Source organism: Sycon ciliatum, chromosome 7 (assembly GCF_964019385.1).
Source record: "Sycon ciliatum chromosome 7, ocSycCili1.1, whole genome shotgun sequence".
Taxonomy (NCBI): Eukaryota; Metazoa; Porifera; class Calcarea; order Leucosolenida; family Sycettidae; genus Sycon; species Sycon ciliatum.
In genome coordinates, this window is record NC_088649.1 from 11,840,390 (window position 1) to 11,912,478 (window position 72,089).

Here is a 72,089-nt window from a genome sequence, read left to right on the forward strand (position 1 = left end):
TGAGCTCATTTACGCAGAAGACACAGGTTTTATCAGCGTAAGCCGCCAATGGCTCACAGAGCTTAACTAAAATTCACGTCGGTCGCTGTTCGGGCACGCACTTGTCCCACGCACTTGTCCCACGCACTTGTCCTACGCACTTGTCCTAGGTAAGGCCACACTGGCAGTGACATCATCGAGTTTGGCACGTTACACGCTCGTTGGTACATTCGTTGGTACATTCGTTGGTACATTCGTTGGTACATTCGTTGGTACATTCGTTGGTACATTCGTTGGTACATTCGTTGGTACATTCGTTGGTACATTCGTTGGTACATTCGTTGGTACATTCGTTGGTACATTCGTTGGTACATTCGTTGGTACATTCGTTGGTACATTCGTTGGTACATTCGTTGGTACATTCGTTGGTACATTCGTTGGTACATTCGTTGGTACATTCGTTGGTACATTCGTTGGTACATTCGTTGGTACATTCGTTGGTACATTCGTTGGTACATTCGTTGGTACATTCGTTGGTACATTCGTTGGTACATTCGTTGGTACATTCGTTGGTACATTCGTTGGTACATTCGTTGGTACATTCGTTGGTACATTCGTTGGTACATTCGTTGGTACATTCGTTGGTACATTCGTTGGTACATTCGTTGGTACATTCGTTGGTACATTCGTTGGTACATTCGTTGGTACATTCGTTGGTACATTCGTTGGTACATTCGTTGGTACATTCGTTGGTACATTCGTTGGTACATTCGTTGGTACATTCGTTGGTACATTCGTTGGTACATTCGTTGGTACATTCGTTGGTACATTCGTTGGTACATTCGTTGGTACATTCGTTGGTACATTCGTTGGTACATTCGTTGGTACATTCGTTGGTACATTCGTTGGTACATTCGTTGGTACATTCGTTGGTACATTCGTTGGTACATTCGTTGGTACATTCGTTGGTACATTCGTTGGTACATTCGTTGGTACATTCGTTGGTACATTCGTTGGTACATTCGTTGGTACATTCGTTGGTACATTCGTTGGTACATTCGTTGGTACATTCGTTGGTACATTCGTTGGTACATTCGTTGGTACATTCGTTGGTACATTCGTTGGTACATTCGTTGGTACATTCGTTGGTACATTCGTTGGTACATTCGTTGGTACATTCGTTGGTACATTCGTTGGTACATTCGTTGGTACATTCGTTGGTACATTCGTTGGTACATTCGTTGGTACATTCGTTGGTACATTCGTTGGTACATTCGTTGGTACATTCGTTGGTACATTCGTTGGTACATTCGTTGGTACATTCGTTGGTACATTCGTTGGTACATTCGTTGGTACATTCGTTGGTACATTCGTTGGTACATTCGTTGGTACATTCGTTGGTACATTCGTTGGTACATTCGTTGGTACATTCGTTGGTACATTCGTTGGTACATTCGTTGGTACATTCGTTGGTACATTCGTTGGTACATTCGTTGGTACATTCGTTGGTACATTCGTTGGTACATTCGTTGGTACATTCGTTGGTACATTCGTTGGTACATTCGTTGGTACATTCGTTGGTACATTCGTTGGTACATTCGTTGGTACATTCGTTGGTACATTCGTTGGTACATTCGTTGGTACATTCGTTGGTACATTCGTTGGTACATTCGTTGGTACATTCGTTGGTACATTCGTTGGTACATTCGTTGGTACATTCGTTGGTACATTCGTTGGTACATTCGTTGGTACATTCGTTGGTACATTCGTTGGTACATTCGTTGGTACATTCGTTGGTACATTCGTTGGTACATTCGTTGGTACATTCGTTGGTACATTCGTTGGTACATTCGTTGGTACATTCGTTGGTACATTCGTTGGTACATTCGTTGGTACATTCGTTGGTACATTCGTTGGTACATTCGTTGGTACATTCGTTGGTACATTCGTTGGTACATTCGTTGGTACATTCGTTGGTACATTCGTTGGTACATTCGTTGGTACATTCGTTGGTACATTCGTTGGTACATTCGTTGGTACATTCGTTGGTACATTCGTTGGTACATTCGTTGGTACATTCGTTGGTACATTCGTTGGTACATTCGTTGGTACATTCGTTGGTACATTCGTTGGTACATTCGTTGGTACATTCGTTGGTACATTCGTTGGTACATTCGTTGGTACATTCGTTGGTACATTCGTTGGTACATTCGTTGGTACATTCGTTGGTACATTCGTTGGTACATTCGTTGGTACATTCGTTGGTACATTCGTTGGTACATTCGTTGGTACATTCGTTGGTACATTCGTTGGTACATTCGTTGGTACATTCGTTGGTACATTCGTTGGTACATTCGTTGGTACATTCGTTGGTACATTCGTTGGTACATTCGTTGGTACATTCGTTGGTACATTCGTTGGTACATTCGTTGGTACATTCGTTGGTACATTCGTTGGTACATTCGTTGGTACATTCGTTGGTACATTCGTTGGTACATTCGTTGGTACATTCGTTGGTACATTCGTTGGTACATTCGTTGGTACATTCGTTGGTACATTCGTTGGTACATTCGTTGGTACATTCGTTGGTACATTCGTTGGTACATTCGTTGGTACATTCGTTGGTACATTCGTTGGTACATTCGTTGGTACATTCGTTGGTACATTCGTTGGTACATTCGTTGGTACATTCGTTGGTACATTCGTTGGTACATTCGTTGGTACATTCGTTGGTACATTCGTTGGTACATTCGTTGGTACATTCGTTGGTACATTCGTTGGTACATTCGTTGGTACATTCGTTGGTACATTCGTTGGTACATTCGTTGGTACATTCGTTGGTACATTCGTTGGTACATTCGTTGGTACATTCGTTGGTACATTCGTTGGTACATTCGTTGGTACATTCGTTGGTACATTCGTTGGTACATTCGTTGGTACATTCGTTGGTACATTCGTTGGTACATTCGTTGGTACATTCGTTGGTACATTCGTTGGTACATTCGTTGGTACATTCGTTGGTACATTCGTTGGTACATTCGTTGGTACATTCGTTGGTACATTCGTTGGTACATTCGTTGGTACATTCGTTGGTACATTCGTTGGTACATTCGTTGGTACATTCGTTGGTACATTCGTTGGTACATTCGTTGGTACATTCGTTGGTACATTCGTTGGTACATTCGTTGGTACATTCGTTGGTACATTCGTTGGTACATTCGTTGGTACATTCGTTGGTACATTCGTTGGTACATTCGTTGGTACATTCGTTGGTACATTCGTTGGTACATTCGTTGGTACATTCGTTGGTACATTCGTTGGTACATTCGTTGGTACATTCGTTGGTACATTCGTTGGTACATTCGTTGGTACATTCGTTGGTACATTCGTTGGTACATTCGTTGGTACATTCGTTGGTACATTCGTTGGTACATTCGTTGGTACATTCGTTGGTACATTCGTTGGTACATTCGTTGGTACATTCGTTGGTACATTCGTTGGTACATTCGTTGGTACATTCGTTGGTACATTCGTTGGTACATTCGTTGGTACATCCGTTGGTACATCCGTTGGTACATCCGTTGGTACATCCGTTGGTACATCCGTTGGTACATCCGTTGGTACATCCGTTGGTACATCCGTTGGTACATCCGTTGGTACATCCGTTGGTACATCCGTTGGTACATCCGTTGGTACATCCGTTGGTACATCCGTTGGTACATCCGTTGGTACATCCGTTGGTACATCCGTTGGTACATCCGTTGGTACATCCGTTGGTACATCCGTTGGTACATCCGTTGGTACATCCGTTGGTACATCCGTTGGTACATCCGTTGGTACATCCGTTGGTACATCCGTTGGTACATCCGTTGGTACATCCGTTGGTACATCCGTTGGTACATCCGTTGGTACATCCGTTGGTACATCCGTTGGTACATCCGTTGGTACATCCGTTGGTACATCCGTTGGTACATCCGTTGGTACATCCGTTGGTACATTCGTTGGTACATTCGTTGGTACATTCGTTGGTACATTCGTTGGTACATTCGTTGGTACATTCGTTGGTACATTCGTTGGTACATTCGTTGGTACATTCGTTGGTACATTCGTTGGTACATTCGTTGGTACATTCGTTGGTACATTCGTTGGTACATTCGTTGGTACATTCGTTGGTACATTCGTTGGTACATTCGTTGGTACATTCGTTGGTACATTCGTTGGTACATTCGTTGGTACATTCGTTGGTACATTCGTTGGTACATTCGTTGGTACATTCGTTGGTACATTCGTTGGTACATTCGTTGGTACATTCGTTGGTACATTCGTTGGTACATTCGTTGGTACATTCGTTGGTACATTCGTTGGTACATTCGTTGGTACATTCGTTGGTACATTCGTTGGTACATTCGTTGGTACATTCGTTGGTACATTCGTTGGTACATTCGTTGGTACATTCGTTGGTACATTCGTTGGTACATTCGTTGGTACATTCGTTGGTACATTCGTTGGTACATTCGTTGGTACATTCGTTGGTACATTCGTTGGTACATTCGTTGGTACATTCGTTGGTACATTCGTTGGTACATTCGTTGGTACATTCGTTGGTACATTCGTTGGTACATTCGTTGGTACATTCGTTGGTACATTCGTTGGTACATTCGTTGGTACATTCGTTGGTACATTCGTTGGTACATTCGTTGGTACATTCGTTGGTACATTCGTTGGTACATTCGTTGGTACATTCGTTGGTACATTCGTTGGTACATTCGTTGGTACATTCGTTGGTACATTCGTTGGTACATTCGTTGGTACATTCGTTGGTACATTCGTTGGTACATTCGTTGGTACATTCGTTGGTACATTCGTTGGTACATTCGTTGGTACATTCGTTGGTACATTCGTTGGTACATTCGTTGGTACATTCGTTGGTACATTCGTTGGTACATTCGTTGGTACATTCGTTGGTACATTCGTTGGTACATTCGTTGGTACATTCGTTGGTACATTCGTTGGTACATTCGTTGGTACATTCGTTGGTACATTCGTTGGTACATTCGTTGGTACATTCGTTGGTACATTCGTTGGTACATTCGTTGGTACATTCGTTGGTACATTCGTTGGTACATTCGTTGGTACATTCGTTGGTACATTCGTTGGTACATTCGTTGGTACATTCGTTGGTACATTCGTTGGTACATTCGTTGGTACATTCGTTGGTACATTCGTTGGTACATTCGTTGGTACATTCGTTGGTACATTCGTTGGTACATTCGTTGGTACATTCGTTGGTACATTCGTTGGTACATTCGTTGGTACATTCGTTGGTACATTCGTTGGTACATTCGTTGGTACATTCGTTGGTACATTCGTTGGTACATTCGTTGGTACATTCGTTGGTACATTCGTTGGTACATTCGTTGGTACATTCGTTGGTACATTCGTTGGTACATTCGTTGGTACATTCGTTGGTACATTCGTTGGTACATTCGTTGGTACATTCGTTGGTACATTCGTTGGTACATTCGTTGGTACATTCGTTGGTACATTCGTTGGTACATTCGTTGGTACATTCGTTGGTACATTCGTTGGTACATTCGTTGGTACATTCGTTGGTACATTCGTTGGTACATTCGTTGGTACATTCGTTGGTACATTCGTTGGTACATTCGTTGGTACATTCGTTGGTACATTCGTTGGTACATTCGTTGGTACATTCGTTGGTACATTCGTTGGTACATTCGTTGGTACATTCGTTGGTACATTCGTTGGTACATTCGTTGGTACATTCGTTGGTACATTCGTTGGTACATTCGTTGGTACATTCGTTGGTACATTCGTTGGTACATTCGTTGGTACATTCGTTGGTACATTCGTTGGTACATTCGTTGGTACATTCGTTGGTACATTCGTTGGTACATTCGTTGGTACATTCGTTGGTACATTCGTTGGTACATTCGTTGGTACATTCGTTGGTACATTCGTTGGTACATTCGTTGGTACATTCGTTGGTACATTCGTTGGTACATTCGTTGGTACATTCGTTGGTACATTCGTTGGTACATTCGTTGGTACATTCGTTGGTACATTCGTTGGTACATTCGTTGGTACATTCGTTGGTACATTCGTTGGTACATTCGTTGGTACATTCGTTGGTACATTCGTTGGTACATTCGTTGGTACATTCGTTGGTACATTCGTTGGTACATTCGTTGGTACATTCGTTGGTACATTCGTTGGTACATTCGTTGGTACATTCGTTGGTACATTCGTTGGTACATTCGTTGGTACATTCGTTGGTACATTCGTTGGTACATTCGTTGGTACATTCGTTGGTACATTCGTTGGTACATTCGTTGGTACATCCGTTGGTACATTCGTTGGTACATTCGTTGGTACATTCGTTGGTACATTCGTTGGTACATTCGTTGGTACATTCGTTGGTACATTCGTTGGTACATTCGTTGGTACATTCGTTGGTACATTCGTTGGTACATTCGTTGGTACATTCGTTGGTACATTCGTTGGTACATTCGTTGGTACATTCGTTGGTACATTCGTTGGTACATTCGTTGGTACATTCGTTGGTACATTCGTTGGTACATTCGTTGGTACATTCGTTGGTACATTCGTTGGTACATTCGTTGGTACATTCGGGCAGCTGAGCTGAGAGGTACTACGGGAGGCCGGTGGTGACACTCCCGATAAAGCTCAAGTGACATGTACTGACCTCTCCCAGTCAGGTAATGGGCTTGCAGCTGTGGAACACCGACAACTTACACCACCTAAAACTGGCTGCCGCTGCTGACAAGACTTGGACCAGTAGCCAAGCATGACCAAACAATCAATAAAAACAATTCGTAGGTTTAATACCTAGAAAAAGCTCAAACCGGCTAAGCAGATATCTAAATCGGAGTACTTTCGTATGAAACTAATGGGTTCAGTCAGACCTAGGATGTATGGACTGCCCAAGATACATACGTCAGCCTGCCCCTTCCATCCTATATTTCAATGATCAGTTCCCCGCTGAATTCCATTTCGAAATGGTTATGTGGGCTAACACAACCTGTTGTTGGTCACTATTGTAAACATCAAAGACAGTTTCGAGTCTTTATTAGTCATATATACCACTCTTGGTCTAAAAAGAAAAAAAATACTTTTTTGATATTCCAATGAGAGTGGCTAACCAATGGCTTGTCCACCAACACTTTAAGTTTCGAAAGAAATAAAGCACCCATGGAAGCGGCGGAGCAACACAATGATCCAGGAGTACACGCTGATCTGGGCTATCAGAGATAAGGCCACATCGTACAGCAGCGCAACAAAGAGGTGCAACCTCCGCATCACCGAAAAGACCAGAATAATCACTGCTGACAAAGAGAAGTAGGGAGCAACACACAATTCCCCAAGTATCGCCGAAGTCGCACCAATCTCTTCTTGACAAAGAGAAGCTGTTGAATAAGAGAAGCGAGATCATCGGCGAGTGGCGGCACAGCAACAAGCAACGACTCGCCAACTTCACAGCCACGATGTATGGTGTGACCTGGACCGTATGGCATGCATGTGTGACCAGGACATGCATGCAGGAATCTCACGTCTCCACCCTACCCTGCTATGCCCAAACCTGGCACGCTCACACCGATCTCAATAAAGATCTTATCTAATGGACTTTTCACACCACCTCTATCTGCTAACTCTCGCCTTCACACTTCACGCTGTCTTTCTTTTGTGCACCTTGCTGTGTGGCTGGTTATATCTTCTAGTGATCATCCGCACAGCTTTGCTTCAGATTGTTATGTTACCCAATGATTGCTTTTTGAAAGCATGAAACTCTAGTAGCAACAGATATATGTCCTTGATGAGGACTGCTCCCATCGTGTATGTATTTTTTCAATATAGAACAACAAGGACAATCAAGGCTTGTTTGCTCCGGGGTATTGTAAAAGGACACATGAGTGCAAGTAATGTTATGTAACTTTAAACTTTTCCCGTTTGCATCTTTCCCTCAAACGAGTGAATCATAGTATTTGAAAAAGTTACATACTGCATGTCAGCAGGCATGGCCTTATATTCGAAACACCGCTGCTTTCCTAGTTATTTTAGATGCAAAATGCCAAAGTCCACACAGAAATACTTCATATCTAAATCCACTTGTTCACCTTTCCTGCTAGGCTGTAAGTTAGTTAGTATAATACCTATTCCTTCATTTTACATACTTCGAATGTTATTTCATTTATGAAGCTTATGGCTTTATAACTGAGACTAGCTTTATAATCGAATTTCCCTCCATGGCTTTTTATGGCGCGGCGGACATACGGTAATATTACATTATCGGCTCAGTATCCTAGAGTTCAATGTTTACTACTTGCACAGTTACTATTTCACCCTAGGTACTTTTACTTGTGACTCGGATGGAGAGCCAAGGATGAAAGTTAAGAAGAAAGGACCAAAGGTTGAAATGTTATCAGTAGCTGTCCAACACTGACAATTATAAGCAGGCTACTAGTGAGTCACAACGTGCAACAGTTAGCACAATACTGACTGCTGTATTACTGACATTCAACGTGACCTGATCGGTTTAGCTCCATCACGTCTCGAATGCGCACACCAACAGCCTTCCACTTCTGATGTATATAATGAATGTAGAGCCGAAGGATTTATTGCAATTACATACCAATATAAAAACCGAGGCAAAGCCGAGGTTCATATTGGTAGGTACTTCAAAAAGTAATTGCAAGAAATCTCGAGGCTGCTACATTTAGATGTTGACCTGCACTTCCCCCAAAAAAGGAGTATTTTATAAACAGTCTTTATTGGCCTTAGTAGTATTTTATAAAATAATCGTGTTTATTGGTGAAGTCGGTTGTTCCAACGAGGAACACACGCTTCCTGCCGAACGTTGACTGACTCGCGACTGCCATCCGGAGCACACGAGGAGCGTGTCGCACCTTCCACTCGGCGAACTTGCAAGAAAGCACCACTCCCTGCTCAATACACAGTGGCCCGGGAATTCACCCCTCATCAGTTGAGCTTGAGTAGGCTGAGGAAGATTGTGCCTGAAAAGCACCACTTATATAGTGCCCTCCAGGCCAAACCATCACCAGGGATACAAACTTACAGAGACGCTTGGTTTCAAAAGCCAATAAACACTGTTTATAAAATACTCCTTTTTAGGGAAAAGTGCAGGGGTATTTATTGAGTCAAACAAATTTATTTGGATTTGATACTGTTGACGGTGTAGTCACTAATTAGTGTGCATACTTATTTTAAAGGAGAAGTATACCTTAAAATCAAATTTTCACCAGCTGTAGTCGTTGGGGTGCTAAGTCGAATGGTCTTGGCCCGAGGAAGTTAAGACACTCCGTTCCTCCCTTATTCCCAATCAAACTTGCGCACTTCCATCGAAACTGGGTGACTGCGCCCTACTAGTGGGATTTGTATGCAAAATGTCACTAAAAGTGCCATTTCGTTCTTATAAAAGCTCGGATGGCCGCGATTGGCCCATCTGTTGCAATATTTTGGACGCTTGATCGACTGGTTCTGGTCCGAAAAGGTTACGATGCTACGTTCGGCCCTTATTCCCAATGGAACACGGTTGAGTAAGTGGTCACGTGCTCATGCGTACACCAGTCACCTGGTCACCGTGCCCGCGGGCTACAACTTGCAGTCTGTTTGGATGCGTTCCTGTCACTCAAGTTGAACCCTTGAGCCTTTGAGTTGAACCTTGGTGTGAATTTGTAGCCTGTAGGCACGGTGACCAGGCGACTGGTGTACGCATGAGCACGTGACAGCCTACTCAACCATGTTCGATTGGGAATAAGGGCTGAATGCTGCATCGTAGCCTTTTCGGACCAAAACCAGTCGACTCGGCGTCCAAAAGACTACAACATATGGGCCGCGGCAATTGCGGTCATCTGTGCTTTTATAAGAACTAAATGGCGCGATTAGTGACATTTCAAGTTCCACGCAAATCCTCATCTAGTAGGGTGCAGTCACCCAGTTTCGGTGGAAGTGGCGAGTTCGATTGGGAATAACGGAGGAAGGGAGCCTCTCAGCTTCCTCGGACCAAGACCATTTGACTCAGCACCCGAAGACTACAACTTGTGAAAATTAGATTTTTAGGGTATACTTCCCCTTTACTAAGGTCAATATATGAACTTTTGACGTGAGAAAGGTGTTACGTGTCCGTGTAACTTCCCCTCTTTTTTTCTTTCTTATCTTCGATAAACTTGAGCCTCCCAAGTTGGGTGGTTGTTGTTTCGCGTTCTTGAAGTGAGCCATGGCCGTCCTGTGCCGTCACAGTGGTCCTTCGTCTTCTGTCATCATCTTGTCACAGTTAACATTCTTAGTTTGCTGTGATGTTTAGCTTGTTTTCGTCTTGAGTGCGCACGTTCGCCTTCCCCTTTCTTACGCTATTTCATAACTAAGAACCTTCAAAGTTTGAAGGCTGTTGGTGTGCGCATTCGAGACGTGATGGAGCTAAACCGATCAGGTCACGTTGAATGTCAGTAATACAGCAGTCAGTATTGTGCTAACTGCTGCACGTTGTGACTCACTAGTAGCCTGCTTATAATTGTCAGTGCTGGACAGCTACTGATAACATTTCAACCTTTGGTCCTTTCTTCTAGGTGTTATTTTAAGTGTTACTACATCAGTTTGAGCGAGTTGCAGACAGGAAAAGTCTGCGGGTCACGCGGTAGTATTGCATGACATTGACCAACACCGGATACTGACGAACTATAACTGTCCATCAGCTAGAAAGTAACTGGTGGTATTAGTGGACATTCAGAGCGTAACTTGTAAATTCCTTGATCCATTTATTTCCTATATTAAAATTAATCCTTGGTTCTCCATCCGAGTCCATCCACACATCAACATAGTTTACTATTATTGCTCTTGGTTCTTGTTCAATCCCTTTGAGGGACGACAACCGCTGGAATGTGTGTGTTACAATGACAGCCGCCATGTCAGCTCATATTATTGATGCCGCGTGACGTAACTTGATACATGGTATTATGTAACCCAATATTAGTTCAAAACTAGTATTAGATAAACATTGTTACAGTTCACGCCGATATTGTTGGATTGACAGCATGAAACAAGGTGGTGAAGGCCTACCCATGGCCACGTCGGGACATCGCCAACCCCGTCTACAGAGAGCACCTTCTCGCGACAGTGTCATGGTGATGACAAAAAAAACTGTTGACAGCTGACGAGCTGAGAGAAGGACGTCATGGGCAGAAGTCGGAAGAAAAGAAGTTTTTTTTATACAAGTTGAAGTTTCAGTGGCCGCATGACCACCAGGATGACATAAAGAAAAGAGCGAAGAATACCAAGACGGACGTCAGGAGTAGTCTCCTACCCCCCCCCCCCCCCCCATCATAATGAGGGTCAGAACCGGGTGCGACACCCATATGGTTCAGATGGTCCGCAGGGACCGGGGCTCTGCCAACCGCGGAAGCCGGTTGTAGTAAGGTCACTGTTTTCGAACACAGTGTCCTCCACCTTGTTTCATGCTGTCAATCCAACAACTTGATACATGTAGTGGATTGAATTGCAAGTATTGGGATACAGCCATTCACTCCCGACTCATTTACAGTGTTGAGGCTTGCTCAATTTTCTAGTTTTCCTTCGGAAGTTCCTCCACTGATTGATTGGTTACAACAACTAAGGCGGTGTAACGTGCACAAAAGCATGAATTTAGCAATCACAATACAATGAATTTAGCAGTCACAATACAATGTAATTACAAACACATACTGTATACTGTAAAAGCCATAATATATAACAAAGTGCTAACTTTAAATCTGTCGCTAAAATAGAAATCGTTATACACAAATTGACACATATACTGTCCTATTGAGCGTTGAGAGTGAGTGAGAATCGTTACCTTTGGTACAAGTAAACTAGTCAATTTTGGGAAATCGTTACATATGCACCTCGTTAGAATAATGGCTTTTACAGTATCTCCATGAACCGATTGTTAAAACCAACGGTCACAATTGCAGTTATACTTGTAGCCAACTTCTTAGACATGCTTGTCCTGTGACATCCAACATAATCCAAAGGATCGGAACCGCCCAGTGAATATTTAGATCTTCAGGGAACTGCGGCTGGCCGCTCAGATGCCCAGTCAGTTTCCGTTGGTCTTATCATGCTCGTATGCATCACCACGTATTTTGAGGAACCTCAAAACTCAAACTTGGGTGTTTTGGTTCCACGAGCCATCAGGTGCAGCACAGCAGGCCAAAGATGGCGGTCAGTGGCATATTGGACGTAACGGGTGGGGCAGTGGTAGCTCCCCCGACCAAAGGACTCGGGTTATTGTACTGCACTCTGTACTACGCTGTTTTGCACTATGTTTTTTTGTTGGCAGTGCGCATGCCGGAGCGCAGTCCCTGCAATATACTCGTACAGCTACTGCTTACAGGGTCGATCCCCCCACAAAGTCAGTTGGCCCAATGTCCTTACCCCCTTACCCCCCCCCCCCCCCCCTGAGGCCTGCGGACACGATATTGCCAGAGTTTCCTGAGGGATTCAAAGCTTCCTTTCCCACCGCGCCATAGTTTCCAAGACACCTTTGCCGAAACTGTAACTTCCCTGTGTGAAACTCCTATAATTTTCGGTCTTTTCCGGTAGTAGACATCCTTAGCAAAAGTACGATAACGCTAACTTTTATGGTACTCACTCCCAGCCGTGACAAAAGACGTTATCGGATAACGGAAAAACGTTACAGAGCTCAAAATAACGGGCCGACGTTCGTTATGGAAATTCTGCAAAAAATGCAAAAACTCGCATTGTTTTGTAACTGGCGGGAGATAAAAAGCACGTCGACGTGCAGATCGAGATGAGATCGAGAGTCGAGATTGCTTCCTCTTGTGACATTTAGCTTTTTGGCGAGTTTTGCCTTTCAGTTGACAATTTCTGCGTCCTCTGCTTCGTGCCGTTCTCCCTCTATCCCATCTGGGAAACAAAGGACCAGTTCCGCGGCACTCCTGAGGAAGAAATTCATCGGCCTCTCCCAGACGTGCTGGAGCTGGAGAACCCTTACAGTCTTCGGTGCTGCGTTTAGGAAAGGGTTTCCAAGGACCTGGGAACAGCGAAAACTCATGTTCGCCGTGCTTTTGCTATTCCAGAGTAAAAGACCTCGCCAAGGTATTCTTTCGGAACGACAGCAAACTAATCCCTGGTTCAAAATTTTGAATTTCCCGCATCTGTTTCCACGAAAATTCATATCGACATGGTTGTCACGACTACTTCGTCTCAACTATAACGTACTTTGTGCTAAGGGAAAAGTCAGCTTGAACGATCCGAGGTACGGAAAGGTTTGCGTTTACGTTAGCGTTTTTTTAGCTAAGGATATCTAATATCCAATAATTACATCCAAGAGTCGGACTTCTCGGCCTTTTTCCGTTCAACTTTTCGACTCCCGAACCCAGTTTCCGTCGAACGCGACATCCGAAATTCGAAAATTGGTAAATATCTATCATTTTCAATGAGTAATACTACTGATTGTAAACCAAATCCTTACTTTCTTCATTGTCCAAACAACAGAGGCTGAGCTGACAGCTTGCGAAAATAGTTCAGCTTAGCGGCTTACGTGGGACGAAGAGAGGGACGAACGTTGGAGCTAGCAAAACAGCAAACAGCACCGAACCTGCAAAGTAATTGAATACATGTACATGTAGATAGTAAAATGTAATAATTGTCCCTTCCCACAATTCGTCAACAAAACAGACAGTGTTTCTTACAAAGACTTATAGAGTAATTCCTCGTATCGGAACTCTTTACGAATAGGACACTTGCGAACTGCGTTAGCGCTCGCTAGAAGACGTACTTCTTCCCTAACAAAATAATAAAATACTACTACTACAACTACTACTTCTTCGCTGGCTACAGTTACCGGCCGGAGACACAGACAGGGCCTTCGGGTAAACAATCTGAAACTGACTTCGCTGGAAGGAAAGTAGGAATGAAGCTACAAGTACAAGTAGTGGAATTGTAGTCCTACACTAGCTAGATCCTGCTACTTTCGAAAGCTTGTAAAAATAGTTGTGACAAACAAGCGCAATCATCTGACACACACTACACAGTCAGTACACATTGTAGCCCGTCCACGGCATGTATGGCATACATGCCATACATGGGCATGGTCAGACTCATAATACATGTACCGGTATGATGATCTCCGTCAGTACTGACAGTACTGGTCACCTACACCACTGACTGTATATGTACACAGACTGACAGTTCTTACCAGTACTGTAGCAGTAGTACTGCAGTGGCAGTTACAATTATGTACTAGTAGTAGGCAGTAGATCTACGAGTTCAAGTCCTAGCGCAGGCGCTAGCGGCTAGGCCTAGGCCTGCATGTAGGGGGGGGGGGGGGGGAGTACTACTACTACAACGTATAAATGTTACAACTACTCGCGATCATGCTCACTCCCTGCATGCTCCGCATACCCCGAAAATAAAAAAGCATCATTCCACAGCGATTCTGTGACGTCATGTTTTGTGTCATGACACAAAACACGACGTCACAGCTCAGAATCCCTGTGGAATGACGTCATTCGTGTACGCGGCGCGATTTTTGCAGACATTAATGTTTTTTATGTAGATCTAGAAAATGTGGTAAATACCTCTTTCATTATTGTAGATAGCATGAAAATTAATACTAGTAGTACATGTAATTGGTTTGCCCATTCCAAGCGTGGCGAACATGTTCAGGCTTCTGTCAAGATGTCTCAGGCCTCCCAGTCGTCCTACACGAAGCTGGGAGCGCACTGTTTTCTGCTTTAATGTGGAATGGCAACCATCTTTGGACATGGAATTTGTAATAGAAAATAAGGAACTGATCAAAGAGAATATCAAGAATAGAAAGATCGATGTGGACCTTGATTCAGTTCTCTCTGACTATGACGCTTATTGTAAGCTGAAAGTGGAAGAGCAAGAGCTGAAAGACCGTGTTACCTCTCTCCGGAAGGCGGTACGAGGAGGAGGCGTATCCGAGGAAAAGAAAGCCACAATGACCGATCAGCTTTGTGATCTGAGTGACAGAACTGATGTGAATCGCCCCGCAAGAAAGGCTGCGTATATAAAACATCGAGATAGTGCTGTTGATGTACCGAATTCGATTTCCCCACACACGCCAGTTGGCGATTATGAGAAAGCTCAGGTGGTGGACACGGTTGGTGAAAGACCTACATTTGCATTTAAGCATCGCGATTACATCGCATTGAGTAATATTCACCGACTGCTTGACCAACCATCAGCTTTGTTTGCCTCTGGTCCTAACCGGATGTTTCTGCGTGGACCTGCAGCAATGTTGGAACAAGCGATTATCAGCTATGTTTTCCAGCTGATCTACTCAAAGCCTGGCTTTGAGCCCGTTCTTGGACCTGATATTATCCGCGAGTCAGTTGTGAAGGCATGTGGATATGTTCCTCGCGGAGACAAGGAGCAGATGTTTCGTCTTGGTGGAGAGGATGACGATCTCGTATTATCCGGTACTGGGGAACTACAGATTGCTGGCATGTGTTCGTCCAGTGGCCACCCAAGCCACAGTCTTCCACGGAAATATGTGACTGTTAGTCATTGCTTTCGGCGAGAAGCCGAGGGAGGTATGTTTTACCGGATGAATCAGTTCAGCAAAGTGGAGCTGTTTGCCATCACTCAGAATGATGTTGAGAAGAGTGATGCTGTTCTCATGCAGTTTGTTAATATACAGAAAGAGATTCTGTCCAGTCTGGGCCTGCATGGGCGCTTACTGGAGATGCCCACCGAGGAACTAGGCAACCCTGCGTATCGTAAGCTTGATTTTGAAGTGTGGATGCCCGGGTATGATGACTATAAGGAAGTCTGCAGTGCATCAAACTGCCTGGATTATCAAGCACGCCGCTTGCAGATCTACAAAGGCGGTTACAGAACGCCGCGCTTACCAGCGTATCCAGACCGAGTGTGGTTGCATACTGTCAACGCCACTGCCGCTGCAATTCCTCGTCTTATCATAGCCCTGATTGAAACTCACCAACGTGAAGATGGCACTATTGGCATTCCCGAGTGCCTTCGGCCATTCCTGGGAAACCGTGAGTGTTTCAGTCCACCTTCGCCGCCAAGGACAAAGGACTTCAGAGGCAACAATCTAATACGAGATTTCCATTAGTCGCGTGTTCTAGCCACCCAAGTCATGTACTACTGACACCCAAGTCATGTGAAATCACAATGCACGTTTGGCCACGTTTCTCTGTGCTGGTGGTGCTAGTTCGTTGTGTACATGGTATGGGTACGCCTGCTGACTGTGTCCTGCTGCTGCTGCCTTGAGCAGTCTCTCCAGTCTCGACCAAGTTCACTTGGCATTTGCTTCTCGTGAGGTTTGCTGCTGTGCAATATTTGAGGTGTGTGTGTGTGTGTGTGTGTGTGTGTGTGTGTGTGTGTGTGTGTGTGTGTGTGTGTGTGTGTGTGTGTGTGTGTGCATGCTCTGCTGTGCAGAGCATGCACACTTTTTGCACGCTGTTTGCTAGCTTGTTGAACAAGAATGCTGTTGCTGCAAAGTAGTGATAGTGATGTTGAGCACTATGACTTGTGTGTGGACTTTAGTGCACAACAAGAAGATTGTGTACAGAGATGCCCTGCAGAGATGCCCTGTAACAAGCTGCATGGCCAAACTACACTGTACCTGCTCACATACATCATCGTATGCGTATGCCCTCTGACATTATTTCCGGAGCAGAAATTGTCCAGCTGCTTTCATGCTACTACTCTGAGAATCATGATTATTTTGCATTCTTTGTATCCAGTGTTGCCATGATTGGATCAGACTGGCAGTTGTTTTCAATGAGTGCTTGATGTGTTCTGGGCTGGATACTCAACGCATGCACTTTATTTTTAGTTATCACCGGTGCCCCGGTGGTCTAATTGAATGTTGTGTTGATACTACACCACGTACAATGTGGACAAGTGTTGTACAACCATAATTGTACTTGTAGGTGTGCGTGCTTGCGTATGTGGATTAGGCAGGTATCTGATGCTAGTCTGGATCTGTTTCATTCAGATCTTGTCTGCTATTGTTGCTAACTTATAAGAGAAAACCTGTGGGTGCATTAGCAGATTTGCGCGCTTCTCTTGCAACGGGTGTACATTGTGTGTGTGTGGGGGGGGGGGGGACTCTGATTTAGCCACTAACACTAAGCAAGTACAAGACCGCGTTTTCCGCGTTTTTCCCGCGTTTTTTAAACTTTGTTGTTGCACTACACGTACACACAGTGCACTGTTCGGTCAGCAACGTCTCATCGTGGCGGCTTTTTACTCAAATATGACGAGTGCTTACACCAGAGACTTGTAACTGATTGATTTCACTACATACTCACTGAAAATTGCCGCACATCAATATTATTCAGCGCATATTTACCGCAAATTCACCGCAAATTATGCCATATTATGCCGTGTTTTTCCCCGCGTTTTTTTGCGATTTTTTCCGCAATTTTCCCCGGGGACAGATGTATGTGATTTCAGACAATGGGGTATGCTAACATGGCAACTGCTAATGTCCCACACGCCGCTTTCTATGCATTGGTCAGGCCAACTGCATGAGGAGGTACCATTGAGTATCTCCAGGCGGGGGGATCTTGGCACTTGACCTCCCCTCCTGCTTTATTTATAATATTTTTTACACTGAACACACAGAGCATGCGCATTCCTAGGTGCTGTGTCCATTGGATACTACCAAGAGTACATACCCCCCCCCCCCCCCCGGGGGGTTATGTACTCTTGGTACTACTTGTAGTAGACACATAAGACCTCAACCGGTCCAGGGACAACGGCTGACTGGTTGCAGCGTGAGACCTCTACCAGGGAAGTATAGTTTGATTCATGACCTGCATGTCTGAGAGCTGGGTGATGTTGTGGACATTGAATTGTTGAGAAGTCAAGCGGACATGGGGCGCTGGCTTTGCAGCGAACACTGCTGGCCGTGAACACTGCTGATCCAGTTTCACAAGGGAGTACTACACCCTGGTTTTCAGTCCACAGTCAGTGCGAGTAAGCGCCAATTTAAAGCAGTAAGGACGCCGGCCCCGGTCATTCCACCGGATTTCAAAGTACACAACAAAATTTACATGTACTAGCAAATTTGTTCCGAAACGGTATGCTACTACTGCACTGTGTGGGCTGATAGCAAGCCGCCTGTAGAACTTTTAAGTTAAAACGACCGGAAGCACTTTGAATGCATGTCTACAGCTGGTTTAATATCATGCAGCACATAAGCAGGATGCAAGAACATCAGTGGATCCTGTAAACGTACCAATCTTTGGCAGCATGCTTCTATCCCGTTCTCACTGTCACCTAGGGACACAGGGAATGGCGTTTCTGCAGGCTCTTCTCTCCTGGCTAGCACGCATATGTCGCACTGCAAGATGCGTAATATTTCCAGTAGACATTCAGGGGGTGAGTGTTGACTTACGCTGAAGATCACCACCCTGTTCATTACAGGTACTCTCTCAGGTACTTGCTCATGTACGTGTAGGTGACCACAGCTACCACAACAAAATCATCATGGATTCTATAGACCTTTTTCAAGGACGCGGCACCGTGCAAACCCTCCGCCTAACACCTAGCCGTCTTCAAGAGGGTGGCACACATACGCACACTAGTCATGGCCCAAATTTGCCAGCAATTCTTTGCGCAAAATATCGGATGCCCAAGTTGCCGGCAAAATATGAGCAAAATATCGAGTTTTGGTGGGCTTTTTGAAAACTCCAAGGCTTCTTGTGACATAACACTGGCGCTGTGCTCCACAGGACTTTCCCAACCGTGCCAATAAACATCAGTCACTAATGCAAATACCAGAAAATGCTAGAAAATCGGGAAAGAATAGAACAACCAAAGCCGGCCAATCGGGGAAGGAATTCTGGATGAATCACAGATGCAAAAAAGAGGGCCATTCTAGAAAAAGGAAGGCTAACAAACCAATGGCCAGGCAAGACGAATCAGCAAGAAGGCAGTTCATCAGTACAAAACTTGTCTGCGTTCATCCTCGCCATCAAGGTAGCTTCAATGGTCTCCTCAAGAGATCGTTCCTGGCGGTCACTGAACAAAGAGTTCAGGAGGGAAAAGGCCCTTTCACTTGCTGCACTGCTTGGTTGGACAAGCAAAATCAACTTCAGCATCTTGGCAAGGTTGGGGAACTCAGAGGCATGGCGGCGCCACCATGTCAATGGCTGCACAGATGTATCCAAATCCTGCACGGCAGCGGCATCCAGAGGAATCTCTGGCGTAATGCTGTCTGCCAGTGAAGTGAAGGCTGGCTGCTGAGGCAGCAAAGCAAGAAACTCATCCGTAGTGGGTTGCGTGTCAGCCATGGTGTGCGGGTGGAAATAGCTGGCCAACTTGAAGAATTCCACTTGTTGGTGAAACTCAGCTTGGTTGCCATCAGCACCCACAAACTTCTTCAAGAAATGCTGGTATCCAGGCTGAACACATTGGATGCCGTAATCAGCCAACTGTTGCTGGTGTTGGGGACTGGCGGGCTGAAGTCTTTGGCTCAACGCTCTCAGCCGAGGAAAATGGGCCATGTTGATGGTTGTCTGGATGCCTTTGATCACCTTGTAAGCCACAAGGGACAATGGTCCATCACCCTCGAGGTTGTAGGTGGACTTAACAAAGACTTCACCTGCATCAACAACTGCAGCAAGCTCCAACTGGATGAGGCTCCGCAACTGTGGAGCATCCAACAGACCAAGCAGCTTCCGAACAGTGGCAGGGCTGATATCGCTCTGGGAAGCGGCAAACCCATGCACATCTGGGAACAAATCAACCAGTTGCTTCATCACCTCCCATCTGGACCACCACCTTGTTTTTGAAAGCAGCTTGACTTTGAGCCCGGTTTGCTCACGAAATGCCAAGCGAGCCTTAAAGGAATGGCTGAACAGAGACACCCAAGCATTGACAAATTCAATTGCATTGGGTATGGTGAAATACTGACCTGCACGATCGAGTGTGTGGCTGATACAAGTGACGTCAATTAGTGTTGGGAACACTTGTTTCAGGTTATTGATGGCTGCTGTGTTCACGGACGCACCATCTCTTATGGCTGCAGTGATGAGGTGGCGTGAAACATGAAGAACTTCCATGACACAGTCTATGATAGCTCCACATACATCTGCTGCATTCATAGACTTGGCAATGCACTTCAGACTTGCTAGACGTTGAACGATTTTCAAATCATCAGTGACATAACGGACAACGAGAGCAAAAGCCTCTCCCAGACGAGTTGATCCGTCAAAGATGATGGAGACGTTCACACCTTCCAGTTCCTTGCGCAGATCATTGCGATACATCTCGTGAATCACAGGGACACACTCTCGTAAGTGGCTGGTGGACGTGAGTCGCAGCCCACTCTCTTCCAGCAGATCACGGAAACTACCAGACACTTTAGTAAGCGGAATGGCTGCTTCAAGCATACAGTGAACACGCGCAGTCGATACAGCTTCGTGCTTTCCGGAAGGTTTTCTCCAACGGGATGGTACTTAGTCACATAACTCCGCAGGTGGCCTGTGATGGTTTGGCTCTCATCTTCTTTTTTGGTTTTTCTCTCCTTTGACTTCTTATGCTTCATGGATTTAATATGAGCACCAATTGAACTTTTCTTGGTTCCCAGTTCCTCCCTGCAGCATGAACAAAACAGTTTCCCACCTTCAACAATCCAGTACTCGTCCGGAAATTCAGACACCCTCTCCTTTGGTGACACGGATGAAACAAAGCTTGAGCTTTTTTCATCTGATCGACCAGGGCAAGATCTTTTGGCAGAGTTTCCAGGCGTCAAATTGGAGGGGATGGAGCGTTTCCTGGAAATTTCAGCTGGCTTTGGAGGTTGAAAACGAGCACAAAAGTTGGACAAAGTAGAATCGTTGCTAGCAGGCTGCGCAGCAGCAGGAGCTCCATCAACAATGTCGTCGTCGTCGTCAGCGACCGCTATCGTTGACTTTTCCTTGGAACTCATTTTGTGGTGACAACTTATGCCCTAGTTTGTAATGTACTGCTCTTGAAATCTTTACATTTTCTGACACTGGGAAGACCTGGAACAATAAGAGATGTGAAGAAGAACTAGAAACAAGTCAGTGTTTGTCCATCAACAAAATAGAACAATAGAAAAAGAAGCCACATTCGGATCATTGGATCCATACAGGCCGGGCCTATTCAACAGCAGTCAGTGCACAGCCAGAGTGAGACCTGTGTGTAGCTACAGCGCAGCCAGGAGCGGACGTGTACCCACAGAAACAGAATGATGCATACCAAGGGGAACAAGGGAAACACACTGCGAGCTGCAGGACAGCCAGAAATGAACAATGGGGAGCAAGATGAGCACACCACGAGCTGCAGTGCAGCGAGAAATAGACGTATGCGCACAGAAACAGAACCATGCCTACAAAAATGATCCTGTGCGAGTGTGCGGGTGCCAAAACTTAGGCAAAAGGGGCCCGTGACACATTTTTTTTCCGAGCAAAATGAAAGCAAAATATCGACAGAGAAAGGAAATGCCAAGCAGAATATCGAGACAAGAGGGGCAAAATATCGATGTGGGCCGAGCAAATTTGGGCCATGACTAACGCACACCTTCCCCCCATATCTGACAAGTCATGCACTGGGGGATTTCCCCCGCATTCACATACTGTGCACGGGCAATGTGAAAGTGTAGCAGAGTGCCCAAGAGACACACACAATAAGGCCAGCATTGCTATCAAGTTCACAATAAAAAACTACTGGTACACGTATTAAATGTTTGGAGGCATAAGCTGACTTATACCGAGTATCGGAGAAACCAGGCCAGGAATCCGAACTACAGCTGATATTTTCTATGCAAGTGAATGCATGGGTATAGCGAGGGCTGTGCCCTATACAGCAAAAGCGAGTTTCAAAGTCTGAAGAAAGTGTTGAGCAGTCTATGCTGGAATGGCGCCTATACCATACCGCAAAAGCCCCTGTATACGCCCACTCGAAATTACGCCCACCCTCCGTGTACACGCCCAGTCAGGGGAAGTGAACACTTTTGTTTCAAAATAGCGCCCATGCCCATGTATACGCCCAGGTATGCCGGCAACACCAGTACATGTACAGGTACTGATACCCAATACTTACTGCTATCCCTATTCCAAGTATACGCCCGGTTCCAAAATAACGCCCGTGCCCTTGTATACGCCCAGGAAATCGAGGCTGCTATTCTATACACCCGGGGGCCTATACACGGGCTTTTACGGTAGCTTAGTGGTAGAGCACCGCTGGCCTATGGTGAAGGTCCCTAGTTTGAGTGGCGACAGTGATTGCTAATTCTTCGTCAGACTTTCCCCCTTTTATAACTTCAAACCAATGAACACAACTGAATCTGTTTTTTTTTAAAGCTTTCGCTTCACTTTGATTTTCCACCGTATGTCTCCTGTTCACACTGCAAAGGCAAGGAGGATTGATTCAGACTGAAACAAAGCGACTGCGATGAAATAACAAGCAAGTTCCGTGAAAGCACAAGAAGATCGACGGCAAAAGTTGGACATGTTTGCAAATACAAGCCCAGAGCGGTAGCCAGCTCAATATCATAACTGCATCACCAAATGAGAGAAAGGTGAGATGAGCTGCAATAGACATTGCCATGTGCGCTGTTATGCAAACTGTCATGCATACCATGCAAACTGCCATGCATGCTAATAGTATGCACGGCGACCTGAACACATTGCTATGCCTAGCGTATTTAGTGTTGTCAGTGCACACCGCAGTAGCCGTGAAAGCACTTGGCTGCAGCTACTTGTGCACTCACTGCTAATCACCCCAATGATGGTGGTTACGTGTTCTGACAAGCGACAGTACCGTGCAATGCTGGGCAGCAGTGTACAGCCATCTGCAGCACTAAACACTGCAGCAGTGTACAGCCATCTGCAGCACTAAACACTGCAGCAGTGTAGGTATTGCACAGCACCGGACACTAGGGCACTGTAGAGTACTGAACAGCACTAAACACTACAGCAGTGTAGAGTGGTGATGTTTACAGCATTACCGGCAGAGCACTGATAACACGGCGGCCATGCTCCACGAGTAGCAGCACTCTACAATACAGTCTGTGTGTGTGTGTGTGTACGCTGGTGATGTTGCCAGCTACTACTAGTACCTGTTGTAACAGTGACACCACAAGAAGCTGATAAACATTTCACCGTACCAGTGCAGCAATGCCAGCAAGCTGTAGCAGATCAACGCGTTAGCTTCATTGGTCAGCAAGCGTATCTGTCTTGACCCAGTTGTCAGGAGGAGATTCTCGTAGTTTCCACACAGGGTTGTCCATGGCACGCCATTCTTGTGGCACACCAAAATGATCACGGTATGCTTTCACATACGCTGCCTGGTAGCATAAGGAGAGAGAGAGAGAGAGAGAGAGAGAGAGAGAGAGAGAGAGAGAAAGAAAGAGAGAGAGAGAGAGAGAGAGAGAGAGAGAGAGAGACACACACACACACACACACACACACACACACACACACACACACACACATACACACACACACACACAAGAAATCCAACACCTTTCACAGAGAACTGCCCTTATAGGTCTTAATGTACTATCAACATGCATGCAGGTCCACATCAATCACGCCTTCTGTCGCATTTGAGCACACGGCTGTGCGCCGAGGGGAATATTTCCGACACAAATGTAGATTGGCATCAGCTGGACGACAGAAATCATAGCACTCCAAACGGGTGAAGCACTATTCTGGAAAATAGGGCAGGCACCTTTACTTGTAAACAAGGGGAACCTTCTGATTATAAATAAACGGTTACTGAGAGCCCGCCTGGGTAAGAATCAACATGTGTTACAGTCGTCAGGTGATGATCAAAGTAAATGTATTTCTTTCTCATGTATTCCCATGGGAAGCATGGACCTTGATGAGCCTAGGCTAGCAGCAGCTGGGAGAAACTCAGCTTAGGCTAGCAGCAGCTGGGAGAAACTCACGAAAAATGATATAGCATCATTTTAGCAAAGTCAGGAAAGACATACCCGTGTTTCTGGATTTTTCTGTGCACGCGCACGGAGACACTTTCTCATGATATGCATGCCGTTGTCAAACGGCCTCTTGTCACCATAAACATATCGCCATTGATAATACCTGTTCGGCACTGCAGCAAATACGCACCATAAAAAAAAAACAACGGCAATACAATGTTGTATAGCTGTTCTCAACTCCATAATTTCATACAGTGATGCAATCACCAAGAGACTACTACCGTATGCCTAGGAAACATACATACATTGTACCAGCACCCCCTCCTCTCCCCCCCCCCCCCCCCCCCCAACACATACGACACACACACACACACACAAAACTGCATGCACGGTACTACAGATGAGGGGCTTTGCCACACACAGGCTCCATACGGGACTGCACAATAGTATCGCTAGGCCGGCGCCACTGGTATGGCCAGTGCGGCCATGGTTGTACCAGTTTTTTTGTTTTTTTTTCTCCAATTCCAGCATTCATGGGAGCACCAACCAACAACTGCATTCCAATATGGGCATGGGGAAATATTCGGTCATGTAGCCGACTTGGGGCCGTACCAGCACTCAGGAGCTGGCTCCGGGCCTGCATCGATAGCGTCATAGCAGGTGACCCACCATCCCTGCCGATCCTGGATGATGGTAGCAAGCTGCTCCAGAGGGACACCAAAAACCGCCAAGTCGGACTTTACTATGTCCTGACAGCGTTTACGGAGTCCATGAGATGGACGTTTGGGCGGCAACGAACCGCACAGCAGTTGACGAGGGATACGATCCGGCATGCGGGATACGTGAACGAGCCATCGAAGTTGGCGGACTCTGATCTTATCTGGTACCTCCTCAAGATCGCCCCACATCCTACGAAACTGCAGAGAGGAAATATATGCTCCTCCATCTGCCAGCTAACTATGCTGAAATCATTGTTGTTAAACACTGACTTTCGCAGCGCACCCGATGCAGCCGCAGTGAATCGCTGAGACACACCAAACGAACTCCGGGCATCTGGCGTTACATGGCTACCGAGTTAACGGACACACACACACACACATACGCATGCACATGCACACACACACACACACACACACACAGAGCGCACATGCACTCATAGTTTCTGTTTTGCTCAGTTCGAGTGGTCAGTACGCCCCACAGGGCCACAGGATGATTTTCGGCTTGGCATCTGTCAAATCGTGAATGCCGATTCCTTGAGAAGCACCCCAGCAGATTTGTTCTCACGTCAATGGGCTTGAGTCGCACCCGATCACCCACGGAAATCAGTCATGGCTACAGGGTATGGGCTCGAGTCGCACCTGATCCACGGAAATCAGTGTCGTGCCCTCTCCTGGGTTGATACCACTCCCGGGCCACAATGTAGAGATCCTCATCTCGGCGTAGAAAAACTGGACCCAAAGCACGCGAAGGTGTACACTCTACCAAGCACGTGCTCTTTTACGTGATATCTCTAAGTTTTACACGAAGCAGAACTTCTCTATTTGCATAGCAGAAAACGTTCGTGCTGGAAATAGAACTCTGAGTCTGAATGCGTGGCCATGTTTGTAAATTGCTGCACATACATGTACAATACTACAGTACCACATACCACAGCATACACAACGTTATGTATATATCACATACCACAGCATACACAATGTTTATGTATATCTCTTTTCATTATGGAAATTGGAATAACTTACTCATGCTAGAATAGACTTGCTTGTAGAGAGCAATACATGTCGGAACATCGCCTTCGTAATTGTACGCTGGATGACCAAACTCCTCCGCCATTCTGATTCCTCCCAAAGGAGTGGAATGTCTCTCAGCCAAACAATGGTAATACTTGACACTCACAGGTCTGTTCTTCTACTGCAATCACCGCTAGCGCTATGAATAGTATACCTGGTATACTGGTAGTACGTCAAGCACAAAGTCATGTACTCGTACTGTAATGATCCATAAGACTAGTAGTAAATTTGGAGGCCAACTTGTTTGAAGGAGAGAAAAACAAAACAAAACAAAAATATAAAGTAATGTTGTGTCAAAGTCAAATGACTGCATGACTGTGTACCGCGTACCGGTACATGTGGGGCAACGTCACAAGCTTGCAAGCAAGGCGGGTAAGGCTGCAACCACACTAGGTACAAAATCACGTACAAACGGCATTACAGTAGAAATCGTCATGCCGACGCGTGCGAAATGCAAAATGCACTTTGTAGCAACTGGCGCGCCCCTGTAGAAAGCCACGTTTGTCGTTTTCGTCGTTTTCGCGCTCCTTCTCCTGTGTACAACTTTGCTTTTGTACCGTCTCATCGTACATAGCATCAGCACCAGCATTGTTTTTGAATTAATAATTTATTTCCCGGTCTTTTCCAGCGCATGGCACACGCTTTGGTACGACAACGTCACGTGCTGGTCCCGTGAAAACGTCATCTATGCAGACCGAAAAGTGTAGTGTGGTTGCATACCGACTTGCACTGAGATATGCATGAAAATTTGTACTGTGGTTTTTACGTAGTGTGGTTGCGGCCTAATCATGGTAATCCCCTGCCCCAATATTTTCAATAAAAATAATTTCCGAGAGATAACTGTAGTATTGCATATTGCAATGTCAATGAGCATGAGATGGATTGGAGAAAAGAGACAGCCAGTTTTGCGTTGATAAATAGCTCAAGTAATATAACGTTCTAGCTAGCTGTTGGTTTATACTGACATGGACAACTGAAGTAGTATTTCAGTACACAGGCGTATCGTAACTACTGGTATGTGACCTGAAGTATTATGTCATTACTTGTTTTGCTACGTTCTAAAATGAGTTTGGCATGTCGTCAGAATAACCGATACTTGCAGAACATGTAACTATAAGAACGATGCCATGTAAATTGTTTCGTTAGTACCTATGGTACCTATAGTATAGGGTAAGATAATACTCTAGTTGCCCTTTTAATTTTAGCAAGACAGATTGTCATTTCCATCATAAGGACATGTATTATTCATTTTATCCCATGGTACGAAACGATTTGGGCCATTTCAGCCAATCAGCGACCGTTCTGAGCGGGGGAATATAGAGCGATATACCCCGCCGGGGTCAATAATATTCCCCGCTGGGATCACGAATATTCCCCGGGTCACGCCAATAAGGGAGATTTTAGTGCTGGTCGCGCTCTATTTGGGACAGTACATGGGATAAATGGATTATACCATTCGTACTCTGTGTATACCGTGTCCCTTATAATTTCCCTCGTGCTTACGCACTCGTGAAAATATTCGGCGGTATACCCCTCGTACTCATGGGATAATCCATATAATCAATTCAATAATAATTATTATCGAAAAAAGCATGGTACATGTACAGTGTAGATATAGAAGTATGCAGTTTTGCAACGTTTGAAACTGGGCGTCCTTGCATTGATTCTATGGAGTCATTGGCTTGAAAATAGGATAAGACCGCAGTGCCACAGTGACACCATGCTATATTTGCCATCTAAGTCATGTAAGTCATCTAAGTAGTTAATACGGAGGATTAGCAAGACGAAATTCGCGTTCGCACTCCAAGGAAAGTCGAACTCCGTGGCGGAATTCGCGTTATGAGAAGGATTAGCAAACAGAACTCGCACATGCATGACGTTGACACGACGTACATTGTGTACAGACAGTACAGCGTGGTAAATTTATGACTGCCCTGACACGAATCCGCGATTCGTGTTTCGACTACTTTTCCGAACGAAATATGCGAAAGTTCGCAATCCAGTTCGTGAACTGAAAAATGTTTGCGAACGCGAACGCGAATTTCGTCTTGCTAATCCTCCGTAATGTGTTCAGTTTCTTTCTTCTCATGCAATACCGGTAATACCCAACAGCCTGCACTGCCAAGAATATGTGACCAGAGGACAGAGGCATTCAATGTCTACAGTTGTGAGAGTGCACATACTGGAGCACATGTACGGTGAACCTTGCGAATAACTCCCTGCTCAGGACCATGCATGAGAAATGTCGTTATTTGTGAGCTGCGTTTGAAATTTTTTTTCTCTCGAACTGTCGTTATTCCGGAGGTTGTACATAGCGCTTTGTTTGAGCGCCATGATTAGCATGAATAGTGTGTGGTGTTAGGACCCGGTAGCGCCTGGTGATATTCTATTCACGGGGTTGAATTTCTGTAACCAGGACTTCGGATTTCAAACTGTATGTAGTACATGCAGGGATGAATTTATTCTGTATCGCATCGCAGTTTGCGATGCGAAATCGATCTACTGCTACTCAAAAGTCACCGTAACTTGCAGAAAACAGCGCTGTCTAGCAGCATGCATACAGTGCAATGTATGTGGTGCAGGCACTCTCAATCTGCGTGCGCATGTATGATTCAGTCGTTTTTTTGCAAATGGGTTTCACTTTTCAGGCATCACTCTCAAGAAGGACAATGTGGTAAATACCCAAACTTCAAAGAAAAATTCTAATCAAAATCAAAGACTTCTTTTTGTATAGCAGAAACTGCTATGCAAAAATGTGACAATAAATTCATCCCTGACATGTAGTACTATGTACACAAGGCTGTACAGTAGAGTCGCGCGCCGACAAACTTGGAGTCCAAGAACGTCCACCCTGAAATGCTAAGAGCGCCACAGCCTAAAGTTAAGAACGGCTGTGTTGGTTTTCTGGCAGCTTTTGGGATATACCGTAGAATCCCGCGGATAAGCCCACCCGCCCATGCTCGCGCATAAGCCCAGGGAAAGTTCAAACATCACAAGGCTTCGTCATACAAGCCCATGGGCCTAAGTCGTACCAAGAGTCCATAAATTATGGACTCTTGGTCGTACCATGTAAATGTAGCCTTGTAGGTAGTACAATGTCATGTAGGTTTTTTTGTACATTTCAACACAATCATTGGTTGTTTTTGTTTGCACAGTGGCTTTCAGCAATGTATTTCTCACTTCCTTGGTACTTTTCAATAGCACAATGTTGGTGTCAGCGTATAACTGTAAGCCCATGTCCGCGTATAAGCCCATGTTCTTGTATAAGCCCACCGAAATGTCCTTATGAAACAGATCAGCCCATGGGCTTATCCGCGGGATTCTACGGTATTATGATCCAGTACGAATTGTTTCTAAAAACGCAGCCAGATTGCCGAACAAATTAAGAACGCCCCCAAGCTAATCCCTTGGGAACAACGTTCTTAGACGCGCGACTCTACTGTACGGCACTACCCCCCCCCCCCCGTCAGCAGGGCAATGCGACAATCACAAGTAAGTTATGTGGACAACGGACCCTATAGAACTTCCAAGTCCAAGATTGCTTCTATGGTCTCGTGGAATCTTCCTAGATACTATCAGTCTGACTTCCTGGTGTACAGCATTTACACTACATACACTACAGTAGTTATTAACACTACATACACTACAGTACTCAGTAGTCGCGCACTGACTGTGAAGAACGTTGAGCCCAAGAACATCCAGCCTGGAATGCTAAGAACGCCACAGCCCAAAGTTCAGAATGGTGGTGTTCGTTTTCCAGCAGCTTTTGGGATAGATAATGACCCAGTACGGATTGTTTCTAAGAACGTGCTATAAGAACGCAGCCAGATTGCCCAAAAAAAATAAGAACACCCAGGCTAACCCCTTGGAAACAACGTTCTTGGACGCGTGACTCTACTGCCCCACATGTGTTCAAGCGTTACAGAATACGTAACACAAAATAATACATGGCAGAACATCATGAGCAGCACAGTCGATACTAGGAGTCGACACACTGTACCCCTTTCATGACGTGCCATGATCACAAGTATAACCTGCCATGCTGGTAACACGGCTACATTCCGTTGGCCAGTTTTGCATAACTATGGAATTATGCTATTGCAGTACACGGTCATCATGACTACATTGTAGTTGTTGAAGCAGCTGTGGTGCCAACCAATAACTACACAAAACAGCAGAGTTGCCTGCAGGACCCTGCTAAGGTCTGCAACTAAGACACAGGCAAGATGATGTACTAGTAAACGCCTGTCAGCAGAATTTTAAACATGCACAAACGCACCCCTCACCCGCAAGACACTACTCAGGTCTGCAACGGGACAGAGGCAAGAAGATGCGCAAGTCTGTCTAAACAAAGAATGTCTTTATTTGCACATTCAGCAGACACACATGCCCCCACCCCACACACGTCCCAAATCGAATGACGGTAGAATGCTCTACCTTTTCTGCCCCCCCCCCCCCCCTCCCCGTTTCAGACGTTTCATGCAGGGATAAGTAGGACCTTGCACACACATGGACAGTAATATAGCCGTCCGACAGCAACAGCAGTTGAGACAGCACACGGACCACACAGCAAACGAGAAGGATTGAGACAATGCGGACAAAATAGCAGCAACAACCACTTGCAGCAACAACCACTTGCAGCAACAACAGAAGGTTTTATTCAGACATATTATTCACTGAGACAAAAGCGGCGATGCCTTAGTGGTTCACTTCCATGTACATCTGCCAGCACACAGCAAAAGAAAAACACAATCACACGCATTAATTCAACGTAATCAGTATCCTTGCCGTGTCCTATCCTTGTATCATGGGTGTACGTGCATTTTGTGCATTTTGGTCACAGCCGTTAGAAAAGGCAGCATAGCTGTTCTAATTGGAGATGACGAGCATTTTCTCCTCATCATCTGAATTTCAGATTGCATGCAAACCATGCCTGCTGTACTGTTTTATGCCCAGCTATATGCCAGCACATGTATAATATTATTATTGATTACATGGATCACATCATTATCGTGCAGTATATCCATCCGACTTACCACCATTCTTTGAAGAGGAATCCAAAGCTCAACGTGTCTCTTCATCTGATCACGAATGTATGACGGCTTTTGTGCGCTTGCCTCCTGGTCCAACATCAAAAGCACATACTGCAGCGTCAGTAAAAGATTGAGACCTGTTTGAGACGATTAACGGATTACATCCAGGAACTAAACTCATCCCAGGCTGTGTTCAAGGTGTTGCATCCAACCTGCCAGTACAGGATGAACCCATAGCAAGTAACTAGTTATACAAGTACTAATACCTATGCACACTCACTGGCCAGGCATGCCGCCCTATCAACCCGGGTTGGACCCAAAATGGATTCATCGCCCAATGCGAAGCAGCACGCACCCCCCAAAATCACTGGGGGTGGAGTCCCAAGGTTGTCTCCTCATAGTAAAACATATCAGAGCCTCGCACTTCCCTTGAAGGAGTGAGATCGAATCAAAACCGACTCATTCTTCACTGCCAAGTAACACACATCCCGAATTACCGAGCATGGAGATACAAGGCTGCCCCAGCATAGTCAAACATATCAGAGCCTCACACTTCCCTTGAGGGAGTGAGGTTGTATGCAGGACCGATTCGTTGTTCAATGCAAAGCAACCCACATCCTGGATGGAGTTACAAGGCTGTCCCCACATAGTCAAACATATCAGAGCCTCACACTTCCCTTAAAGGAGTGAGGTCGTACGCAAATCGCATTCGTCGCTCAATGACAAGCAAAACAAACACATACCCCAAATCATTGGGTATGTGGTCCAAAATTTGGCTTCTCATAGCCAAACATATCAGAGCTTCACACTTCCCTTGAAGGAGTGAGGTTGTATGCAAGACCAAAGCATCGTTCAATGCCAAGGAACACGCATCCCGAATCACCGGGCATGGAGTCACAAGGCTGTCACCACACAGTCAAACATATCAGAGCCTCACACTTCCCTTGTAGGAGTAAGGTTGTACGCAGATTGGATTCATCACTCAATGCCCAGCAACACACACACACACACCAAATCACTGGGTATGGCGTCCAAAGTTTGGCTCCTCATCACCAAAAATATCAGAGTCACACTTCCCTTGAAGGAGTGAGGTTGTATTCAAAGTGACTCATAGTTCAACCCCAAGCAACACACGTCCCGAATCACCGGGCATGGAGATACAAGGCTGCCCTCACATAGTCAAACATATCAGAGCCGCACACCTCCCTTGAAGGACCGAGGTTGTGTGCAGGACCGACTCGTTGTTCAATGCCAAGCAACCCACATCCCAGATGGAGTTACAATGCTGTCCCCACATACTCAAACATACCAGAGCGTCGGACTTCCCTTGAAGGAGTAAGGTTGTATGCAAGACTAACTCATCGTTCAATGCAAACTGAGGAGGATACGTCCCGATTCATCGCTCAATCCCAAGCAACACTTATGTCCTTATAGTCAAACATATCAGATCCTCAGACTTCCCTTGAAGGAGTGAGGTATTATCCAATCCGAATCATTGTTCATTGCCAAGCAACACACGCCCCGAATCACCGGGCATGGAGTTACAAGGCTATCCCGCATAGTCAAACATATCAGAGCCTCAGACGTCCCTTGAAGGAGTGAGGTATTATCCAATCCGAATCATTGTTCATTGCCAAGCAACACACGCCCCGAATCACCGGGCATGGAGTTACAAGGCTATCCCCGCATAGTCAAACATATCAGAGCCTCACACTTCCCTTGGAGGAGTGTGGTTGTATACAGGCCTGACTCATCGTTCAATGCCAAGGAACACAAGTCCCGAATCACCGGGCATGGGGTTGCAAGGCTACCCAGGGCTGCGGAACCCTGAAAACAACCTATCCTCAAGTTTGGGGCTTTTTGCCTGTGTATCCCGACTTGGAACTCAAGCCAGTTTTAGCAGGCTCAAATTCCCTGGGACACTGCCTACGAGTGCAAGCCGCCTACTAGCAAACCAAAAATCTAAGCAATTACTGCACCCACTTTGCAGCTTGGCCCATTTACCCACAGGTACATTGAAGAGAACAGATGCGCACAAATGGTCAAAAATTCACCATTTCTCACCTTTCTGACTATTCACAGCTGCAACATGGACAGTGACCACCCTGACTTCCTGCGATAGGCACACAAAGGGTAGTGCACAACAGAAATGACACACATTGTCATAAACGACCTGCCCAGTGCTGCTTATCCCTGAAAACAACCAATCTCGAAGTTTGGGGCGTTTTGCCCGTGCATCCGGACTTGGAACTCAAGCCAGTTACAGCAGGCTCCAATATCCTAGGGCACTGCCTACGAGTGCAAGCGGCCTACAAGCAAACCTAAAATCTAAGCAATTTCTGCATCCACATTGCAGTTGGTCACATTTACCCACAGGTACATTGAAGAGAACCGATGCGCACAAATGGTCAAAATTCACCATTTCTTACCTTTCCGACTAGTCACAGCTGAAACATGGACAGTGACCACCCTGCATTCCTGCGATAGACACACAAAGTGTATTGCACAACATAAATTATACACATTGTCATAAACGACCTGCCCAGGGCGGCTGAACCCTGAAATAACCTATCCCCAAGTTTAGGGCTTTTTGCGCGTGCATCCGGACTTGGAACTCAAGCCAGTTATAGCAGGGTCAAATTTCCTATGGCACTGCCTACGAGTGCAAGCGGCCTACTAGCAAACCAAAAATCTAAGCAAATCCTGCGCCTACTTTGCAGCTGGGCCCATTTACCCACAGGTACATTGAAGAGAACCGATGCTCACAAATGGTCAAAAATTCCCCATTTCTCACCTTTCCGACTATTCACAGCTGCAACATGGACAGTGACCACCCTGAATTCCTGCGATAGGCACACAAAGGGTAGTGTACAACAGAAATTATACACATTGTCATAAACGACCTGCCCAGGGCTGCTGAACCCTGAAAATAACCTATCCCCAATTTTGGGGCTTTTGCTCGTGCATCCGGACTTGGAACTCAAGCCAGTTTTAGCAGGCTCAAATTTCCTGCGGCACTGCCTACGAGTGCAAGCGGCCTACTAGCAAACCAAAAATCTAAGCAATTCCCGCATCCACATTGCAGCTGGGCCCATTTACCCACAGGTACATTGAGGAGAACAGATGCGCACAAATGGTCAAAATTCACCATTTCTCACCTTTCCGACTAGTCACAGCTGCAACATGGACAGGGACCACCCTGAATTCCTGCGATAGGCATACATAGGGTATTGCACAACATAAATTATACACATTGTCATAAACGACCTGCCCAGGGCGGCTGAACCCTGAAATAACCTATCCCCAAGTTTAGGGCTTTTTGCCCGTGCATCCTGACTTGGAACTCAAGCCAGTTATAGCAGGGTCAAATTTCCTGTGGCACTGCCTACGAGTGCAAGCGGCCTACAAGCAAACCTAAAATCTAAGCAATTTCTGCATCCACATTGCAGTTGGTCACATTTACCCACAGGTACATTGAAGAGAACCGATGCTCACAAATGGTGAAAAATTCAACATTTCTCACCTTTCCGACTAGTCACAGCTGCAACATGGACAGTGACCACCCTGAATTCCTGCGATAGGCACACAAAGGGTAGTGCACAACAGAAATTACAAACATTGTCATAAACGACCTGCCCAGGGCTGCTTAACCCTCAAAATAACCTATCACCAAGTTTGGGGCTTTTTGCCCGTGCATCTGGACTTGGAACTCAAGCCAGTCACAGCAGGGTCAAATTTCCTGGGGCATTGCCTACGAGTGCAAGCGGCCTACTAGCAAACCAAAGATCTAAGCAATTTCTGCATCCACATTCCAGCTGGGCCCATTTACCCACAGGTACATTGAAGAGAACATATGCGCACAAATGGTCGAAAATACACCATTTCTCACCTTTCCGTCTATTCACAGCTGCAACATGGACAGGGACCACCCTGACTTCCTGCGACAGGCACACAAAGGGTAGTGCACAACAGAAATGATACACATTGTCAAAAACGACCTGCCCACGGCTGCAGAACCCTGAAAATAACCTATCAACAAGTTTGGGGCTTTTTGCCCGTACATCCGGACTTGGAACTCAAGCCAGTTACAGCAGGCTCAAATTTCCTGGGGCATTGCCTACGAGTGCAAGCGGCCTACTAGCAAACCAAAAATCTAAGCAATTTCTGCATCCACATTGCAGCTGGGCCCATTTACCCACAGGTACATTGAGGAGAACAATTTGTGCCTGTCGTATCATACAGAAAGTGGTGGACATCACGCAACTGTCGTATCATACAGAGTATATGAGCAACTATCGGATGGCCGGACCACCTATCAAAAATTACTACCGTAAAATCCCACCAGAGTCACTCCATGCGCCCCGTCTCTCCCATGCGACCCTCCCTGACTTCTTGCCTGGGAAGTGATTGTATTCTTGTGTGACTCTGTGATGCCATACTGTACTGCAGACGCGTGCTCGGCCTGGTTGAACATGTGTGCAACAGTGCCCACCCTCTTGACCAGGGATCGCACAAACCCTGAGTTTTGATGGGTCTGGACGACTCCTGGCTCTTGACCATTGGTCGATGTACAAGATGCACGAACAGTGTTCGTAGGGTGAACACATTATCATGTAGTACTGCATGCAGTAAGTAGGACTCGCCCATCCGCCCCTCCCCACCTGGACCTACCTACTCGAAGGGTGGCGGAGGTAGGGGCGCTCTGGCGGGATTTAACGGTATTTCCACTGCCTTAGTAACCGAATCAGACCGTTGCGCTCTGTTTGACCAGTCCCGATATGATTGAAATTACAAATACATGTAACGTGGTACTCTGATCACCGCTAAATGTACAGCGCTACTCTGATCACCGCTAAATGCACCCCGCTACTCTGATCACCGCTAAATGCACTGCGCTACTCTGATCACCGCTAAAGGCACGGCGCTATTCTGATCACCGCTTAATGCACCGCGCTACTCTGATCACCGCTAAATGCACAGCGCTACTCTGATCACTGCTAAATGCACTGCGCTACTCTGATCACCGCTAAATGCACTGCGCTACTCTGATCACCGCCAAATGCACCATGCTACTCTGATCACCGCTAAATGCACCGCGCACTCTGATCACCGCTAAATGCACCGCGCTACTCTGATCACCGCTAAATGCACCGCGCTACTCTGATCACCGCTAAATGCACAGCGCTACTCTGATCACCGCTTAATGCACCGCGCTACTCTGATCACCGCTAAATGCAAAGCGCTACTCTGATCACCGCTAAATGCACAGCGCTACTCTGATCACCGCTAAATGCACGGCGCTACTCTGATCACCGCTAAATGCACCGCGCTACTCTGATCACCGCTAAATGCACAGCGCTACTCTGATCACTGCTAAATGCACTGCGCTACTCTGATCACGGCTAAATGCACTGCGCTACTCTGATCACCGCCAAATGCACCATGCTACTCTGATCACCGCTAAATGCACCGCGCACTCTGATCACCGCTAAATGCACCGCGCTACTCTGATCACCGCTAAATGCACCGCGCTACTCTGATCACCGCTAAATGCACAGCGCTACTCTGATCACCGCTTAATGCACCGCGCTACTCTGATCACCGCTAAATGCACCGCGCTACTCTGATCACCGCTAAATGCACAGCGCTCCTCTGATCACCGCTAAATGCACAGCGCTACTCTGATCACCGCTAAATGCACCGCGCTACTCTGATCACCGCTAAATGCACAGCGCTACTCTGATCACTGCTAAATGCACTGCGCTACTCTGATCACCGCTAAATGCACTGCGCTACTCTGATCACCGCCAAATGCACCATGCTACTCTGATCACCGCTAAATGCACCGCGCACTCTGATCACCGCTAAATGCACCGCGCTACTCTGATCACCGCTAAATGCACCGCGCTACTCTGATCACCGCTAAATGCACAGCGCTACTCTGATAACCGCTAAATGCACAGCACTACTCTGATCACCGCTAAATGCACTGCGCTACTCTGATCACCGCTCAATGCACAGCCCTACTCTGATCACCGCTAAATGCACTGCGCTACACTGATCACCGCTAAATGCACTGCACTACTCTGATCACCGCTAAATGCACCGCGCTACTCGATCACCGCTAAATGCACTGCGCTACTCTGATCACCGCTAAATGCCCCGCGCTACTCGATCACCGCTAAATGCACTGCGCTACTCTGATCACCGCTAAATGCACTGCGCTACTCTGATCACCGCTAAATGCACCGCGCTACTCTGATCACCGCTAAATGCACTGCACTACTCTGACCACCGCTAAATGCACTGCGCCACTCTGATCACCGCTAAATGCAACGCGCTACTCTGCTTACCGCTAAATGCACTGCGCTACTCTGATCACCGCTAAATGCACTGCGCTACTCTGATCACCGATAAATGCACAGCGCTACTCTGATCACCGCTAAATGCACTGCGCTACTCTGATCACCGCTAAATGCACAGTGCTACTCTGATCGCCGCTAAATGCACTGCGCTACTCTGATCACCGCTAAATGCACAGCGCTACTCTGATCACCGCTAAATGCACTGCACTACTCTTATAACCGCTAAATGCACTGCGCTACTCTGATCACCGCTAAATGCACCGCGCTACTCTGATCACCGCTAAATGCACCGCGCTACTCTGATCACCGCTAAATGCACCGCGCTACTCTGATCACCGCTAAATGCACTGCGCTACTCTGATCACCGCTAAATGCACTGCACTACTCTGATCACCGCTAAATGCACTGCACTACTCTGATCACCGCTAAATGCACAGCTCTACTCTGATCACCGCTAAATGCACAGTGCTACTCTGATCACCGCTAAATACACCGCGCTACTCTGATCACCGCTAAATGCACCGCGCTACTCTGATCACCGCTAAATGCAAAGCGCTACTCTGATCACCGCTAAATGCACAGCGCTACTCTGATCACCGCTAAATGCACTGCGCTACTCTGATCACCGCTTAATGCACCGAGCTACTTTGATCACCGCTAAATGCACCGCGCTACTTTGATCACCGCTAAATGCACAGCGCTACTCTGATCACCGCTAAATGCACTGCGCTACTCTGATCACCGCTAAATGCACCGCGCTACTCTGATCACCGCTAAATGCACTGCGCTACTCTGATCACCGCTAAATGCACTGAGCTACTCTGATCACCACTAAATGCACCGCGCTACTCTGATCACCGCTAAATGCACAGCGCTACTCTGATCACCGCTAAATGCACTGCGCTACTCTGATCACCGCTAAATGCACTGCGCTACTCTGATCACCGCTTAATGCACCGCGCTACTCTGATCACTGCTAAATGCACAGCGCTACTCTGATCACCGCTAAAGGCACGGCGCTATTCTGATCACCGCTTAATGCACCGCGCTACTCTGATCACCGCTAAATGCACAGCGCTACTCTGATCACTGCTAAATGCACTGCGCTACTCTGATCACCGCTAAATGCACTGCGCTACTCTGATCACCGCCAAATGCACCATGCTACTCTGATCACCGCTAAATGCACCGCGCACTCTGATCACCGCTAAATGCACCGCGCTACTCTGATCACCGCTAAATGCACCGCGCTACTCTGATCACCGCTAAATGCACAGCGCTACTCTGATCACCGCTTAATGCACCGCGCTACTCTGATCACCGCTAAATGCAAAGCGCTACTCTGATCACCGCTAAATGCACAGCGCTACTCTGATCACCGCTAAATGCACGGCGCTACTCTGATCACCGCTAAATGCACCGCGCTACTCTGATCACCGCTAAATGCACAGCGCTACTCTGATCACTGCTAAATGCACTGCGCTACTCTGATCACCGCTAAATGCACTGCGCTACTCTGATCACCGCCAAATGCACCATGCTACTCTGATCACCGCTAAATGCACCGCGCACTCTGATCACCGCTAAATGCACCGCGCTACTCTGATCACCGCTAAATGCACCGCGCTACTCTGATCACCGCTAAATGCACAGCGCTACTCTGATCACCGCTTAATGCACCGCGCTACTCTGATCACCGCTAAATGCATCGCGCTACTCTGATCACCGCTAAATGCACAGCGCTCCTCTGATCACCGCTAAATGCACAGCGCTACTCTGATCACCGCTAAATGCACCGCGCTACTCTGATCACCGCTAAATGCACAGCGCTACTCTGATCACTGCTAAATGCACTGCGCTACTCTGATCACCGCTAAATGCACTGCGCTACTCTGATCACCGCCAAATGCACCATGCTACTCTGATCACCGCTAAATGCACCGCGCACTCTGATCACCGCTAAATGCACCGCGCTACTCTGATCACCACTAAATGCACCGCGCTACTCTGATTACCGCTAAATGCACCGCGCTACTCTGATCACCGCTAAATGCACCGCGCTACTCTGATCACCGCTATATGCACAGCGCTACTCTGATCACTGCTAAATGCACTGCGCTACTCTGATCACCGCTAAATGCACTGCGCTACTCTGATCACCGCCAAATGCACCATGCTACTCTGATCACCGCTAAATGCACCGCGCTACTCTGATCACCGCTAAATGCACAGCGCTACTCTGATCACCGCTAAATGCACTGCGCTACTCTGATCACCGCTAAATGCACTGCGCTACTCTGATCACCGGCAAATGCACAGCGCTACTCTGATCACTGCTAAATGCACTGCGCTACTCTGATCACCGCTAAATGCACTGCGCTACTCTGATCACCGCTAAATGCACCATGCTACTCTGATCACCGCTAAATGCACCGCGCACTCTGATCACCGCTAAATGCACCGCGCTACTCTGATCACCGCTAAATGCACCGCGCTACTCTGATCACCGCTAAATGCACAGCGCTACTCTGATCACCGCTTAATGCACCGCGCTACTCTGATCACCGCTAAATGCACCGCGCTACTCTGATCACCGCTAAATGCACAGCGCTACTCTGATCACCGCTAAATGCACGGCGCTACTCTGATCACCGCTAAATGCACCGCGCTACTCTGATCACCGCTAAATGCACAGCGCTACTCTGATCACCGCTAAATGCACTGCGCTACTCTGATCACCGCTAAATGCACTGCGCTACTCTGATCACCGCCAAATGCACCATGCTACTCTGATCACCGCTAAATGCATCGCGCACTCTGATCACCGCTAAATGCACCGCGCTACTCTGATCACCGCTAAATGCACCGGGCTACTCTGATCACCGCTAAATGCACAGCGCTACTCTGATCACCGCTTAATGCACCGCGCTACTCTGATCACCGCTAAATGCACCGCGCTACTCTGATCACCGCTCAATGCACAGCCCTACTCTGATCACCGCTAAATGCACTGCGCTACTCTGATCACCGCTAAATGCACGGCGCTACTCTGATCACCGCTAAATGCACCGCGCTACTCTGATCACCGCTAAATGCACAGCGCTACTCTGATCACTGCTAAATGCACTGCGCTACTCTGATCACCGCTAAATGCACTGCGCTACTCTGATCACCGCCAAATGCACCATGCTACTCTGATCACCGCTAAATGCACCGCACACTCTGATCACCGCTAAATGCACCGCGCTACTCTGATCACCGCTAAATGCACCGCGCTACTCTGATTACCGCTAAATGCACCGCGCTACTCTGATCACCGCTAAATGCACCGCGCTACTCTGATCACCGCTATATGCACAGCGCTACTCTGATCACTGCTAAATGCACTGCGCTACTCTGATCACCGCTAAATGCACTGCGCTACTCTGATCACCGCCAAATGCACCATGCTACTCTGATCACCGCTAAATGCACCGCGCTACTCTGATCACCGCTAAATGCACAGCGCTACTCTGATCACCGCTAAATGCACTGCGCTACTCTGATCACCGCTAAATGCACAGCCCTACTCTGATCACCGCTAAATGCACTCTGATCACCGCTAAATGCACTGCGCTACTCTGATCACCGTTAAAGGCACGGCGCTATTCTGATCACCGCTTAATGCACCGCGCTACTCTGATCACCGCTAAATGCACAGCGCTACTCTGATCACTGCTAAATGCACTGCGCTACTCTGATCACCGCTAAATGCACTGCGCTACTCTGATCACCGCCAAATGCACCATGCTACTCTGATCACCGCTAAATGCACCGCGCACTCTGATCACCGCTAAATGCACCGCGCTACTCTGATCACCGCTAAATGCACAGCGCTACTCTGATCACCGCTTAATGCACCGCGCTACTCTGATCACCGCTAAATGCACCGCGCTACTCTGATCACCGCTAAATGCACAGCGCTACTCTGATCACCGCTAAATGCACGGCGCTACTCTGATCACCGCTAAATGCACCGCGCTACTCTGATCACCGCTAAATGCACAGCGCTACTCTGATCACTGCTAAATGCACTGCGCTACTCTGATCACCGCTAAATGCACTGCGCTACTCTGATCACCGCCAAATGCACCATGCTACTCTGATCACCGCTAAATGCATCGCGCACTCTGATCACCGCTAAATGCACCGCGCTACTCTGATCACCGCTAAATGCACCGCGCTACTCTGATCACCGCTAAATGCACAGCGCTACTCTGATCACCGCTTAATGCACCGCGCTACTCTGATCACCGCTAAATGCACCGCGCTACTCTGATCACCGCTAAATGCACAGCGCTCCTCTGATCACCGCTAAATGCACGGCGCTACTCTGATCACCGCTAAATGCACCGCGCTACTCTGATCACCGCTAAATGCACAGCGCTACTCTGATCACTGCTAAATGCACTGCGCTACTCTGATCACCGCTAAATGCACTGCGCTACTCTGATCACCGCCAAATGCACCATGCTACTCTGATCACCGCTAAATGCACCGCGCACTCTGATCACCGCTAAATGCACCGCGCTACTCTGATCACCGCTAAATGCACCGCGCTACTCTGATTACCGCTAAATGCACCGCGCTACTCTGATCACCGCTAAATGCACCGCGCTACTCTGATCACCGCTAAATGCACTGCGCTACTCTGATCACCGCCAAATGCACCATGCTACTCTGATCACCGCTAAATGCACCGCGCTACTCTGATCACCGCTAAATGCACCGAGCTACTCTGATTACCGCTAAATGCACCGCGCACTCTGATCACCGCTAAATGCACCGCGCTACTCTGATCACCGCTAAATGCACAGCGCTACTCTGATCACCGCTAAATGCACCGCGCTACTCTGATCACCGCTAAATGCACCGCGCTACTCTGATCACCGCTAAATGCACCGCGCTACTCTGATTCCCGCTAAATGCACCGCGCTACTCTGATCACCGCTAAATGCACAGCGCTACTCTGATCACTGCTAAATGCACTGCGCTACTCTGATCACCGCCAAATGCACCATGCTACTCTGATCACCGCTAAATGCACCGCGCTACTCTGATCACCGCTAAATGCACCGAGCTACTCTGATTACCGCTAAATGCACCGCGCACTCTGATCACCGCTAAATGCACCGCGCTACTCTGATCACCGCTAAATGCACAGCGCTACTCTGATCACCGCTAAATGCACAGCGCTACTCTGATCACCGCTAAATGCACCGCGCTACTCTGATCACCGCTAAATGCACCGCGCTACTCTGATTCCCGCTAAATGCACCGCGCTACTCTGATCACCGCTAAATGCACCGCGCTACTCTGATCACCGCTAATGCACTACGCTACTCTGATCACCGCTAAATGCACCGCGCTACTCTGATCACTGCTAAATGCACCGCGCTACTCTGATCACCGGCAAATGCACAGCGCTACTCTGATCACCGCTAAATGCACCGCGCTACTCTGATCACCGCTAAATGCACAGCGCTACTCTGATCACCGCTAAATGCACCGCCCTACTCTGATCACCGCTAAATGCACCGCGCTACTCTGATCACCGCTAAATGCACCGCGCTACTCTGATCACCGCTAAATGCACCGCACTACTCTGATCACCGCTAAATGCACCGCGCTACTCTGATCACCGCTAAATGCACAGCGCTACTCTGATCACCGCTAAATGCACCGCGCTACTCTGATCACCGCTAAATGCACCGCGCTACTCTGATCACCGCGCTCCTCTGATCACCGCTAAATGCACCGCGCTACTCTGATCACCGCTAAATGCACCGCGCTACTCTGATCGCCGCTAAATGCACCACGGTACTCTGATCACCGCTAAATGCACCACGCTACTCTGATCACCGCTAAATGCACCGCGCTACTCTGATCACCGCTAAATGCACAATTTCTGCATCCACATTACAGTTGGACCCATTAACCCACAGGGACATTGAAGAGAACAGGTGCGCACAAATGGTCAAAATTCACCATTTCTCACCTTTCCGACTAGTCACAGCTGCAACATGGACAGTGATTACCCTGAATTCCTGCAATAGGCACACAAGGGGTAGTGCGCAACAGAAATGACACACATTGTCATAAACGACCTGCCCAGGGCGGCGGAACCCTGAAAATAACCTACTCCCTTGTTTGGGGCTTTTTGCCCGTACATCCGGACTTGGAACTCAAGCCAGTTACAGCAGGGTCAAATTTCCTGGGGCACTGCCTACGAGTGCAAACGGCCTACAAGCAAACCAAAAATCTAAGCAATTCCTGCACCCACTTTGCACCTGGGCCCATTTACCCACAGGTGCATTGAAAAGAACAGATGCGCACAAATGGTCAAAAATTCGCCATTTCTCACCTTTCCGACTAGTCACTTCTGCAACATTGACAGGGACCACCCTGACTTCCTGCGACAGGCACACAAAGGGTAGTGCACAACAGAAATTATACACATTGTCAAAAACGACCTGCCCACGGCAGCTGAACTCTGAAAATAACCTCCTCCCAAGTTTGGGGCTTTTTGCCCGTGCATCCAGACTTGGAACTCAAGCCAGTTACAGCAGGCTCAAATTTCCTGGGGCACTGCCTACGAGTGCAAGCGGCCTACAAGCAAACCTAAAATCTAAGCAATTTCTGCATCCACATTACAGTTGGGCACATTTACCCACAGGTACATTGAAGAGAACAGATGCGCACAAATGGTCAAAATTCACCATTTCTCACCTTTCCGACTAGTCACAGCTGCAACATGGACAGGGACCACCCTGAATTCCTGCGATAGGCATACATAGGGTAGTGCACAACAGAAATTACACACATTGTCATAAACGACCTGCCCAGGGCTGATGAACCCTGAAAATAACCTATCACCAAGTTTTAGGCTTTTTGCCCGTGCATCCCGACTTGGAACTCAAGCCAGTCACAGCAGGGTCAAATTTCCTGGGGCACTGCCTACGAGTGCAAGCGGCCTACTAGTAAACCAAAAATCTAAGCAATTCCTGGACCCACTTTGCAGCTGGGCCTATTTACTCACAGGTACATTGAAGAGAACAGATGCGCACAAATGGTCAAAAATTCACCATTTCTCACCTTTCCGACTAGTCACAGCTGCAACATGGACAGTGACCACCCTGAATTCCTGCGATAGGCATACATAGGGTAGTGCACAACAGAAATGATACACATTGTCATAAACGACCTGCCCAGGGCGGCTGAACTCTGAAAATTACCTACTCCCAAGTTTGGGGCTTTTTGCCCGTGCATCCGGACTTGGAACTCAAGCCAATTACAGCAGGCTCAAATTTCCTGGGGCATTGCCTGCGAGTGCAAGCGGCCTACTAGCAAACCAAAAATCTAAGCAATTTCTGCATCCACATTGCAGCTGGGCCCATTTACCCACAGGTACATTGAAGAGAACAGATGCACAAATGGTCAAAAATCATGACACCCATTTCTCACCTTTCCGACTATTCACAGCTGCAACATGGACAGTGACCACCCTGAATTCCTGCGATAGGCACACAAAAAGGTAGTGCACAACAGAAATTACACACATTGTCATAAACGACCTGCCCAGGGCGGCTGAACTCTGAAAATAACCTACCCCACACGTTTGGGGCTTTTTGCCCGTGCATCCGGACTTGGAACTCAAGCCAGTTACAGCAGGGTCAAATTTCCTTGGGCATTACCTACGAGTGCAAGCGGCCTACTAGCAAACCAAAAATCTAAGCAATTTCTGCATCCACATTGCAGCTGGGCCCATTTACCCACAGGTACATTGAAGAGAACAGATGCGCACAAATGGTCAAAAATCATCACACCCATTTCTCACCTTTCCGACTATTCACAGCTGCAACATGGACAGTGACCACCCTGAATTCCTGCGATAGGCACACAAAAGGGTAGTGCACAACAGAAATTACACACATTGTCATAAACGACCTGCCGGGCCAGGGCTGCTGAACCCTGAAAATAACCTATCACCAAGTTTTAGGCTTTTTGCCCGTGCATCCGGACTTGGAACTCAAGCCAGTTATAGCAGGGTCAAATTTCCTGGGGCACTGCTTACGAGTGCAAGCGGCCTACAAGCAAACCTAAAATCTATGCAATTTCTGCATCCACATTGCAGTTGGGCACATTTACCCACAGGTAAATTGAAGAGAACAGATGCTCACAAATGGTCAAAAATTCACCATTTCTCACCTTTCCGACTAGTCACAGCTGCAACATGGACAGTTACCACCCTGTATTCCTGCGATATGCATACATAGGATAGTGCACAACAGAAATTACACACATTGTCATAAACGACCTGCCCAGGGCGGCTGAACTCTGAAAATTACCTATCCCCAAGTTTGGGACTTTTGCCCGTGCATCAGGACTTGGAACTCAAGCCAGTCACAGCACGGTCAAATTTCCTGGGGCACTGCCTACGAGTGCAAGCGGCCTACTAGTAAATCAAAAATCTAAGCAATTCCTGCACCCACTTTGCAGCTGGGCCTATTTACTCACAGGTACATTGAAGAGAACAGATGCGCACAAATGGTCAAAAATTCACCATTTCTCACCTTTCCGACTAGTCACAGCTGCAACATGGACAGTGACCACCCTGACTTCCTGCGACAGGCACACAAAGGGTAGTGCACAACAGAAATTACACACATTGTCATAAACGACCTGCCCAGGGCGGCTGAACTCTGAAAATAACCTACCCCACGTTTGGGGCTTTTCGCCCGTGCATCCGGACTTGGAACTCAAGCCAGTTATAGCAGGGTCAAATTTCCTGGGGCACTGCCTACGAGTGCAAGCGGCCTACTAGTAAACCAAAAATCTAAGCAATTCCTGGACCCACTTTGCAGCTGGGCCTATTTACTCACAGGTACATTGAAGAGAACAGATGCGCACAAATGGTCAAAAATTCACCATTTCTCACCTTTCCGACTAGTCACAGCTGCAACATGAACAGTGACCACCCTGAATTCCTGCGATAGGCACACAAAGGGCAGTGCACAACAGAAATGACACACATATTGTCATAAACGACCTGCCCAGGGCTGCTGAACCCTGAACATAGCATATCTCCAAGCTTGGGGCTTTTTGCCTGTGCATCCGGACTTGGAACTCAAGCCAATTACAGCAGGGTTAAATTTCCTCGGGCATTACCTGCGAGTGCAAGCGACCTACTAGCAAGCCAAAAGCAAGCCTAGTTTCCCACAGTTTCATTGAAAATATAACGTGCGCACAATTGGTCCAACTTCACCATTTCTCACAATTTTGCAATAGGCACACAAAGAGTAGTTGGTAAAGTGAAAGTCAATTATCGTGTCCGTCCCCGAAGGGAACTCACAACAGCCGCAAACATCCAGTGAACCCTAGCGACAGATGCAGCGCCTAACGGTGAGGGTGAGTAGATAGGTCTCACAACCAGTGGCACAAGTTCCGAGAAACCCTATTAGCTCTATCCACGTACCCCTTGCACCTCGCTTGAAGTTCCCAGTTGATCGTGAATAGCAGCACCCCTGAAAAAACCACTCCCATTCAAGACTTGAAGCAGGTACCGCTCGTATCTCAATCAAGGTCTTTGACCAACCCACTGTGCCTGCCTGATGCACAAAGGGTAGTGCAGCACGGAAATGACACACATTGCCGTAAACGCGTTCCCCAGGGCAGCAGGGTCGGGCGATTTGGCACCTCTGTAAACAAATTTGAGTCCGGCTTGCGAAGCAAGAGTACGACTAGCAGAGTACCACTAGCAAGAGTACCACTAGCATTTATAGGATGTACAGAACTCTGGAACAATCTCCCACACGCCCCGTGCTAAGGTGCTTCAAAAGTGGTGGGGCGATCCGGCAGGACCTCACGGTACATGTGTGCCCACATTATTAACTACAGGTACTTAGTAATGTCTACAAATTTTTGGCCCATTCAAATTTCAGCCCCTCAGGGCTAAAACCCATTTCGGTCGCATCAAATTTTCGGCCTGTGCTGCTGTCGCCTGTATACACTGTCACACTGAACCTTGCAAAACAAAATTTCGGCCGCAACAAATTTTCGGCCAAACCTGACCAGGCCGAAAATAACTGAAAATAAATACCGTACCGGGTATGCGCCGAATATTTGTTGACTTTCAGTCAAGCCTCATTAGGACGAACACTGATAAGAACACTGATAAGAACACTGATAAGGCGGAGTTTCCATTAGTACGAACTAGGGCCAATCCTATGGTTGGCCAGGCATCAATTCAAGTCAAAATTATTCGTTTACGACAGACTTCTGTACAGCGAACGTTCGCGAAGACGAACTAATTTCAAGTGTGATTTGAACAAAATCAGTGCGGTCATGTACATGTAGTACGAACTTTCGGTCCACGAGCGTGCACGCGGGCTGGCTGCCTTTTTTCTTCTTTTTTTTCAATAGTCTAGGCCATATTGTACGTACAGTGCAAATTGTTTTCAAGCGTGTTTTGAAAAAAATCAGCACGTTGTACGAACTTTCGGCAGTCGTGATTCATTGCACATTGTCATTGTACTTACCTGCTTCTGGCTTATGCTAAGAATAAAACGCTTCCCATGTACGCAGCATGCACCTTCACCTAAATACAATCCATATGATATGCATATGATTATCGATTTTTGTCAGATCTGGATGAGAAGAACTCGCAATACTTGAAGACAAACAAACTGTTCAGTCCGTTGAAGTTTGTCCAAACGAGGTTCGACTGTACGGTAGTATGGTGTGTGTCATGCTTCCTTTCCTTCTCAGAAGGCTACACACTACTTTGAGGCATGACATAACTGGACAGATCAAAAAATGATAGACACACTCCCAAGCCATAAATTTTGCTTTAATACTCTAATCCCCTTGTAAGTGAATCTAGATTATTTCTACACATACATCAGATCACAGCACAACCCCCCCCCCCCCCCCCCCCCCCGCTAGCCAAATGCAAGGAACATGACACATTCTCGTCACTCTAAGTTGCTCCAAATCGGAAGTTAATTCTCAGCCGATTCCCCAAATCTATCTGACTGCATATATCTATACAAGACAGTGACTAATACTTGCACCGTGTTCAGCCTAGCTATTTGTATTCTATTGTATTTTATTATTTTACTTGGGCATTCCCAACAGACCCTAAGGTCTTCTTACAGGGTGCCCAAGACGAATGAATTTGTTAAGTTCCTGGCGAAATGAATTGGGGATATGATGTGTGCGAAGGGGTGCGGGAAGCGCATTAAAGCGGTCAGCACCAAGGAATGAAATACATTTGTAGGTAAGGCAAACTATCTCGTACTTGGTTTCGAGACAATCAAGACTGGCTCTGCAACTAGCCTGGTTGGTCAGGATAACATGGTTGCACCACCTTTTGGTTTACCTAGGTGATTATTTAGAGTTGAGTCAGTACTACTAATTTGTGCCTGTCGTATCATACAGAAAGTGGTGGACATCACACAATTGTCGTATCATACAGAGTATATGAGCAACTATAGTATGGCCGGACCACCTATCAAAAATTACTACCGTAAAATCTCACCAGAGTCTCTCCATGCGCCCCATCTCTCCCATGCGACCCTTGCTGACTTCTTGCCTGGGAAGTGATTGATTGTATCCTTGTATGACTCTGTGATGCCGTACTGTACTGCAGACGCGTGCTCGACCCGTTAGGAAATGTATGCAACAGTGCCCACCCTCACGACCAGGGATCGCACAAACCCTGAGTTTTGATGGGTCTGGACGACTCCTGGCTCTTGACCATTGGTCGGTGTACAAGATGCTCGAAAAGTGTTCGTAGGGTGAACACTTTATCATGTAGTACTGCATGCGGTAGGTAGGACTCGCCCATCCGCCCCTCCCCACCTGGACCTACTCGAAGGGTGGCGGAGGTAGGGGCGCTCTGGCGGGATTTCACGGTATTTCCACTGGCTTAGTAACCGAATAAGACCGTTGCGCTCTGTTTGACCAGTCCCGATATGATTGAAATTACAAATACATGTAACGTGGTGCTCTGATTCAGCATTCTGCTGATCACCGCTAAATGCACAGCGCTACTCTGATCACCGCTAAATGCACAGCACTACTCTGATCACCGCTAAATGCACGGCGCTACTCTGATCACCGCTAAATGCACTGCGCTACTCTGATCACCGCTAAATGCACAGCCCTAAATGCACAGCGCTACTCTGATCACCGCTAAATGCACTGCGCTACTCTGATCACCGCTAAATGCACCGCTCTACTCTGATCACCGCAAAATGCACCGCTCTACTCTGATCACCGCTAAATGCACCGCGCTACTCTGATCACAGCTAAATGCACCGCGCTACTCTGATCACCACTAAATGCACCGCGCTACTCTGATCACCACTAAATGCACTGCGCTACTCTGATCACCGCTAAATGCACCACACTACTCTTTTTTCTCCTTATTTTCTCCCCAACCCTCCTTCATTGTAACATAATAACATATTCGCTGCCTTGTCATTGAGCATTTGTGCTCGTTTGGATTTGCGAATTCAAATAAAGTATACATACATACATACATTACCGCTAAATCCACAGCACTACTCTGATCACCGCTAAATGCACTGCGCTACTCTGATCACCGCTAAATGCACAGCGCTACTCTGATCACCGCTAAATGCACCGCGCTACTCTGATCACCGCTAAATGCACAGCGCTACTCTGATTACCGCTAAATGCACAGCGCTACTCTGATCACTGCTAAATGCACAGCGCTACTCTGATTACCGCTAAATGCACAGCGCTACTCTGATCACCGCTAAATGCACTGCGCTACTCTGATCACCGCTAAATGCACAGCGCTACTCTGATCACCGCTAAATGCACCGCGCTAGTCTGATCACCGCTAAATGCACCGCGCTACTCTGATCACCGCTAAATGCACTGCGCTACTCTGATTACCGCTAAATGCACTCCGCTACTCTGATCACCGCTAAATGCACCGCTCTACTCTGATCACCGCTAAATGCACCGCGCTACTCTGATCACCGCTAAATGCACCGCACTACTCTGATTACCGCTAAATGCATTGCGCTACTCTGATCACCGCTAAATGCACTGCGCTACTCTGATCACCGCTAAATGCACAGCGCTACTCTGATCACTGCTAAATGCACTGCGATACTCTGATCACCGCTAAATGCACAGCGCTACTCTGATCACCGCTAAATGCACTGCGCTACTCTGATCACCGCTAAATACACAGCGCTACTCTGATGACCGCTAAATGCACAGCGCTACTCTGATCACTGCTAAATGCACTGCGATACTCTGATCACCGCTAAATGCACAGCGCTACTCTGATCACCGCTAAATGCACTGCGCTACTCTGATCACCGCTAAATACACAGCGCTACTCTGATGACCGCTAAATGCACAGCGCTACTCTGATCACCGCTAAATGCACTGCGCTACTCTGATCACCGCTAAATGCACCGCGCTACTCTGATCACCGCTAAATGCACCGCGCTACTCTGATCACCGCTAAATGCACAGCGCTACTCTGATTACCGCTAAATGCACTCCGCTACTCTGATCACCACTAAATGCACAGCACTACTCTGATCACCGCTAAATACACTGCTCTACTCTGATCACCGCTAAATGCACAGCGCTACTCTGATTACCGCTAAATGCACAGCGCTTCTCTGATCACCGCTAAATGCACTGCGCTACTCTGATCACCGGTAAATGCACCGCGCTACTCTGATCACCGCTAAATGCACAGCGCTACTCTGATTACCGCTAAATGCACTCCGCTACTCTGATCACCGCTAAATGCACCGCTCTACTCTGATCACCGCTAAATGCACCGCGCTACTCTGATCACCGCTAAATGCACCGCGCTACTCTGATCACCGCTAAATGCACAGCGCTACTCTGATTACGGCTAAATGCACCGCGCTACTCTGATCACTGCTAAATGCACAGCGCTACTCTGATCACCGCTAAATGCACTGCACTACTCTGATCACCGCTAAATGCACTGCACTACTCTGATCACCGCTAAATGCACTGCGCTACTCTGATCACCGCTAAATGCACTGCGCTACTCTGATCACCGCTAAATGCACAGCGCTACTCTGATCACCGCTAAATGCACTGCGCTACTCTGATCACCGCTAAATGCACTGCACTACTCTGATCACCGCTAAATGCACTGCGCTACTCTGATTACCGCTAAATGCACAGCGCTACTCTGATCACCGCTAAATGCACAGCGCTACTCTGATTACCGCTAAATTCACTGCTCTACTCTGATCACCGCTAAATGCACAGCGCTACTCTGATTACCGATAAATGCACTCCGCTACTCTGATTACAGCTAAATGCACAGCGCTACTCTGATCACCGCTAAATGCACTCCGCTACTCTGATCACCGCTAAATGCACAGCACTACTCTGATCACCGCAAAATGCACTGCGCTACTCTGATCACCGCTAAATGCACAGCGCTACTCTGATTACCGCTAAATGCACAGCGCTACTCTGATCACCGCTTAATGTACCGCGCTACTCTGATCACCGCTGCTCTGATGAATCATTTCTGATTCATTTCCATGGCGAGGCAGGTCGAAACGTATGTATCGCAATTTCGCGTGGAGAAGGTCAACAATAATATCATGGAGGCTTGTGCATTTTTAATGGTGCAGTGATGCTCGGTGAACTACGACCACGTAAAACAAGTTTTTGCACCCTAAATGCACAGCGCTACTCTGATCACCGCTAAATGTACCGCGCTACTCTGATCACCGCTAAATGCACCGCGCTACTCTGATCACCGCTAAATGCACCGCTCTACTCTGATCACGGCTAAATGCACCGCGCTACTCTGATCACCGCTAAATGCACCGCTCTACTCTGATCACGGCTAAATGCACCGCGCTACTCTGATCACCGCTAAATGCACAGCACTACTCTGATCACCGCTAAATGCACTGCGCTACTCTGATCACCGCTAAATGCACCGCTCTACTCTGATCACCGCTAAATGCACTGCGCTACTCTGATCACCGTTAAATGCACCGCGCTACTCTGATCACCGCTAAATACACAGCGCTACTCTGATTACCGCTAAATGCACAGCGCTACTCTGATCACCGCTAAATGTACCGTGCTACTCTGATCACCGCTGCTCTGATGAATCATTTCTGATTCATTTCCATGGCGAGGCAGGTCGAAACGTATGTATCGCAATTTCGCGTGGAGCAGGTCAACAATAATATCATGGAAGCTTGTGTATTTTTAATGGTGCAGTGATGCTAGGTGAACTACGACCACGTAAAACAAGTTTTTGCACCCTAAATGCACAGCGCTACTCTGATCACCGCTAAATGTACCGCGCTACTCTGATCACCACTAAATGCACTGCGCTACTCTGATCACCGCTAAATGCACCGCTCTACTCTGATCACCGCTAAATGCACAGCGCTACTCTGATCACCGCTAAATGTACTGCGCTACTCTGATCACCGCTAAATGCACTGCGCTACTCTGATCACCGCTAAATGCACAGCGCTACTCTGATTACCGCTAAATGCACAGCGCTACTCTGATCACCGCTTAATGTACCGCGCTACTCTGATCATCGCTGCTCTGATGAATCATTTCTGATTCATTTCCATGGCGAGGCAGGTCGAAACGTATGTATCGCAATTTCGCGTGGAGCAGGTCAACAATAATATCATGGAGGCTTGTGCATTTTTAATGGTGCAGTGATGCTCGGTGAACTACGACCACGTAAAACAAGTTTTTGCACCCTAAATGCACAGCGCTACTCTGATCACCGCTAAATGTACCTCGCTACCTGTATACTTTCTCTCGCCGTGTAAACTTGAAGCTGTTTGTGTTTGTTTTTAGGTGTCTATCTCGTTGCACCAGTCCTCTTTTAAGCACGATATTTACCCCCCGCTCTGCATCATGCCGCACAAATGCTGCTACCCGCGGTCAAGCTTCAGCTGCTCTGAACCTACCCAGAGCTACGTCTCATTACGGCCTGAATGCTATTTCATTTTTGGCAGCAGACAGATGTAACATGCTTCCACCTGGATGTCGTCAAGCTAAGCCCCTTTCTGCATTTGTCACAAGCACCAAGTCATTCCTAGGGTTCCCAGTAAAAAGGCAACGCCTGTTGGGAGTTCCCTTGTAAAATAATAAATTCTACTACTACTACTACTACTACTCTGATCACCACTAAATGCACCGCGCTACTCTGATCACCGCTAAATGCACCGCTCTACTCTGATCACCGCTAAATGCACCTCGCTACTCTGATCACCGCTAAATGCACCGCGCTACTCTGATCACCGCTAAATGCACAGCACTACTCTGATCACCGCTAAATGCACAGCACTACTCTGATCACCGCTAAATGCACTGCGCTACTCTGATCACCGCTAAATGCACCGCTCTACTCTGATCACCGCTAAATGCACTGCGCTACTCTGATCACCGCTAAATGCACCGCTCTACTCTGATCATCGCTAAATGCACAGCGCTACTCTGATCACCGCTAAATGCACTGCGCTACTCTGATCACCGCTAAATGCACTGCGCTACTCTGATCACCGCTAAATGCACAGCGCTACTCTGATTACCGCTAAATGCACAGCGCTACTCTGATCACCGCTAAATGTACCGCGCTACTCTGATTACCGCTGCTCTGATGAATCATTTCTGATTCATTTCCATGGCGAGGCAGGTCGAAACGTATGTATCGCAATTTCGCGTGGAGCAGGTCAACAATAATATCATGGAAGCTTGTGGATTTTTAATGGTGCAGTGATGCTCGGTGACCTACGACCACGTAAAACAAGTTTTTGCACCCTAAATGCACAGCGCTACTCTGATCACCGCTAAATGTACCTCGCTACTCTGATCACCACTAAATGCACCGCGCTACTCTGATCACCGCTAAATGCACCGCTCTACTCTGATCACCGCTAAATGCACCTCGCTACTCTGATCACCGCTAAATGCACCGCGCTACTCTGATCACCGCTAAATGCACAGCACTACTCTGATCACCGCTAAATGCACCGTGCTACTCTGATCACCGCTAAATGCACCGCTCTACTCTGATCACCGCTAAATGCACCTCGCTACTCTGATCACCGCTAAATGCACTGCGCTACTCTGATCACCGCTAAATGCACTGCGCTACTCTGATCGAGCTGCGTCTGGCAATACCAAACAGACATGGCACACGATCAAAGAATTGAGTGGTAAACATCGACAATCTCAGCCACCTCAATGTTCTGTTGATGCCATCCGAAACACCTTTGCAGAGATAGTAGAGGACGCCAGCCGCCCAGTGCATCTCTCATTTCCCTACGGGCCCGCCTCAAGCACTGATCTGACAGCCTTTGCGCCAGTGTCTATTGCCAGAGTGAGGAAGCTCCTCGAACGTTTAAATCCGGCCAAGTCCAGCGGTGATGATGACATTTCTGCAGCCCTTCTCCACGCACATGCAGACGTACTGGCGCCATCCCTGACTTTGATCTTTAACAAGTCCCTGAGAGAGGGCATATTTCCTGCCCAGATGAAAAGTGCTAGGATATCACCACTCTTCAAAGGCGGAGATCCGAGCATGCCAAAGAATCATCGACCAGTGTCCTTGTTATCGATTGCATCCAAAGTGTTGGAAAGGATAGTCCACGAGCAACTCACACGATATCTAGTCCAGAGCAATTTATTCCCGCCAACTCAATTCGGCTACAGATCCCACCACTCTACATCCGACGCACTAGTGGTAGCTGTGTAAGGTATCTGTGAGGCCCGCATGAACAAACTCAACACAGGTGTAGCCTTTGTTGATATGTCAAAGGCATTCGGTAAAGTGAAACATCAAACTCTTGTGCAAGATCTGTTCGAACTTGGCATCTGCGACACGGCACTCTGTTGGCTGGTGGATTACCTCTCTGATAGAGAACAGTACGTTCAGGTTGGCCAGACTAGAAGTCTCCCGTACACCAGTTACTCAGGTGTCCCCCAGGGTTCGGTACTGGGCCCACTGCTACTTATTGTCTATGCCCGCGGCATAGCAGAAGAACTATCGCCGTTTAATGTGGGAGCAATCCAGTTTGCTGATGACATCTCTATACGATGTAGCAGGGAGTCTGCGGAAGCTGTTTCTGCACACCTTTCAGCTGCTGTTCAGCACCTGGCCACCTGGCTGAAGGGCCGTGGTTTAATTCTTAATGAAAGAAAGACACAGATATTGCCTATTCCCCCATCCCCATCTCAAGCACTTGAGCTGCATGTCATTTGTAATGGGCAGACGCTGCCTGTTGTGAAAACGGCCAAGTATCTTGGCCTACATTTCGACTCAGACATGAGCTGGAACACCATGACAAGCCATGTTGCACGCCGCGTTGCCGCTAAGATTGGGCTACTAAATCGAAGTGCAGCATGTCTGCCTTTTTCTTGCCGTGTTCAGTTTTTCAGGTCCTTTATACTATCAGAATTTGACTATGCATCTGCTGCCTATGCCCCTTTCTTATCGTCTTATCAGGATAAGCGCCTAAATAGTTTGTTCAAACGTGCGGCTCGCTCGGTGTGCAGGGCAGCCCCTCGCACTCACACGGCTCCCTTACTTGAACGCATGAATGCCCATACCCTCAGCATATACACCCACATGCACATTCTTGTATTCATTTGGCGCTGCCTGAACAAATCTTCAAGTACTCTGTTTGCAAGCTTTTTCACCCGTAGTCCCTCTCTCCGAACACGAAGAGGGAGCAGCAAGTTACTCATCATTCCTGTCTCCCCCACTGCATCCTCAGCTAAGCGCATTAGCCATGCTGGAGCTATCCTGTGGAACCAGCTCCCAGACACAGCACGCCTCGAAAGAAAGCGCTCCACTTTCAAATCGCTAAGGGGTCGTCGCAAAAGTTTTCTGTCGTCCCTGAAACGAACATCGTTCATTTCGTACTTGGACCCCCTCCCCTCCCTCTGAAACGAACACAGCTTGCTATGCTGGACGACGAAAATCGCATGCATGTACATGTCATATGCACAGTGTCGGTCGACTTGCGATTTTGGCTCGCACCCCCTCCCCCCCAAACGAATCATGTTCGTTTCAGGGACGACAAAAAACTTTTGCGACGACCCCTAAGCCTGGCCTTTCTGTTAGGCAGTACCGTCAACTAGGATGAACTCATCTGCTTCACTACCTCTCTCTCTCTCCCTCTCTCTCTCTCTCTCTCTCTCTCTCTCTCTCTCTCTCTCTCTCTCTCTCTCTCTCTCTCTCTCTCTCTCTCTCTCTCTCTCTCTCTCTCTCTCTCTCTCTCTCTCTCTCTCTCTCTCTCTCTCTCTCTCTCTCTCTCTCTCTCTCTCTCTCACTCACTCACTCCTTTCTTCCCGGTTGCCGTGCTTGTGACTTTTTTTCCCCTGCTGCCGTGCTCATATTGGTTATCTAACTACAGCTGTATCCTCTTCTTGGTTCTGTTTGTCCGCTTATTATTATCTATTTTTCTTTTCTCTTATTATCAGTGGGACCGTTGTCATTAGGTTTAGGCCTGTTTTGGAACTCCACTTTAAATAAAGCCAAACAACAACAACACAACAACTGATCACCGCTAAATGCACCGCGCTACTCTGATCACCGCTAAATGCACAGCACTACTCTGATCACCGCTAAATGCACTGCGCTACTCTGATTACCGCTAAATGCACTGCGCTACTCTGATCACCGCTAAATGCACAGTGCTACTCTGATCACCGCTAAATGCACCGCACTACTCTGATCACCGCTAAATGCACCGCACTACTTTGATCACCGCTAAATGCACAGCGCTACTCTGATCACCGCTAAATGCACTGCGCTACTCTGATCACCGCTAAATGCACCGCGCTACTCTGATCACCGCTAAATGCACAGCGCTACTCTGATCACCGCTAAATGCACCGCACTACTCTGATCACCGCTAAATGCACAGCGCTACTCTGATCACCGCTAAATGCACTGCGCTACTCTGATCACCGCTAAATGCACCGCGCTACTCTGATCACCGCTAAATGCACCGCGCTACTCTGATCACCGCTAAATGCACAGCGCTACTCTGATCACCGCTAAATGCACAGCGCTACTCTGATTACCGCTAAATGCACAGCGCTACTCTGATCACCGCTAAATGTACCGCGCTACTCTGATCACCGCTGCTCTGATGAATCATTTCTGATTCATTTCCATGGCGAGGCAGGTCGAAACGTATGTATCGCAATTTCGCGTGGAGCAGGCCAACAATAATATCATGGAAGCTTGTGCATTTTAATAGTGCAGTGATGCTCGGTGAACTACGACCACGTAAAACAAGTTTTTGCACCCTGCACTAGTTCACATGCCAGTGTTTGCAGGTCTAGGGCTGCACAGCGCCCAGTGTGCCATTCACTCACTTCATCTGCATTTATTGAGCAGTGCTGTACATGTACGAATGACAGCTCAGACCTGAGGCCTATGTCGCCAGTATGGAACACGGGCTTAGTTGTGGAGCAGTACCTTGCCATAGTGTTCCCGATGACGTCATTGCCTCCACTTACATAGTGTACCCGATGACGTCATTGCCTCCGCTTACAAGTAAAACTTCACAAGTAGCATAAAATCCCGCTGCCAGAGCGCCCCATCTCTTCCATGCGCCCCTCCCCGACTTCTTGTCAGGGAAGTGATGATTGATTGCATAATCGTAAGACTCGGTGAAGTGTCATGCCGTACCGCACTGCATACGCGTGCTCGACCCGGTTGGAAATGCACGCAACAGTTCCCACCCTCTTGACCAGGAATCGCACAAACCCTGGGTTTCGACGGGTTTGTACGACTTTCCGCTCTTAACCTTTGGTCGGTGTACGAGACGCACGCACAGTTCTCGTAGGGTGAGTACTAGTTCACAACGTACTGAGTGCAGCAAGAAAAATTCGCCCACCTGCCCCCCCCCCCCCCACACACACACACGCGCACCTGAACCTACTGCGTGGACATGAAATCCGGTCGCCGCACGTCTAGTGGCCCTAGGGCGCTGGCTATGCAGCCGTGGATAAGCGGTACACACATGCAGTTATGCGCTGCAGCGCGCTGGTCGCATCGGATCAACTTGTGCACTGCACGCAGCGTTCTGTACGCGCTGAGGGTGCCGGCCCCGCGTCAATCAACTGAATTTCCATGTCCACGAGTCGACAGTACTAGAAGGGTCGCAGAGGTTGGGCCTTGGGGTGCTCTGGCGGGATTTTATGGTAATCGTGAACGTCAGTCAATGCACAGAATCTTACACTCAAATATTGCATAGCAACCCGGAAACAAAGCTTTGCATTGGCAGTTGCTGACCGGCTGCATGACTAAACATTCAATTCACATGACGTTCGGCGTGACACTGCACACTTACTTCTTTCCGGCATTCCGCTAAGCAGTCAAATAGTTCGTCCTGCTGCACCTCTAACTCTCAGCCCATGTATTCGTAGCGTTCGTCTGGATGTTGCTGAACGAAATTAGCGCTGAGAATGTGCCACCAACACGAATGGACCGCCGGCGTGCACCACCGAGCTTCCAGCGTTATGTGAAAACAATATATTTCCAATTGGCCCTCTTGTTAGCTCTTCCTGCGACTTTGACTCGATGTTACCACCGCTCGCCAGACAGTTCTAGAATGATACTATGTCTCTGTTGCTCTGCAAATGAGGACATTGCAGGTTTACTCCGCGCGCGATAGCGGATCTAGGAAGCGACCATCGAGCTCGCAACATCGACCTGCAGCTAGTGGTACGCCGATCTTATCACACTGTAACAATAATAATAATTATTATTATTGAGTACAATGTAAAGTAGTAAATCCTAATACTGGTATTGTTTCTATTTTTATGTTTGTTTGTAAAAAAACATACATACGCGCGAAAGTGGCTGCCATTTTCCGTAACGTGGCAACAAGAGAGTCAGGGTTTTCACCCGCGGCTCCCTGCCGGCAACAACAGCAATCTCTCCACGGACAACACGAACCACATGAATTCGCTGTGCTCTTCAGGTTTTGAGAGAAATTCACAGATTGCACGAACCACACACTGGAATTTTGCACCACCGGAGCGCACTCCGGAGATAGCGCAAATTCTCAGATTGCGCGGAACATCTTCACCGAATAATATCTTTTTTAAATGTCAAGTATTAGTTGAGTTCGCATGCCTTCCGTCTACCATGGTCTACCCCGTAGACTCTACGTGCGGCTGTCGTGTTGCTCGCTCAGAAGTCGGTCGGCGGCGGAGCACACCTAGTACCTCGTTTCACACAGGCATCACGCTTTCGTCGCCCCTCCTGCCCTCATTATGTAGTAGGCCTTTCACAGGATACGGTATGCAGATCCTGAGCGAAAGACAGCGTGACTTCACCATAGCCTAGGGATTCGCGATTTGCGGACTTGGAAGGCTCGTTGGCGTACATGAGTACTCAGCGTGCAAGTAGCTGGAACTACTTGCGTGTCGTGTTGCTCGTGGGGAGGTCGGTCATCAGTTTCATCAAGGAAACAACGATGAACATGTACTTTTGATTTTGACAAGATGGTAGAAGTAAGAAAACTCACCTTCTGTCAACATCCTATCCGTGTTAAGAGGTTCGGCGCCCCTAAAACGATCAAGTAACATTAGTTCGAGATACCAAATTTCCCAACCGATGAGCCCTTCTGCCGCTAACGCAGTGCACGAAAACAGCGCTTTATCCAAAATCCCAACGAGAGAATTCCGTCCATACCTCGCACACGAAATCCGTGTCACAACCTTCGCTGACCGTAAAACGATCAAGTAGTTCGAGATCAGCACTTCCCAATGCCCAGCAGCGCAAGATCGCCGAGATCTCACTCATCACTGCTCCTTCCGAGATCTGGGGAACAGTGCCCTGATAGTGAATGACTAATCGACATTGCTTAGCCCTCCTCGACTCTACGTCAATGCCGGATTTGAAATTTCCCAAACGATGAGCCCTTCTGCCGCTAACGCGATGGACGACAACAGCAGTGTGTTAAAAATCCCAACGAGAGAAAGCCAACCAAAACAGAACCATCAAAGGGGAGTCACACGAAGTTCAACTTTTCTCTTCATCCTCTCTATGCCCTGCACACAAAATCTGTGACCTTCGCTGCCCGTAAAACGATGGAGTTCGAGATCAGTACTTCCCAATGCCCAGCAGCGCAAGAGCGCCCAGATCTCACACATCACCCCTTCCCTCCGAGATGTGGCGAACAGTGCTCTCATAGCCCCCATAGTCATTCTGCCGCCAAAGCGTTAAACAAGGCGTTAAACCCGTGCAAACAAACACTCAATAAATCAGGTGAGTGCGCGAAATTCGTTTGCGAACAATCGGACCCGACAATCGATATTGTTTGTCCCGCACACACACGGATATCGCCTTTGCTCACCCTACTTCACCGCATCGGTTAGGATCATCACCAGTTATTCAGCCGCCAACGCGTTGAACCCGTCGAATGTGATTTCATCACAAGGAAATCATCACCAACATCTCAGATATTCAGGAGAGCACGCGAAATTCGTGTGCAAACCATCGAACCCGACAATGCATACTGTTTCTCCCTCACACCCACGGATATTGCCTTTGCCCACCCAACGTCACCGAATCGGTTCAGATCTGGTGAACAGTGCGCCGATAGCGATTGACGAGTCGACATAGTTTCGCCCCCTCGACTCTACGTCAATGCCAAAATTCAAATTCCCAACCGATGAGCACTTCTGCCGCTAACGCAGTGCACGACATGCGGTATATTCAAAATCACAACGAGGGAAAGCCAACCAAAACAGACGCATCACGGCAGTCACACGAAATTCATGTGCGGGCCTTCTGACAAACGGTTCCCTTCATCCTGTCCATGCCTCGCACGCAGAATCCAGGCTATAACCATTGCTGCGCCTAAAACCATCAAGTTCGAGATCAGCACTTCCCAATAACCAGCAGCGCAAGATCACCGCTCCTACCGAAATCTGGCGAGCAGTGCCCCGATAGCGAATGACGAATCGATATAGTTTCGCCCCCTCGACTCTACGTCAATGCCAAATTTCAAATTCCCAACCGATGAGCCCTTAATTCTGCCGCTAACGCTGTGCACGACGACAGCGATTATATCAAAAATCACAACGGCAGAAAGCCAACCAAAACTGAACCCTCACGGGAGTCAAGAGAAATTCATGTGCGGGCCTTCTGACCAACGTTTCTCTTCATCCTGTCCATGCCACGCACACGAAATCCATGTTAAAACCTTTGCTGCCCCTAAAACGATCAAGTTCGAGATCAGCACTTCCCAATGCCCAGCAGCGCAAGATCCGCCGAGATATCACTCATCACTGCTCCATCCGAGTTCTGGCGAACAGTGTCCCCGTAGCGAAAGACGAATCGACATACATGTAGTTTCGCCCCCCTCGACTCTACGTCAATGCCAAATTTCAAATTCCCAACCGATGAGCACTTCTGCCGCTAACGCAGTGCACGACAACAGCGGTACATGTATATTCAAAATCACAACGAGGGAAAGCCAAACCAAAACACGACACATCACGGGAGTCACACGAAATGCATGTGCGGGCCTTCTGACCAACGGTTCCCTTCATCCTGTCCATGCCTCGCACGCAAAATCCATGTTACAACCATTGCTGCGCCGCGCCTAAAACCATCAAGTTCGAGATCACCACTTCCTAATGCCCAGTAGCGCAAGATCGCCGAGATCTCACTCATCACCGCTCCTTCCGAAATGTGGCGACTAGTGCCCCGATAGCCATCCAACCGTCAAGGCGCTGAACACGTCCAAAACTAAGTAATTTAGGAAAGTACGCGAAATTCGTGTGGGAACAATCAGACCCGACAATCGATACTTTTTCTCCCTCACACACACACGGATATCGCCTTTGCCCACCCTACTTCACAGCATCGATTAGGTCTATCACCAGTCATTCAACCGCCTAGGCGTTGAACCCGTCTAATGTGATTTTATCACAAGGAAATCATCACCACAAACTCAGTCATTCAGGAGATCACGCGAAATTCGTGCGCGAACCATCGGACCCAACAATCGATACTGTTTCTCACATACAGGCACGGATATCGCCTTTGCCGACCCTATGCCACCGTATCGGTTACCATCATCACCAGCCATTCAGCCGTCAAGGCGCTGAACACGTCCAACACTAAGTAATTCAGGAAAGTACGCGAAATTCGTGTGGGAACAATCAGACCCGACAATCGATACACACAGATATCGCCTTTGGCCACCCTACTTCACAGCATCGATTAGGTCCATCACTAGTCATTCAGCCGCCAAGGCGTTGAACCCGTCCAATGTGATTTCATCACAAGGAAATCATCATCACAAACTCGGTCATTCAGGAGAGCACGCGAAATTCGTGTGCGAACCATCGGACCCGACAATCGATACTGTTTCTCACACACAGGCACGGATATCGCCTTTGCCGACCCTATGCCACCGTATCGGTTACCATCATCACCAGCCATTCAGCCGCCAAGTCGTTCAACCCGTCGAATGTGATTTCATCCCGACGAAATCGTCACCAACAACTCAGTCATTGAGGGGAGCACGCGAAATTCGTGTACAAACCTTCGGACCAGCTTGTGCACTGTTCGAGGTCACCCTGCTCCTGACTGGCAACTCAACCACCCATCCTCTCATAGGTAGCACTGCACCCGCACACCCAATCATCTATCGACCCTTCGAAAATTGCTTTGCACATTTTGGATCTTCTACGACTGGACTTACCAGAGCTAAAGCATAGCAGAGGTCGTCTAATTTTTCACTCTACCCGTTACCTTCGCAAATTGCCTCCAGCCATGCTCAGAGGCGTTTTCTGGCGGCCTTTCCGTATTCACACCATAGGGAGTTAGAAAATTCTCGGACTTAGAAAATTTCGACGAAACTTTTGGCGACACTCGTCAGGATCTAAACTTATGTTTTTTTTTTTAGGAAAGATGCACGACTGCACCAGCACGAACTGTGGCCCCATCGGAGCACGAACAAGACGGGTGAGTTTACAAGAAGCTTGTGTCACTGGCTTTTTTCCTTTAGGCAGATCCTGAGCGAAAAACAGTGTGACTTCACCATAGGGATTTGCGATTAGCGGACTTGGAACCCTCGTGATGTGCATGAGTTCTCAACGTCCAAGTAGCTGGCATTCGCTGAACTTACTTGCCCGTCGTGTTGCTCGTGTGGAGGTCGGTCATCAGTTTCATCCAGGAAACAACTTCTGCCCCTAACCGAGTGCACGACAACAGCGGAATATTCAAAATCACAACGAGAGAAAGCAAACCAAAACAGCGCCATCACGGGAGTCACACGAAATTCATGTGCGGGCCTTCTGACCAACTTTTTTCCATCCCCTCCATGCCTCGCGCACGAAATCCGTGTTACGACCTTGGCTGCCCCTAAAACGATCAAGTTCGAGATGTGCACTTCCCGATGCCCAGCAGCGCTAGATCGCCGAAATCTCACTCATCACCGCTCGTTCCGAGATCTGGCGAACATTGCCCCGATAGCGATTGACGTATCGACATAATTTCGCCCTTCGCCACTCAAGTTCGAGATCAGCACTTCCCAAAATCTCACTCATTACCGCTCCAACCGAGTTCTGGCGAACAGTTTCCCGGTGGCGAAAGACGAATTATTATTATTATTATTATTTATTCATATTTTACTAGGGCAGTCCCCACAGACCTATGGTCTTCTTACAGGGTGCCCTAGCCACGTGAAGATAGCGGAGCGAAATGCAGCAGGTAGGGATATGGTGCGAATCGCGGCGGGGAGGGCGTTCCATGGGTCAGCTCCAAGATAAGATACAGAGTGATAGCCAAAATACAATCTGGCCTGGGGCAGTACCAGGCCGAGCAATTCCTGAGAACGGGTAATTCTAGCAGTGCGGGATGATGAGACAGCACGAGGAGTGAAAAGTCGGCAAAGTAGGGGACTAGCACGAGCATTTGAATCGACCTAGTTTCGCCCCCTCGACTCTACGTCAATGCAGGGATGAATTTATTGTCACATTTTTGCATAGCAGTTTCTGCTATACAAAAAGAAGTCTTTGATTTTGATTAGAATTTTTCTTTGAAGTTTGGGTATTTACCACATTGTCCTTCTTGAGAGTGATGCCTGAAAAGTGAAAACCCATTTGTAAAAAAACGACTGAATCATACATGCGCACGCAGATTGAGAGTGCCTGCACCACATACATTGCACTGTATGCATGCTGCTAGACAGCGCTGCTTTCTGCAAGTCACGGTGACTTTTGAGTAGCAGTAGATCGATTTCGCATCGCAAACTGCGATGCGATACAGGATAAATTCATCCCTGCAATGCCAATTTTGAATCTTCCCAACCGATGAGCACTTCTGCCGCTAGCCCCGTGCACGACAACAGCGGTGTATTCAAAAATCACACCGAGAGAAAGCCAACCAAAACAGCACCATCACGGGAGTCACACGAAATTCATGTGCGGGCCTTCTGACCAACTTTTCTCTCCATCCTCTCCATGCCTCGCGCACGAAATCCGTGTTACGACCTTGGCTGCCCCTAAAACGATCAAGTTCGAGATGTGCACTTCCCGATACCCAGCAGCGCTAGATCGCCGAAATCTCACTCATCACCGCTCGTTCCGAGATCTGGCGAACATTGCCCCGATAGCGATTGACGTATCGACATAATTTCGCCCTTCGCCACTCAAGTTCGAGATCAGCACTTCCCAAAATCTCACTCATTACCGGTCCAACTGAGTTCTGGCGAACAGTGTCCCGGTGGCGAAAGACGAATCGACCTAGTTTCGCCCCCTCGACTCTACGTCAATGCCAATTTTGAATCTTCCCAGCCGATGAGCACTTCTCCCGCTAGCCCCGTGCACGACAACAGCTGTGTATTCAAAAATCACACCGAGAGAAAGCCAACCAAAACAGCACCATCACGGGAGTCACACGAAATTCATGTGCGGGCCTTCTGACCAACTTTTCTCTCCATCCTCTCCATGCCTCGCGCACGAAATCCGTGTTACGACCTTGGCTGCCCCTAAAACGATCAAGTTCGAGATGTGCACTTCCCGATGACCAGCAGCGCTAGATCGCCGAAATCTCACTCATCACCGCTCGTTCCGAGATCTGGCGAACAGTGCCCCGATAGCGATTGACGAATCGACATAGTTTCGCCCTTCGCCACTCAAGTTCGAGATCAGCACTTCCCAAAATCTCACTCGTTACCGCTCCAACCGAGTTCTGGCGAACAGTGTCCCGGTGGCGAAAGACGAATCGACCTAGTTTCGCCCCCTCGACTCTACGTCATTGCCAATTTTGAATCTTCCCAACCGATGAGCACTTCTGCCGCTAACCCAGTGCACGACAAAACAGCGGTGTATTCAAAAATCACACCGAGAGAAAGCCAACCAAAACAGAACCATCACGGGAGTCACACGAAATTTATGTGCGGGTCTTCTGGCCAACTTTTCTCCTCATCCTCTCTATGCCTCGCACACGAAATCCGCGCTACGACCTTCGCTGCCCCTAAAACGATCAAGTTCGAGATGTGCACTTCCCAATGCCCAGCACTACAAGATCGCCGAAATCTCACTCATCACCGCTCCTTCCGAGATCTGGTGAACAGTGCGCCGATAGCGATTGACGAGTCGACATAGTTTCGCCCCCTCGACTCTACGTCAATGCCAAAATTCAAATTCCCAACCGATGAGCACTTCTGCCGCTAACGCAGTGCACGACATGCGGTATATTCAAAATCACAACGAGGGAAAGCCAACCAAAACAGACGCATCACGGCAGTCACACGAAATTCATGTGCGGGCCTTCTGACCAACGGTTCCCTTCATCCTGTCCATGCCTCGCACGCAGAATCCAGGCTATAACCATTGCTGCGCCTAAAACCATCAAGTTCGAGATCAGCACTTCCCAATAACCAGCAGCGCAAGATCACCGCTCCTACCGAAATCTGGCGAGCAGTGCCCCGATAGCGAATGACGAATCGATATAGTTTCGCCCCCTCGACTCTACGTCAATGCCAAATTTCAAATTCCCAACCGATGAGCCCTTAATTCTGCCGCTAACGCTGTGCACGACGACAGCGATTATATCAAAAATCACAACGGCAGAAAGCCAACCAAAACTGAACCCTCACGGGAGTCAAGAGAAATTCATGTGCGGACCTTCTGACCAACGTTTCTCTTCATCCTGTCCATGCCACGCACACGAAATCCATGTTAACCCTTTCAGCACGCATCACGTATATGTACGTGATGGTACATGTAACTGGCCCACGGATCACGTATATATACGTGATGCGTACAGTGAAAATGAACGTACTCTCGAGACATCCGTGGTCGACGGATCTTATCCCTACGTGGACCAGTGACGTGCTGGATGAACGTCGACTGTTCTACGATAGTACTGACGGGCGCACGTGTGCCGCTATGCACGCGTACTAGTACATAGATGTCGCGTACGAAATTATTTTTGAATATAGAATTTTGACAATTTGCTGTCACGGCGCGGAGTCGATATAGTGCAGACGATCTTGATCATGTCCTCGACCTTGTCGTACTCGACCCTGACAGTGATGTCGAGCCGACATTGTCTGAAGACGACATCGTTCTGTCGGAGGAAGATGGAGATCTGCCTGAAAATCGCGCAGCGTCGCCAGGCGATAGTGAAAATGAATTGGACGACTACGATCTCGTAGGAGACGCTGCGGATGACGATGTAGGTAGCGCCAGCAGCGACAGTGACGGTGAGAACGAGGGGATATCTGCTAAAACGCATGTCGAAGCAGTCGAAGCACTGGCTGAGGGCGACGATGGAAGTGAAGGTCAGTGTGCCTATGGATCTGAAAATTGTACTCATAATTTCAAATTTTCAAATAATTGTACTAAAAATCTTGTCACTCAGCTGATCGCTCAATGATCATGCACGGACATTTTTCCTCATTCACATATTGTGTATTGTGTTGCAAATGCTTATCGTTGTGAGTTACAAATTTGAATTATATTTTTAGTATTCATACACATGTACAACTCAATCTGCGGACAGAACTCTGCGGACAGAATTGTACAATGCAAATTATTATAATAATTAGCATTTGTGTGTGACACTGGGAACATAATAGGATTTGTCATGGATATTTTGAGGATCGTGGCAGGCTTTATGTAGTTGCTAGCTACCTGCTAGTTCACTGTAGTGGTATTGCAGCGCTCAGCTACTTTGTGTGAGCTGCATTCAATAATTTGTATGAGCTACATTCTATAATTTGTGTGTGTGGGGGGGGGGGGGGGGCGCACGCGCACTCGCGCGCGCGCTCCGGTGCGCTTTCATGCATGTGTCCAATGGTGTACATGAGTGTACGGGTGAATGTGAATGCGAGAATTGCATGACTGGATAGGTCTGCATGGGTGTGAATATGTGCATGCCTCTGCCGGTGTCTGTTCGGCAAGAATCTGTTGCCTAGCCATTCGTATTGCATTCCGTGTTTCGAGGAGTCTCACCGAGGAAAATAGAGCTGTACTCGCTCGTGTCAGGGGTGTTCAGGTCTGGGCACCGCTTGAGGATCGTGGCAGGCTTTATGTAGTTGCTAGCTACCTGCTAGTTCACTGCAGTGGTATTGCAGCACTCAGCTACTTTGTGTGAGCTGCATTCAATAATTTGTATGAGCTACATTCTATAATGTGTGTGTGTGTGTGTGGGCGCGCACTCGCGCGCGCTCGGGTGCGCTTTCATGCATGTGTCCAATAGTGTACATGAGTGTACGGGTGAATGTGAATGCGAGAATTGCATGGCTGGATAGGTCTGTATGGGTGTGAATATGTGCATGTCTCTGCCTGTGTCTGTTCGGCAAGAACCTGTTGCCAAGCTATTCGTATGCACATTGAATAGTTCCTGATGTCAGCAAACATGACCATATTTGGTCATCATCTACTCAAGAACAAAACCGTAGTTATGTCAAACCTAGTTCTTACCATCATATCCACCTGGCCATTCTAGTATAAATGAGCTGCATGCTCTGGTACGTTCAACCCGTGTTATGCGAAAATTCATCAAAAATGCGTATAATTTGTACTCGTTTTACTGGCTTCTATTGACCAAATATGGAATTTTATGTTGGGAATTGTTCTCACTGAAACCTATGCATTCCGCAGAAAAAATTGTGAGTGAATAGGATTACTTTTGGAAAATCACGAAAATCACTGGTTTTGGCTCCGCGGGTCAGTTACACACCCTGGCCGTGCTGAAAGGGTTAAAACCTTCGCTGCCCCTAAAACGATCAAGTTCGAGATCAGCACTTCCCAATGCCCAGCAGCGCAAGATCCGCCGAGATATCACTCATCACTGCTCCATCCGAGTTCTGGCGAACAGTGTCCCCGTAGCGAAAGACGAATCGACATACATGTAGTTTCGCCCCCTCGACTCTACGTCAATGCCGAATTTCAAATTCCCAACCGATGAGCACTTCTGCCGCTAACGCAGTGCACGACATGCGGTATATTCAAAATCACAACGAGGGAAAGCCAACCAAAACAGACGCATCACGGCAGTCACACGAAATTCATGTGCGGGCCTTCTGACCAACGGTTCCCTTCATCCTGTCCATGCCTCGCACGCAGAATCCAGGCTATAACCATTGCTGCGCCTAAAACCATCAAGTTCGAGATCAGCACTTCCCAATAACCAGCAGCGCAAGATCACCGCTCCTACCGAAATCTGGCGAGCAGTGCCCCGATAGCGAATGACGAATCGATTATAGTTTCGCCCCCTCGACTCTACGTCAATGCCAAATTTCAAATTCCCAACCGATGAGCCCTTAATTCTGCCGCTAACGCTGTGCACGACGACAGCGATTATATCAAAAATCACAACGGCAGAAAGCCAACCAAAACTGAACCCTCACGGGAGTCAAGAGAAATTCATGTGCGGGCCTTCTGACCAACGTTTCTCTTCATCCTGTCCATGCCACGCACACGAAATCCATGTTAAAACCTTCGCTGCCCCTAAAACGATCAAGTTCGAGATCAGCACTTCCCAATGCCCAGCAGCGCAAGATCCGCCGAGATATCACTCATCACTGCTCCATCCGAGTTCTGGCGAACACTGTCCCCGTAGCGAAAGACGAATCGACATACATGTAGTTTCGCCCCCTCGACTCTACGTCAATGCCAAATTTCAAATTCCCAACCGATGAGCACTTCTGCCGCTAACGCAGTGCACGACAACAGCGGTATATTCAAAATCACAACGAGGGAAAGCCAAACCAAAACACGACACATCACGGGAGTCACACGAAATGCATGTGCGGGCCTTCTGACCAACGGTTCCCTTCATCCTGTCCATGCCTCGCACGCAAAATCCATGTTACAACCATTGCTGCGCCGCGCCTAAAACCATCAAGTTCGAGATCACCACTTCCTAATGCCCAGTAGCGCAAGATCGCCGAGATCTCACTCATCACCGCTCCTTCCGAAATGTGGCGACTAGTGCCCCGATAGCCATCCAACCGTCAAGGCGCTGAACACGTCCAAAACTAAGTAATTCAGGAAAGTACGCGAAATTCGTGTGGGAACAATCAGACCCGACAATCGATACTTTTTCTCCCTCACACACACACGGATATCGCCTTTGCCCACCCTACTTCACAGCATCGATTAGGTCTATCACCAGTCATTCAACCGCCTAGGCGTTGAACCCGTCTAATGTGATTTTATCACAAGGAAATCATCACCACAAACTCAGTCATTCAGGAGATCACGCGAAATTCGTGTGCGAACCATCGGACCCAACAATCGATAATGTTTCTCACACACAGGCACGGATATCGCCTTTGCCGACCCTATGCCACCGTATCGGTTACCATCATCACCAGCCATTCAGCCGTCAAGGCGCTGAACACGTCCAAAACTAAGTAATTCAGGAAAGTACGCGAAATTCGTGTGGGAACAATCAGACCCGACAATCGATACACACAGATATCGCCTTTGGCCACCCTACTTCACAGCATCGATTAGGTCCATCACTAGTCATTCAGCCGCCAAGGCGTTGAACCCGTCCAATGTGATTTCATCACAAGGAAATCATCATCACAAACTCGGTCATTCAGGAGAGCACGCGAAATTCGTATGCGAACCATCTGACCCGACAATCGATACTGTTTCTCACACACAGGCACGGATATCGCCTTTGCCGACCCTATGCCACCGTATCGGTTACCATCATCACCAGCCATTCAGCCGCCAAGGCGTTCAACCCGTCGAATGTGATTTCATCCCGACGAAATCGTCACCAACAACTCAGTCATTGAGGGGAGCACGCGAAATTCGTGTACAAACCTTCGGACCAGCTTGTGCACTGTTCGAGGTCACCCTGCTCCTGACTGGCAACTCAACCACCCACCCTCTCATAGGTAGCACTGCACCCGCACACCCAATCATCTATCGACCCTTCGAAAATTGCTTTGCACATTTTGGATCTTCTACGACTGGACTTACCAGAGCTAAAGCATAGCAGAGGTCGTCTAATTTTTCACTCTACCCGTTACCTTCGCAAATTGCCTCCAGCCATGCTCAGAGGCAATTTCTGGCGGCCTTTCCGTATTCACACCATAGGGAGTTAGAAAATTCTCGGACTTAGAAAATTTCGACGAAACTTTTGGCGACACTCGTCAGGATCTAAACTTATGTTTTTTTTTTAGGAAAGATGCACGACTGCACCAGCACGAACTGTGGCCCCACCGGAGCACGAACAAGACGGGTGAGTTTACAAGAAGCTTGTGTCACTGGCTTTTTTCCTTTAGGCAGATCCTGAGCGAAAAACAGTGTGACTTCACCATAGGGATTTGCGATTAGCGGACTTGGAACCCTCGTGATGTGCATGAGTTCTCAACGTCCAAGTAGCTGGCATTCGCTGAACTTACTTGCCCGTCGTGTTGCTCGTGTGGAGGTCGGTCATCAGTTTCATCCAGGAAACAACTTCTGCCCCTAACCGAGTGCACGACAACAGCGGAATATTCAAAATCACAACGAGAGAAAGCAAACCAAAACAGCGCCATCACGGGAGTCACACGAAATTCATGTGCGGGCCTTCTGACCAACTTTTCTCTCCATCCTCTCCATGCCTCGCGCACGAAATCCGTGTTACGACCTTGGCTGCCCCTAAAACGATCAAGTTCGAGATGTGCACTTCCCGATGCCCAGCAGCGCTAGATCGCCGAAATCTCACTCATCACCGCTCGTTCCGAGATCTGGCGAACATTGCCCCGATAGCGATTGACGTATCGACATAATTTCGCCCTTCGCCACTCAAGTTCGAGATCAGCACTTCCCAAAATCTCACTCATTACCGCTCCAACCGAGTTCTGGCGAACAGTGTCCCGGTGGCGAAAGACGAATCGACCTAGTTTCGCCCCCTCGACTCTACGTCAATGCCAATTTTGAATCTTCCCAACCGATGAGCACTTCTGCCGCTAGCCCCGTGCACGACAACAGCGGTGTATTCAAAAATCACACCGAGAGAAAGCCAACCAAAACAGCACCATCACGGGAGTCACACGAAATTCATGTGCGGGCCTTCTGACCAACTTTTCTCTCCATCCTCTCCATGCCTCGCGCACGAAATCCGTGTTACGACCTTGGCTGCCCCTAAAACGATCAAGTTCGAGATGTGTACTTCCCGATGACCAGCAGCGCTAGATCGCCGAAATCTCACTCATCACCGCTCGTTCCGAGATCTGGCGAACATTGCCCCGATAGCGATTGACGTATCGACATAATTTCGCCCTTCGCCACTCAAGTTCGAGATCAGCACTTCCCAAAATCTCACTCATTACCGCTCCAACCGAGTTCTGGCGAACAGTGTCCCGGTGGCGAAAGACGA

At 47.8% G+C, this 72,089-nt stretch overlaps 2 protein-coding genes and 2 long non-coding RNA genes across 30 annotated transcripts in view; 1 reads left to right on the forward strand and 3 right to left on the reverse strand.

The window, feature by feature from the left end:
• LOC135821913 (uncharacterized) overlaps positions 1 to 13,943 on the reverse strand; it is a 22,263-nt gene extending 8,320 nt beyond the window's left edge. Inside the window, exons 1-2 of one of the 2 annotated variants that reach the window (XR_010554408.1) lie at positions 13,728 to 13,943; positions 13,508 to 13,633 (exon numbers count right to left, since the gene is read on the reverse strand). Coding sequence is in view for 1 of the 2 variants with exons in the window: in XM_065334900.1 (XP_065190972.1) it covers positions 6,707 to 6,810 (104 nt within the window). In the remaining variant the exon portion in view is untranslated. Of the gene's footprint in view, positions 1 to 6,706; positions 6,887 to 13,507; positions 13,634 to 13,727 lie in introns of those variants that run through there. The other variant, XM_065334900.1, reaches the window with a different exon arrangement.
• A 689-nt stretch (positions 13,944 to 14,632) lies between these two features.
• LOC135820996 (uncharacterized) lies at positions 14,633 to 16,940 on the forward strand. The gene has a single exon (XM_065334052.1). The coding sequence runs from the start codon at positions 14,696 to 14,698 to the stop codon at positions 16,136 to 16,138; it is 1,443 nt and encodes a 480-aa protein (XP_065190124.1). The 5' UTR covers positions 14,633 to 14,695; the 3' UTR covers positions 16,139 to 16,940.
• Positions 16,941 to 22,350: 5,410 nt separating this feature from the next.
• Positions 22,351 to 26,043, reverse strand: LOC135820997 (uncharacterized). The gene is made up of 3 exons (XR_010554243.1): positions 25,693 to 26,043; positions 24,005 to 24,123; positions 22,351 to 23,353 (listed from the first exon to the last, which is right to left on the reverse strand). It is a non-coding gene; the product is annotated as an uncharacterized LOC135820997 (long non-coding RNA).
• Positions 26,044 to 30,285: 4,242 nt separating this feature from the next.
• On the reverse strand, positions 30,286 to 59,011 carry LOC135820998 (uncharacterized). Of its 26 annotated transcripts, XR_010554244.1 has the most exons (18): positions 58,579 to 59,011; positions 46,116 to 46,164; positions 45,751 to 45,799; positions 45,386 to 45,434; positions 45,015 to 45,063; positions 44,642 to 44,690; positions 44,273 to 44,321; positions 43,907 to 43,955; positions 43,542 to 43,590; positions 43,176 to 43,224; positions 34,663 to 34,711; positions 34,297 to 34,345; positions 33,932 to 33,980; positions 33,568 to 33,616; positions 33,203 to 33,251; positions 32,838 to 32,886; positions 30,777 to 30,860; positions 30,286 to 30,462 (listed from the first exon to the last, which is right to left on the reverse strand). It is a non-coding gene; the product is annotated as an uncharacterized LOC135820998 (long non-coding RNA). The 26 variants fall into 26 exon arrangements; XR_010554250.1 differs by lacking the exon at positions 46,116 to 46,164; XR_010554249.1 differs by lacking the exon at positions 45,751 to 45,799.
• Between the last annotated feature and the right edge of the window lie 13,078 nt (positions 59,012 to 72,089).

Bases quoted from the DNA above. Each gene is read 5' to 3' on its own strand.
- LOC135820996 (XM_065334052.1), top strand. From the start codon at position 14,696: ATGTTCAGGCTTCTGTCAAGATGTCTCAGGCCTCCCAGTCGTCCTACA.